A 70336-nucleotide genomic window follows, 5' to 3' on the forward strand; every position below is an offset into this window, starting at 1 on the left:
AAAGAGAAGTATTGAAACTTTAAACTTGAAGTTTCAGCACTCAAAAGAAGAAGAACATAAACTGAAAACAACAGCACTTCCCCTTCATTTTTTTGGTTTTCCTAATCACCTCCGGTTGCACCCATGCATGGCTTATATAAGGGCTTCAATGGTTGAAATCATCCCAGCATTTCACGTCCTTAAGGGTCGGATTTGTAGCAGCTGACACTTTGAAATGATTAAACGAATAAAATCTAATCTTTAAGATTTTATAAATCTTATCTTAATCTAACTTAGTTATAAACTAACTAAACTTTGCTAACCAACTTAACTACCACGTTTTTGATCCACTGAACGCAGTTACATCAAGTGGGTTCGAAGATATTTTAGGATAAAAATCGTGATCTATCGCTTACACAAACACTGCATTACATTGCAGTAGAAAGTCGCTCGATCGATATTAAATCGATCAATCGACTTCCGTTTGATCGATTATATTATCGGTTAATTGTCTATCGCTCGATAGAATATAAACTCGATCGATTGACTCCAATCTAATATCGCTTGATCGAATATAGAACCGATTGATCGACATTGATTAGCTCAGAATACATGAATCTCTTTATATATATAACAAGATCACTTATAAAATCAAGGATTAAAAACTATCATTCCTAACACATGCTATAATTTCACATTAACGAATGAACACTTAAGCATGTAGTAATACTGGGTATTACAGTTAGGGGTCCCCGTATATCTCCCTCACATCTTTTTATGGTGACCTCGAGGCGAAGCTTCCTGGGCAAAAATACACTCCCGAATCGGTGGCTGGACATTCGTTAGATCATGTGGTTCACATGCGACATTCAGACGCCTGACTGGATCACTTCAAGTTGGTCAACCCGACAGTGTCTCAATTCGGTCACGGGCCCATTTTTTCTCAGGAATGATAATTTCTCCAACAAAATCAATTATCCTTTTATCTGCTTAAGCTTTTTAAATAAACGGTAGTTTAACAAAAAGTAAACTATTTTCTAATCCTTAGCCTCTATTTATTGCAGCAGAATCATTTTTGGGGAGACAACTTGTGGTCAAAAGGGTAACAACGGTGAGTGGTAAACTAAAAATAATTTTCACGGGATACTTTAATTTGTATGTATAATGTATTTACTTGTTACTGAAACACATCTAAGATCGACATGTGTTCCTTGGTATGTGAGAAATATATGTTTTTTTAATAGTATGTACTTCTTACATGTTTTTTTAATAACATTAATAAAAAAACGTGTGCTTCTCACATGTTTAAAGAATCCATGTCACTCTTATTTATAGGTTGTTTGAAATTTTCTACAAATTTGTAGGAAATTTTTGTCTAATAATATTTGGTGTTAGAATATTTAGGATATTTTTTATGTTAAGCTTTAATATATTTTCAAGTCGGTAATCAAATCTCTAAGGAACTGATTACCTTTTTTTAGCCTACCTCACTTACCTCAATTTTCCTATAAATAGAGAATGTAACACAATTGTATTAAAAAGTCAATAAGAGCAAAATCTAGCCTACAAGATACTTCTCAATGGTGGATGTAGGCTTCTACAGCTAAGCCACCCCAAAATTACTCTCTTTCTCTCTTCGCTTCCACTATCCTTTCACATATTTTATTTTAGGAAAATGATGGATTTACAACACCACTATAACAATTACATAACACCCCCTCACATGGGAATGAGCCCAGTGTGTGGGGTCCACCCCCATGTGAAGGGGTGTTGTGCAATTATTGTACCGGTGAAGTGTAGAAATCAAACCCCTTTATTTTATTATAAAATTGATTCTAATGCCTTTCAACACTTGGAACCTCAGACATAATTCTTACCAAACACTAAGCAATTAACTCTTTTAGCTGCATACAATTGCTTTACTCCCTGGCATGCTCGAATTACATAAAAGTATATATAGCGATTTCCAGTTGTAAATACTTTTTCATAAAAATGATTGGTATCGATCATAAATAGTTGTCTTCTTTTAATTCCCACAATCTTGAAATGCCAAAAAAAAAAAAAAAAAATCTTCATTCCTTCACCCAAAAGCAAATAAACAAACAACTCAAGGAACATACCTATTTTCACTCAAAATATTACTGGGCCAAATTCTCTAAGCAAAGATTTTCTTCTTGTTTCTTAGGCAATCTCCATAGCTAGAAAAATTAATTAATAACAACATTTTAGTTATGGTATTTTATATTGAGTAATGCTAGAAATAAGACTTTTCTCTCTATTTTATCTCTGAAACTAATGTACCTTTTAAAATTATCATTCACCTTTCGTGATAAAAATAAAACAAAAGTCATACTTCTAGCATTACTCTTCTATATCTCCGCTGCACATTCCAGATTTAATTTACTAGCCAACTTTTTATTTATTTATTATTATTGGTGAGTTACACACGCAATACTCAATAAGATATGAACCCACAATCTCACCCTCCACCATTAACCCATTTGAGCTAAAGCTCATTGGTTACTACCGGCCAACTTTATCAATAGAAAAAACTGAGATGACCTTTTAAAATTATATCACATTCACTCAACTGTATTGATGAAGCAGAGGTCATTAGTTCGAATCCCCTCTCCCCCCTCTTGTGTGGACATGTCAAAAAAAAAAAACCGTATTGATGGTATGATCATTGCCAAGAATATGAATTAATATTTCCATTGGTTCATTGATTGATCAAAACAATGAATTTAGTTTAACTTAAATAGCGTAGAATTAGGTTTTCAATTTCAACAATTAGGTCATTATGTTTTTCTTTAATTTCAAATGGGTCATTCCGTCAACTAATTTTCTTTTTAATAAACGGTATGTTTTGTCAAACGAATCATTTAATTTCACTTGCATCTCATTTAATATATCATATGTTCTCTTTTAAAAAAAAAAAAAAAAAAATCATATGTCAATTGTATGTAGCACAATTACTTTAAATTATAAATATACCATAATTTTTTATTTTTTTTTTACAAAAAAAAAAAAAGTTAAAAACAATTTCTTCCTTTAGAGTATATATGCAATTTAAAATAGGGACAAATCCATATACCCCTCTTAAGTTACTACCCAATTGACAATGTTTTCTCAAACTTTCAATTGGGACAATATCCCTTCAAATTACTAAAACATTATCAATGTCCCCTTCAAGGCCAACAAAAAGACAAAAATGACCTTAAATTTTTTCAATAAATTCATTAAAAAAAAATTATAAAAAAAAAAACAAAAATTTTTATTTTAAAAAAAATGCCAATTTTTTTTACAAAAGAAAAAATTTTAATTTTGTTAAAAAAAAAAAAAAACTATTTAGTTTTTCATTTAATTTTTAAATTTGGACACCCTTGGTTTTTATGTATTTCTTTTTTTGTTTTAGTTATTTAGTTTTTGAATTTTAATTCTTTTTTTATTTATTATTTTATTAAAGATATTTTCGTCATTAGGAAAACATTGACAATTTTTTATAGTTCGGGAAGACATTGTCAATTGAGTGGTAGTTTGAGAGAGGTATGTGAACTTTACCCTTTAAAATCTACGTGCCATGTGACACGTACAGTTAGTACATGACACGTCAAACGATAGTCACGTGACATTAATTGATTGGTCTAACATGACATATTGTTAATTAATTTGAGAGTAAATTAATGGAAGGATCTATTTGAAACCAGAGAAAATCTGAGGACCTAATTCTTGAAAATCTAGGAATTAAATTAAAATCGCAAGAAAACCTATGGACTAAATTTAATTTTTCCCTTATAATAGGTATATTAAACAACAAAACAAATTTGTACTGAAAACAAAAACAAGATCAATTTTGATTTCAAACAAGGCCTAATCCATTTGGATATTGGCAACAGAAAATAATAATAATAATAATAATAATTTGTAATCTAAAAATTTATTTTCTTTATCAGGTTACAAATGTAAAATTAAAAGAACAAGGGAGACAAAACATAAAATCTGTTGTAGGACTATGGCCATTCTGTTGATTAGAGAATTTGGGTTCAAATCCTGGCAGCGGAAACATTTTTTTTATTTTATATTTCTGTTTTCGGAATATAATGATATAAGTATGTAAACATGGAAAAGTAAAACATGAAATCTGCTGTAGCACAATGTCAATCCTATTGATAAGAAACCAGGTTCAAATCCCGGCAGCTAAAAAAGTTTTGTTTTTTTTTATCATTAAATACTTTTTAGGATAACTTAACTTATAATTCCTGATTTGATTACTTTTGCAATCAAATACTCGGTTTAAAATGTGTCAATTTAGCGTATTCATTTTTCAATTTCAACTATTCATTAGAATTTTTCGTTAGATCATGTCAAATTTCCAAAATACACCTTATTTTTTTTTTAGGAAAAATAAATAAAAAAGAGAAAAAGTTGCAAAGATTGAGGTGTTTATCAAAATTTAATGGACTATGCAAAAATACCCATACCTAAATTTTTGAAATTTTTTATAATTTTTTTTTTAAAAAAAAACACAGATTATTGACTCAACTGATCAGTAAAATGAAAATTATAATATAATTCATGAAATAAATTAAAAATGAGATTGAGGTGTTTGTCAAAATTTAACGGACTATGCAAAAATATTGATACCTAACTCTTTGAAATTTTTTATAATTTGTTTCTTTAAAAAAAAAAAAAAAAAACACAGATTATTAACTCAACTGATCAGTAAAATGAAAATTATAATATAATTCATGAAATAAATTAAAAATGAGATGTTTAATTTACTTCAACAATTAGTTTTAGGTCCCTGCCTTGCTTTTATGCAAAATATTACCAAACATTTCTTATAGCAGCTTCTGCACGGTTAAATGAGGATTGAGAGTTATACAATTATCATAAGCTATGGTTTTTGTTTCTTGTCTAAATGGAAGGAAAAGGAGGAAAAAAAAAATAATTAAAGTTTTCATTCGAATTGGATTAGAGAAAATTATTTCAATTTTTTTTCTTTTTTTAGGGAAAGGTAATACTTTCATTAATAGAAAAAATGGTACATAAACCACAATAAAGGTGTATATAAGACCACCATAAAGATGTACATATTATACCTTCACAAGGGTGAGTACCCAACCTGAGCCAAACAAGACTCATATTATTACAGAAAGAATGCAACAAATGAGACCTAGTCAACCAGAATGATACCTCTGCGTTAACATATAACTTTTTTTGACCTGGAAGTCAGTCATACATTCTGGGCTAAAAGCAACGACTAGGTTAATAGCCACAAAGCAACCTGCCAACTAAACAAACATACAAAACAGGAAAACTCACACAGAACTGCCCTCCAAAGAAACTATTAAACTCACATATACTTGATATGAATTAAATATATGTCACTTTAACATACTGAGTTAGAAAATCTTTCTCAAACATGACTTTGTTCTTCAATTGGGTCATACCATGATGAGGTTTGGACACTTCAACAAGATATATAGTTGAAAGCTTTATGTGACAGGCTAGGCCCATAGATTAACAAATTATACGATACTTCGGCCCAAGTCAAATTGTAGTCTTCCCAAAAAAAATTATTTGGGCTTTATGCATCTATGTTGGGCTAGTTTGTCGAATCTAACCGATTGAGCAACCAAAATAATTTCAAGCTTTAAGACAGCCAGGGAAAATAGATAGAGTTTTTACTATAATTTCTTATAAACTTAAAATGATAATTCACATTTTATGAAATTGATTACTATGAACTACCATGTAACGGTTGACATTTTAGTGACTGACATGATAAGTATTACATAGACTGTTTCGTCAGTTTATAAATAATTTAGTAAAAATTGTGGCACTCTGACAAAGTGAGAAGTAATAGTGATTTTACCTAATATATATATTATATATAGATATTATTATATGTGCAAATTGAATAGTTCTCTTTGGTGTAAAGATAACTTAGGGTATGTTTGGCAAGTGAGGGAACAAAAGAGAATAGTGAGAAAATAATTTTTGAGTTAATAAAAAGTGATAAATATGATATAAAGTATAATTAATTTGTATAGAAAAGTGAAAAAGTTATGTATTGTAGTAGATTTTTTTTTTTATTTGAATAGTAATAAAAAAAATTATTGATGTGATATAAAGGGTGAAAAAATTAAAATGTTTTGATATTGATTGTTTTTTGAAACTATAAAAATAAAGTTGAAATTTTTTGTGTTGCTTGCCAAACAAGGCCTTAGTTAATAATAATGTTTCTTGTTGTTGTACAAATTTCCTTCTTTTTTTTTCTCGCTCAAGGTAAGAAAAGTATTTTGATAACTCATAAGATGAGGACAAGGATCATCTCTAGTTCAAATGAACTGGAGATGAGCCAGTTAGTATAAAAATAAAGATAAAATCATCTTTTCATAATTTTTTGGACAATTTTACTCTTCTACTTAAACTAACCGGCTCCTCTACAGTTCATTTGAACTGGAGATGATCCAAATGTGTGTCATTAGGGCTGTAAATCGTCTTATATGGGTGTGGATAATACTTTTATTTTGCATCCGTACATCGCAGAAAATAAATTTTAGTAACTCCATCTGCATATGCACTTTACGAAATACGGCCATAACAGCACACATGCATGCGTTTTGAGCTTCTTTTGTAGTAAATCTAAGGGTTTGGATTTAATTTTCAACCATGAAATCAAATCCAAACCTTTAGATTGACTACAGCATAGGTGCTGTAAAAAAATTTACAGCACCTAAGCCTAATCCCTCAAAATAGGCCTCACAAAAGTGAAAAGCACATTTTTTTCTCACGCCTACTTCTTCTTCTTTCTTTTAATCGATAATGTAAACTCTTAGAGTCTGAGTTGAGTAGAAAAACAATGAGCGACTTTTCTGTTCTAATTAAATGATGGTGTAAAACAAAATGACCATTCTCTTCTTGTTTAATGTTCTGTTTGTTTCGATATAAAATAATTTTCGTCGTACAAATATTTTTGACAAAATTATTTTCAGAAAAAATGATTTTTTTTTTTTTCGAAAATATTTTTCGATGTTTGGCTCGTACCAAAAAAATCAGTAACGACGAAAAACAGAATCTGGCAATCAGATACCAAAATTCGAGACCTTCAACAATAAATTCAGGCTATCAACAAACTCTAATGTTTGGCGGTGGCAGATTCCCACAAACGTGCGGGCAAGGATGAAGAGCTTAAATTCGAAAAATGATTTACGGTTCGTTTTTCAAAAATTAAACAAACTTTTACGGTCAAACTGAAAATGATTTCCGTTTACCATTATTTTCGCCCCCACCAAACACTGTAAAATGCTGAAAACATTTTACGCCGAAACAAACGGAGCATAAGAAGGCATAACCTTATCGGTTTTTACTTCTCAATTATTAGTTTTTAGAAACCTCAAACTTAATTAGATGAGGATTAAGTACAATTATGTCAATTCAAATAGATGATTGTGAGAGACTACTTGTAGAACGCACCAGTCCAAATAAAAATTAGACAACATGTCCAACCACTTATTCGGTCAGATAGATTCCATAAATAACCCATCAGAATCACTGGCTTGAATCGTTTACTACACTTCAAGCATCCAAATTCGTTTATCTATATATATATAGTATCTAGCCATTACTCTTAGCAGATTACTCATTCCTCTTTAGAATATCATTCGACATTCATCACAAAGGCAGTTTCGTCCACGAGAAAAAAGATTCCAGTCTTCCCGGGAAAGGTAGCCGTTACCGTACCGTTCTCTCTCAATTCGAATTTTCAAAAACCTTCCCCAGAAGAAAAAGCTTATTTTGTAACACATCCCACTCATCCTTTTCTTTCTTAGAACGAAACAGTGCGCATGCAAATACTACAAAACCAATTATAATCCCTACCCGGAGAAAGAATTGCTTTCTGCAACCCTATAAAGCCATTCTTTGCTCCATTTCTCCAATTCTTGTTTATATATATACCTTTCCCGGCTTGATTTCTTCAAAATAAACACGTACCCAGGAAGCAAAAATCGAAACCCAATTGAGCTTCGAAGCTCGTGACTGCGGTAATCAATCATGTCACTGAGCCCTCCTCGAGTCCGAAACAATGGCCCTCCGAGGACCAACGAGCTTTACTGGTGCTACCAGTGTCACCGTATGGTCAGGGTTGCCTCCACAAACCCATTGGAAATCGCTTGCCCGCGTTGTTCCGGGCAGTTCGTATATGAGATTGACGTGGCCAGGCCTAGGCTCGTTGTTGATTTCACCGATTTCGATCCCTCCCCAGAAGCCCGTTTACTCGAGGCCCTTTCTCTCATGCTTGACCCTCCAATTAGGCGCTTCAATCATGACGTGAACAACCCGGAAACTGAACTTCGAGACCGTCCCTGGGTCCAGCAGCGAGGCCGTGGCTTCGAGGGGAGAGATCGTACCGACCCAGAAACTCTAGCCCAGCGGCGTACAAGGCGGGGGCGTCGCAGTTTTGATGGGGGAGAAAGATCGGACCCAGAACCAGGAATTCAAGGCAGGCCTCGTACTTGGATTGTTCTTAGACCTCTGGATCCTTCCAACCCTTTCAGACCCATTTTACACCCTGAAAATCCAGTACCGCCTCGGGTTGATCCTAGAAACTACTTTCTAGGGTCAGGCATGAACGAATTGATTGAGCAATTGACTCAAAATGACCGGCCGGGGCCTCCTCCTTTACCCGATTCGGCAATCAACACAATACCAACCGTACAAATCATGGCGGACCATTTGGCCGACGACTCTTATTGCCCCGTGTGCAAGGAGGAGTTCAAAGTTGGTGGGGAAGCGAGAGAATTGCCTTGCAAGCATATATACCACTCTGAATGCATTGTTCCTTGGCTGCAGCTTCACAATTCTTGTCCTGTTTGTCGGCGCGAGCTACCCCTACCTTGTCAAGAAGATGCACGAGAAAATGACTCCAACGATATTCATGTTGGAGGGGGCAGCAGACGCCGGTTCTTGAGATGGAACCAAATGTCCTCTTTGTGGCCCTTCCGTACAAGATTCCGCCCCATAAATCTACATGGTGATCATGGCCATGTCGGTACTTCTAGAAGTGGTGAGAAAAATCAAATTCTTGTTTTATTTTCTGCATCGATCCATTAACATGTTAGGAGACCAAAGAGCAATTAACACCATGACATTGCTTATAGGATTATTAAGCCTTTTACTTTTGGTATCTCAGCTTCGTAGGACAATCTGATGGATGAGTTTCAGCTTGTGAGGCATCTCTACGAATATAGAAATAGAAATAGAAAGAGCCTTTTAAAAAAGTCAGATTATTAAAATGATTAAATCAACCATTTTCTATCGGTTTAAGCTTAAGCTTAAACTGTTTTTGAAGCCGATGAAATGAATAGATAACAAAGTGGTTGAATGTATAAGAAAATTTTGTGTTAGTAAAACTTGCACTTTCAATCTAGTATTTGAAATTCTGATCTTATAACAGTTAGCGATCTAATTCCTTAACAATCACCAAACCCTGAAAGATAAATAAATAAAGGATTAACATGGTCTAAATGAACTTCTAATCTGAGTAAGTTCTATAAATAAGATTTGCCATAGAATTTAGACCATAAAATCTTTGACCTAGGTCATATACATGAATTGGAAGACTCCAATGATGGGGTAATAAAATTTATTTGATGCTTTGAGTTTTCATGATAGCTAGTAATCTCACTGTTTTTCATAATAGTCCTTTATACTCTTTATGCTGAATTCATCTTTCTGCCCTTTTTTTCAGCACTTAACTCATGCTGCCATTCTTGCTGTATTCTATAGCACTTAATTGTGCTGCTAATGTTGGAAGCAGTTTATATGGATACTTTATAGAGCAATAATTCTTGCTCTATTATATACTGTCTACTCCATATACTTAAAGTTACAAACTACTTTCGACCCACATAATGCTTGTTCTCTGTAAATGCTGTGAGTTTCCTATTTACATATATACATTGGGTAAATAGCAGATGCTACTTGCAGATTGGAAATTGTTACATGCATCCTTCTTTATTTGCATTTTAATTAAGAATATATATTAGATTTTCTAAGAACTTTGTTTCTCACATCACCACCCTACAAAGGGGAATGGTAAAAGTAAGAGAAGCCCTCTTGATAATCTTCTTTACCAGCTGGGTTTAAACTTTAGTTCTCTCTTCTTTTATTCTTTCTTCATTTTCTTGGTGGCTATCATTTTTCACTTGCAACATTCAAACTGTAGAAGATAGCAACTCCTTCTTGAGGGTGTAGAAAATGAAATCCTTAGCCTCTATTTATTGCAGCAGAATCATTTTTGGGGAGACATAACTTAGGGTCAAAAGGGCCATAGTTTTCACTGCTTGCCCTAGACCCCTATCATTCTCCCCAAGCTAAATTAAAGTTCATGGCAAATTGGAAATAATTTTCATTGGATACTACATCATCATCCTACCCCCATCTCATTGGGCTGATGTGGCAATCCACATCAGCTCTTGATTTTTATTTTTATTTTAACAAAAAACTTATGTGCACTATTATATCAACCCACTGGAGTAGAGGTGGGATGGAGAGTATAGTATGTAATATTACTCATACTTTGTAAGTATATATTTGTCACTGGAACAATAGAAAGTGCAACACCAAAGATATTTGGTGTTGGAATGTTTAAGATATTTTCCATTTTAAGCCTTAATATATTTTCAAGTCTAAGATTTGATTACCTTTTTTAGCCTATCTCTCACTTGCCACACTTTTCTTATAAATAGAGCATATAACACAATTGTATTATGAAGTCAATAAGAGCAAGATGTAGCCCTACAAGATACTTTTCAGTATGAACGTAGGCCTCTAAATCTGAACCACCCCAAAATTACTCTTTGTTTATCTATTCGCTTTTGCTATCCTTTTATATATTTCATTTTATTATAAAATTATACATTTGGTGCATTAACCTAATAGTATGACAATTTGCTCTGTAGGAGGAAGCTGGTTTCTGTAGATTATAATGTATTTTCAACCCTTAAAACCTCACAGAGGTTACCAAAAGCTTGCCCAGTGACTTGGGAAACAAGGAAGTTCCCTGGAGTATCCTCCATCTCTACCACTGTCTGTGTATATTATTTCAATTGCCATGATATATATATATATATTGCCTTTCTTCTGTGTGAAGGGGCATTGTTGTGAAAATACTGCTTTTACCATGTAAATGAAAATTATGTAAATCTAACACCAAACATAATTATCTCATATCAATTCTTTAATGTTATTATTTGTAAAATTAAAATTAAAGATGCTATTAAAACTGACCGGAATACAGTTTTTTTTTTTTTTTTTACCCTAATTAACAAGGGAAAATGAGACAAAGGGAGACCGGAATACAGATCGGCCACAAACAACTCAACCTACAAGGATGCATAAATAATCCTAATCAAATCGGACAATGGATCGGCTTTGGATTTGGTCTTTGACAAACCAGGATAGTTGAGGGATTGGACTAAATAATCCTAATCCCATCAAATCATACCCGGGATTTATTATTATTATTATTATTTTTTACGAGAAAGAACAAATACAAACAAACGGCACACATAAAAAAAAAAAAAAAAAAAATACAAAATACCAAAGATGAAAGAGAAAATCTAATATTGGCATTAATTCAACCATAGCACCGGCGGAAATCCTCAAAGGTGAAGAAGACAATCTGAAAAGCTGCTAGCGAAGCTGGTTGTTGTAACCCATGTTACACGGTATTGGTATTAACAAAGGAAACCTTTTTTTTTTTTTTTTTTTGATATGTTGGCACAAGGGAAGGGACAAAGGGGAAGGGGAATTCGCATCAGTTACATCCGCTTTATGAGACAACCGATTGAGCTATTTCTTGGAGATAAGAAATGAAACTCTTTTAACTTAGCTCTTATCAAGCTTATAAGGGAGTTGGGGAGACTCAGAACTAGATGTATAGTGGTGGAGGAGACACCATTTGGGGCGGTAATGCAAAAAACCACCAAGATCAGATATTTTTGAAGTACAGATCAAGATCTGAAATTTTTGGTGGACCAAAAGAACTCTACAAAGAGAACCCAAGTGAGTTGTGGTGGAGGAGATCCGCTACAAGAGACTAAAAGAGGCGGTAACATGTGTAGCCCACGCACGAGAGCGGGGGACCCCAAAAGGTTGAGCAGAGGCTACAATAGAGTGGAGGCTACAATAGAGGTTGTAGGTTTGCAGTAGAACTACCCTCTGAAAATCGAAACAAAAAACTAGCTAAAAAATCTAAAGAAAATGAAAATGAGGGAGAAGCAAAAGGGGGATGGGGAGAATATATGAGGACATGGGTAGCGGGTTGGAGAGTTCCCTCTTATTTGGTCCAACCGGATTAAATTCTCTTAATAAAATATTTCAAACGGGAATTTAGTTTGATAAATCCCAATCACAGTCCAAATCCCACATAACAACAATGGCCTTAATAGTGCGAATGCACCATTCTAATGCAAATGACAAGGAAAATGGAATCTCAAGTATCTCACGGTTAAGTGCAATCTTAACCACTTGTCATAAACTTTAGAGTTCCGTCTCATTGCAAGTCAATTTTCAAGGGTGAGTTCTGCATGAAGTAAAGTTTATTACATTATTTGATTGCCTACATTATATGGGTCTCATTAGCAAAACCCAATGAGGCCAATTTTGGGGATGGCGAGAGGGACCCCTAGGTCCCTAACCAAAAAGGGTTAACTTAAAAAGCGATTTATCACCATGAAGACAGAACAGTGAATATGATAGATCAAAAGTCAAAATACCCCACAAGCCAGTTTAGGTAAATTAGACATTTTCTATCAAATGTATAAACACTACAATAATTGAAACTTTTGCAAGTCACAAACACCTGAACTGATTATGAGCACCAATGTTCTGGAACATCACCTGTGCAGTACTAAACCCTTCTGTGTATGCTGTGTTCATGTACGACCTCTGCAATATGGGGTAATCATCACCATAAGAGTAAAACCATAGACTTATATCAAAAAGCTTTTCACAACCACACAATCGATATTCGATAGAAATGCAAGGAACGGACCCCTGCCTCAATATGCAAGGATTATGTTCTTTGAAACTGCCAAGAACAATTGTTGCTTTTTTGATAAAGAATAAATGTTTGAAAAGGTATAAATTCAACAGTCGTAACCAAATACTCACTGCATCTGCCTTCAACTCCAAGCTAAGGCGCTCTCTGATACAGTCTGATAACACAGCTCCTAGCCCTTCTCCATGTTGCTTAATAGCATCCTCAGTTATCTGTATGCCTTGATTTCTTTAGCATAACCCAGAAGAACCGCTTACAATGGACAAAAGAGAACATAATAAAACATGCTTACCTCTGAAAGTAATAGTGCTGATGTTTTATCCAGTATTTCTTCCACAAATTGCCCAACATCTTTGTAGGAGCTTGCCGGTTGCACACTGCTGGCAGGTTTGTCCTCCATATTTTTTGCTTTTCTGGATGGCTCACTAGCTGCATAATAAAGAATTATTTTTATCGAGTTACCTTTTGTTTAAGAACTAATCACTTTGGAATGAACTAATCGATATGACTCTTGTACATATCAACACCCCCCCCCCCCCCCCCCCCTCCCCCGCCCCCCGCCCTAGTAAGACCAGTATGCACCAAAATGGACAATTTGAACTAAAGATGTCTTATTCTATATCTTCAACTCGATAATTCTCAAGTACAATATAAAAAGAAACAAAAATGGGCATCTACAAACGACTTCACTGCAAGGAATTTCAAACAATATATATTAACAGAAGCTTGGAAAAATTGAGAGTTTGCTTAGTACATTAACGACCTTGCATAGCTTGCATGTGCCATTTTTAAATGACATGTATTTGGCACAGAGGTTTAGGTTAGACATCACGCCCATCCATTAATTTAGGCGTCTTTGTGCTGAGAAAACCATTGTGGTTATCAACTTATTGTAGCAGGTAGTACAGGAGCTAGAATACCATGACAACTATTACACACACAAAAAAAAAGGAGGATTTAAGAAATTAGAGAACATACCAAAAAAAAAATGGAAATTAGAGAACATTTCAATTATGTCAATTATGTCCAGTTTGACTTGATATGTCAATTATGTCCACTAGTGCACTAAAGTCAGTACCAAGTCTTAGAGAGCTTAAAGAATGGATACTAGATAGCCAAACTAATAATATTTCCATTATTATGTGAAAGTTTAATTTTTTTTGGTAAATTTAATTATGTGCAAGTTTAATAAACCTGTATGAAACCTAAAATGAAAGCTCCCAATCCCCCAAGGAAAAAATAACAATAATATTTTTTGTTCTGAGCAAATAGCAGTAATATTATTATCTTAGATCCTAATATCTCATGAATTTCCGATCTAATATTTTTCACACAGGTTAAAATTGTTCACAGTTGACTGTGATGCTTGCTTCTGGTATGTGCAGTAAATTTCCTTTATGGGCCAAGAAGAGGTGATGGCAGACACATGTCCACTTCAGTCCAGCACTTTCATCTTAAAAGTGAAGGGCTTAAGGTTTTATCCCAGGAATTGAATAGGGAAGCAAGGGCAACTGCTAATGAAGACTTTAACAAGTTCACCAAAAGTCTAAAAACAATAATATGCAGTCTAGAGAATAGCCTCATTTTCAATGACACAATAGAACACCAAATAGAATGAATGCCGTGAAAAGCAAGATAGGAAAGACCATCTCCCAATCACTACAAGGCTTTCCATCTTTGGCATGCATATAGAATCCTACAAGTCGAGAAAAGATGAAACACACAAGCATTCATATGTTTATCTTTGTTCAAGTACAAATATCATATCTTGGGCATAGTACCTGTAATTTCCATTGACTTTTTATCTGAAACAACATGATCATTTGTAGCTTTTTCTGTAGAATCTGGCAAAACTATGGAATCAGATGGAACAAGAGCAGCTAGATCAGGAGGATTATCTTTCCCTACTGGAGGGTTAGCCTGCAAAAAGTTATAAGCAAGAAGAATAACGATTAGATCAAATAAACTAACAAAGGATTATTCGATGAACGCGCATAACAATCTTATTCTAAATTACCTCTATATCAACATATGAGGAGTCTCTGCCTATTGATCTTAGAAATTTGTCAAGCTCGCAGGCATTAAGAGCTGGAAGCAGCATGTCAAGGATCAGGGGACAACATGAAAAAATAAATAAATGCATATTCATCAACTGTAAATTTACTGACAAGTGCAGGGCCTCACAGTTCACTATGTGATGCATCACTATGTACTGTACTGTTGTGAAGTAAGAAGTGATCTAAGGTAATGTTATCAACTAAGACATAGGTAACAATTGACAATGAGCCTAAAGTCCTTTCAGCAATGCTACCTTCACAGAAAGTTCTTTCAGAGTTCACATGCAGATAGACACATAGGTGCCATCACTTTGTCATACATTACGTAGCATTATTTATGTCTCATGTATGAATCCATAGCGTCCTTAAGTCTCTCATGAAACTAGACGAAACTTTTTTTTGGCTATTGAAATTTCAATTTAGGGCTTGCTTTGGATTGTGTTAAAGAGCTTAAAAAGTGCTTTTAGTACTTAAAAAGCTCTTTTAGGCTGCAAAGTGGTTGTTTGGTAAAAAACTTAAAAAGTGCTTTTCTGCTCTAAAAAAGCCCAAAACCGCGCTGTGAGGAAGCTTGAAAATGAGGCTTTTTCTAAAAAGCTATTTTAACGCAATCCCAATCAGGCTCTTAGTTCTTACAAAATATTCCGTATCAAGCTATTCCCTATGATTTTTCAAATGAGTCAAGTGAGTTTTCTGACACAACATTGTCAAATTGTGTGACTGGAAGTACTGATGCGTATAATTTTTTATGACTAATCTCATAACAAAATACACATCTTGCCCAGTCAGCCAACTCCTGAAAATATTGGGGGGGAATTAATGTTGCATGTGACGTGCACGTGCTTCCCCCTCATTTTCCCTCTCATTTTGCACTAAATGTGTCTCATGAAAAACTAATTCCCCACTCATACTTTTGGGAGTTTAAGATGCATATTCTGTTATGTGTCATTTCATAAAAAAAAAAAAATTTGTCCATGTCAACCTTTCTCATCACATAATATGGCATCATAGTTACAGAGACTAAACTGACTGATTTGGGAAAAGAGAGAGATACTAGGCACAAAATATATTTTTAGGTACAAATTGAAATTTGGATAATTTTTCTGGAACTAAACATATACTTTATCCTTTTTGAACTGGTAAATTACACATGCACTCTTCTGAACCCACCACTCACCCTCCATCTTGTTCTTACAAGGGAAGGAAGCACTGTTTGAGCTAGGGATCGTTGGTATTACCAAGCTATATGAAACTTGTGGATTTATAGCCATTAACACTCTTAATGCTTAAATTATGGCCCGTAGAGTGAAGAGACAAACAATCCTCTATCTTATTCAGCACATAAACTTCCTATCATGGATCATGCAATTGCCCCCTAAAAGTACATGACGCCAAGAATGGAAGGATGGAGTTCCTTTTTCCACAACTCTAGCACAATATAGAAAGATAAGATATCTCCAATCTGATGGTCCGAGTCAAATGATACATTTCATTAAAAGTACAATTTGAGACATGAAGGACTTGAGCCCTGGACACAATAACCCTCATTTTCTCATCCTTTTTCTTTATTCTTGTTTTCTAATCAGGTCCTTCTGAGTTAAAACATCTCATATACCATATCCACACCTTAGTCTAACCCTTTCCCATTCCCTTTATTCCCATTCCACATAATCCCATGTCTCAAGTGATTCCCTCTCTTACTTGATGGATTTTCAGGGCTAAATTGCATAATTTTATTAAAATTATGGAAAAATAACTGAATTGATCCTTGGGGGTTAAGAATGTATCAAATCAATCCCTACGGTACAAAAACTTTCTTTAAACTTCTTATGTTAAGCTCTTTCATCATCAAATTCCAAACAAATTCCGTCCATTTTTATAATGAAGCCCTTGTAAAATAAAAATTTTACTCTAAATAAAATATTTAAAACAAAAGCAAAGTAAGAAACAAATTTTTTTTTTTTTTAAAAAAAAGGTGGCGACTATAAGGTGAGGCCTACCCTCACAGTGGGGTGGCTAGCCACCCCTCATCTAGTGAGGGCTCCATCGCCACAAGAGCTTTTTTATTTTTATTTTTTAGACTGCCTTTTGTTTTTTTTTGTTTTTAAATAAAAATAAAAATAAAAAATTAGTTGGGTAGAATTGCAATTTTACAAGGATTCGGTCAGAAACATAGACGTAATTTATACAAAATAATCAATTTGATACAATAACTTACAACAATAAGTTTTAAGATAAACCCTAAGGATAGTTCAATCGGCTGGGGACCACACCTCATGAAGTAGATGTCAATTACTTATCAAAAGAAAAAAAAATGAGTTCTAAGATAATTGTCCCCCAGCGATAGAGTTGATACAAACCTAAATCCCCGGAATCAATTCAGTAATTTTCTCTTAAATTATTGAATTAATGCCGGATTACTTTAATATACTTAACTAGAATAGCTTCACAAGTATAAATTGTGGTAATAATGGAGTTCAATCAATTTAATACTTCAAATCTTGTGTAAGTTTCTATTAAAAGTTTTACTCAAGAGTTCACAAGATAACAAGATACATGGTAAATAAGATAATACACAATAAGCAATTTGAAAATGGTTTTAAAATTAAAGCTGGAAAAAATACAAAAGCAATGACAAAAGAATTTCAGTTTCTAGAAACCCTTCTCACTTACATATTGTCATGTCATTTGACAGTGGGTGGAACAAGCAGCGCCCCTGACCTTTAAACCCTTGATCCAACAACAAGGATACATGTCTTCACAAAGCAAAGATATAATGTAACATAAAACTGAGGATTTATAGAATATTGCAAAGAAAGGACCACGGAGCAAGAGAAAAGGACAGCACAGAGTTACAGAATATCTGCTGGAATTCTACTTAACCAGTGTTTAATATTAATTATTGCCACACAAAAATTACAAACAAATTATTACATGACCCTAACTAAAGAACAAAAAATGGCATCCTGATAATTTCATAGTAACAAACTATAAGTTCAAAAAAGAGAAAGAAAAAATAAAAATAAAAACTTCCAGAGGACAATCACGTCATGCAATACGTAAGCGAAACTCATGTAGTGTAAAACAGAATGTGACGCATGAGTCCGCCTAGTGTTTTAGAAAGCAAAGAGAACATACCAATTAAAACCAGTTGAACGATAAAAATCACATTTTTTTCCCTCAAATACTCGTTAAATCTTGCATCTTTTAAGTCTAAATATAAAATTGGCATCAAGTATATAAATTATGTCATATTAATATATTTATACTATTTAAATTTATTTAATTATAATCAATGTAAAGAAGAGAAGAAGAAGAAGTTTCTTTGAAATTCACACAATAATCCTATCGTGGAAAATCCATGTGTTGTCAGTGTTGATATCATATGGGGCACCTCCAATAAAATACGAAAAAACTAAAATGACTATACGCACACATGAAAGTGCGTCCTTACATGTGCATCTGCACACACAGTACTGGTCCTTATAAATACAAGGAGATGTGGATAAAATAGACTGGAGTACTTCCAAAATGAGTAAAATTGAAGTGGAGTCGTTTTATCAAGTATTAACTAGTCCAAATGGATCCCCTTTTCCTTGGAAGAATATTTGATGAGGCAAGGCTCCCTCACGGGTGGCCTTTTTTTTTGTGCACAACAGCTTTAAGAAAAATATTAACGCTGGATAATTTGAGAAAGAGGAATGTTGCGGTAGTGGAGTGGTGTTGCATGTGTAAGAAGAGTGTGGAGTCCATTGATCACTTGTTGATTCGTTGTGAAGTAGCAAGAGAGTTATGGAGCTCTATTCTTAATCTATTTGGTGTTTATTGGGTTATGTCTAGACGGGTTAACGATTTGTTGGTGAGTTGGGAAGGCCGGGTAGGGCGTGGGAATATTATGGAAGTATGGAAGTTGGCTCCATTGTGTTTAATATGGTACCTTTGGAGAGCACGGAATGCTCAAAGCTTTGAAGATGTAAAGATTTTGGTGCTAGAGTTGTGGAGGATCATGTTCAACATTTTATATACTTGGATAGCACATCATAGCTTGCTTGTTTCTAGTTTTGTAGGTTTTTTGAACTTTTGTTCATCTTTTTCTTCTGATTAGGGGGTTAGCTTGTATACTTCTTGTATACTAGGGTTGTGCCCCACTATGCTTATTTAATGATATTAAATTACTTATAGAAAAAAAAAAAAAGAAGAGAATTATAAATACAAAGGGTACAGAAAGTTCCCCTAACAATTACAAACAAAAATTCAGAAGATCTACAAAACCTGCCTATCAATAGTAGAAAGGTTTCCACTAATACATAGGAAAACTTTTACCAGAAAAAGAAAAATTTCAGGATTTCCCCTTTTGAAGCAAAAGTAGTTTTCTAAACAATACACTAGATGTGCCAACGCAACACCAACAAGGCAACAACAAAGAAAAAAAAAAAGAGTAATTGACACAGAATTTGAATAATTTTGTAAAAACGTACATTCAAAGCCTAGAGTAACAATACAATCACATGTACGAGCTCGAATTTCATTAGTATTATTTTTTTGATAAGTACATGTATGAGCTCAAAAGTTGAGAACAGAAACAAAGAAGAAATTGAACTTCAGAGCAACAAAGATACTGCATACCGTGCTGAATCATTTACAAGTGCAAATGGAGTAACGCAACCCAAAGGTACCTAGCAACAAAAAAAAAATTGATAAAAGACTTCAGAGAGCAGATTAAAGTCAAAACAATGAGAAGTTCAGACATACAACATATTCTTCCATTAAATAAAATTATGACTACACGCTTCAGTTACTCAAAACTGAAAGTATCTTCTTCTTTTTTTAAATAAGAACAAAACAGAAAGTATCTACTTGAATATATTGATTTAACACTGATATGGCAAGATGGTCATTCTTCTTAGTAAAAGACATATATTAGCCACCCTACCCAAATAACTAAACTAGCAAGTGGTCAATCAAACAGGCATGGAGCGCTCAACCAGAAAATGTGGACGAATCCACCACCAGAGTCATCCTCCACCTCATAGCTCAATTAAGGAAAAATATTATGCGCAAATACGATGTCTCACGAAAGTGATATGGTATTTGTGCCTTTCAAGATATCAAAGCATATAGTATATGAGCAAGGTAATTTTCCAGCTTCTACATATACTTCAAGAGTCATAATTCAACATATCTTTACATCACACTAAATAAGATGTTAATCAAGTACCTATACCGATAAGATGATATCTAAGAATAACCTCTCTTCCCCTGGTTAAGTGTCTCCTTGTTTCTCTTGTATACTTCATGTGTACTTGGGTTGCGCCTTTTGCATTTTTTAATAAATTGCGTTTACTTATATATATAAAGTGTGTCCTAGCATATAATATTTTGGGAAGAAAGATGTGGTGGAGGGAACACCTTATGTATTCTGGATTTGGCTCATATTAACGAACTATAATTGGAAACAAATATGAGAAATTTATAAAACCAACAAACCTTGCTACAAAATGGTAGATAGTAAATGATTAAGTTCGTGTAGTATGTAACATTTTTATTCCTCTATATTCTCTATTCTAATCCTGAAGTAAGAACTTACTATCTTTTCTTATTTAATAAGTAATAAAATTTTATTTCTTCCGGTCCTTCTTACTCTTCCGCCTATTACCATTGGGCTTAAAGCCCGGCCCAACCAAAAGGAGCCCTTCACGGACCCTACTCAGGGCTCGGTCCACGTCAACCTGCAGCTTCTCCAACTGGCTTTGCCAGAGCAACAAAGCGGAAAACGTGTCTTCCCCTCCAATCAACTGAAAGCCTGCGTAAGTTTCACCAAAGGAACACTCTAACTTGCCTCGAACAGCAGAATGGGACTGTGCGTCTGATTTAGGCAATCGTCTGACACCTTCACGTTCTCAGAGACATAACGGTCATGAAGGTCTTTACCCAGAGGATGCACCAGCTGAACCTGCTTCGACCCTTCCTTCTCCGGTTGACAAGAGCCTGTGCACAGGACTTCCGCGTAAGATGGTGCACCGTCTAAGCCATTAGAACCAGTAGCAGCACCAATGATAACTCCATCACCATCTATCCATTCCTTCACTGGCAGAGGTCCAAGCCGAACCAAACCTTACCCAACTCTACTAGGAATCTACTCCATCCCCACCCATCACAACCTTCAGGAATGTAAATAATCCCTCTCAGACCACCCAAAGCATAGGCTGCCACTTCAAGGAATCTTCCAGCTACGTTAGCACCTCGCCTAACGATGATAACCTTGGACCCCTCCCTGAAGGACCTAACAAAATCCTTCCCTGAAAGATCTAGGGAAGTTCGTCTTAACGCTGCTATGATGAAGTTCTCAGACTTTATTTTTGAGCAGGGCCGCATGGATTTCCCTCTTGTAGGAGGGACTTTTACGTGGTCCAATAATCAAGAGAATCCCTCTTGGTCTCGTCTTGATAGATTTCTTGTTCCTCTAGACTGGGAGGTCAAGTTTCCAGGTTCTATACAGAAAAGGCTTCCTAGATTGTGTTCTGATCATTTTCCTATTCTTCTTGATTGTGGTGGCATTCATTGGGGTCCAGACCGTTCAAGTTTGAGAATATGTGGTTAAAGGCTGAAGGGTTTGTGGATAGGGTCCGGCTTTGGTGGGCGTCTTATCGCTTTCAAGGCTCTCCTAGCTTCATCTTCTCTCAAAAGCTTAAGGCTTTAAAGGTTGATCTCAAGAGATGGAACGAACAGGAGTTTGGTAATGTGGAGTTTCGCAAAAAAATGCACATGGAAGAATTATGTACTCTTGATAGGTTGGAGGAACAACATGGTTTATCTCCCGAAGAAAAGGTGAGGAAATGTGTGGTCATCAGAGATCTGGAGAATTCTATTTTACAGGAAGAGATTAGCTGGAAACAGAAGTCTAGGGTTCTTTGGCTTAAAGAGGGTGATAAATGCACTAAATTTTTTCATCAAATAGCCAACTCAAATAGGAGGTCTAACTCCATAGAGTCGCTCTCTGTCAATGACTCTATTTCTTCCGACCAGCAGGTCATCAGGGATCATGTTGTTCAATTCTATGAGTCTCTTTTTGCAGAACCTCTCCCATGGAGGCCTAGGTTAGATAACCTTGCTTTCGACACTCTGGATGCAGCTGAGGCCTCTTCCTTAGAACTTCCTTTCGAGGAAATGGAGGTCTTAAAGGTGGTGAAATGCATGAATTGAGACAAGGCACCAAGTCCTGATGGGTTCTCTCTTGCGTTTTTCCAAGACTGCTGGGATGTGATCAAGACAGATCTCATGGGGGTATTCTGGGACTTTCACTCTCATAGCAAGTTTGTCAAAAGCATTAATGCCACTTTTATTGCCTTAATTCCGAAGAAGTCTGGGGCTGTGGATCTTAAGGATTTTCGTCCTATCAATCTTGTAAGTGGTGTTTACAAGATCATTGCAAAAGTCCTTGCAAATAGACTTAAAAAGGTTGTGGAGAGGATTATCTCGTCCCCTCAAAATGCTTTTGTGAAAGGTAGGCAAATTCTTGATTCAGTTCTTATAGCTAATAAGTGCTTGAATAGTCGCATCAAATCCGGTGAACCAGGGTTACTTTGCAAGCTGGATATTGAGAAGGCCTATGATCATGTCAACTGGGATTTCTTATTGTATATGTTGAGAAGATGTGGCTTTGGGGAGAGATGGTGTTCCTGCATAGCGCATTGTATTTCTACGGTGCGGTTCTCTGTTTTGGTGAATGGCACCCCAACTGGTTTTTTCAGCAGCTCTCGTGGCCTTAGACAGGGTGATCCTCTGTCACCTCTCTTGTTTGTTATTGTGATGGAGGCTCTTAGTAAGTTGTTCTCTGCTACTGTCCAAAGGGGCTTCCTATCAAGTTTTTCTGTGGGTTCTGGCAGTAGTGAAGTGATTAACATTTCTCATCTATTGTTCGCAAACGATACTTTAGTCTTTTGCGGGGCTAATTCTGATCATCTTCATTATCTACGTTTGTTACTTCTGTCCTTTGAAGCTATTTCAGGTTTAAAAATTAATTTGGCTAAGTCTGTTATGGTTCCTGTGGGTTATGTGGATAATATGGGCGATTTGGCTGGCATCTTGGGCTGTGGAGTTTCCTTTCTTCCTATAAAGTACCTTGGTCTTCCGTTGGGGGCCCCTTTTAAGGCTAAGTCCTGTTGGGATGAGGTAGTAGGTAAGATTGAGAGGCGGTTGGCTAGCTGGAAGCGGTTGTATCTGTAGAAGGGTGGTAGGGTTACTCTTATAAAGAGTACTCTCTCCAATCTTCCTACGTACTTCCTCTCCCTTTTCCCTATTCCCTCCAGTGTCGCTAGTCGTATAGAGAAGTTGCATCGAGATTTCTTGTGGGGTGGCATAAGCGAAGAATTCAAATATCACTTGGTTAGTTGGTCCAAGGTTTGTTCTTCTATCTTTGAAGGTGGTTTGGGCATCCAGAACTTGAGGATTTTCAATAAGGCGCTCTTAAGGAAGTGGTTGTGGCGTTATGCTTATGAGAGAGAGGCTTTGTGGAAATCTGTTGTGGATGCAAAGTATGGTTCTACTGGGGCTGGTTGGTGTTCCTTAGACTCCCCTGGGTCTCACGGAGTGGGGATTTGGAAGAACATTAGGAAAGGGTGGAGCTTGTTTTGTAGCTACACCAGACTTTTCTTGGGAAATGGGTCCAGGATCCATTTTTGGGATGATGTGTGGTGTGTGGAGATGTCCCTCAAGGAAGCTTTTCCAGTTTTGTATGACATAGCTTGTGTCAAGGATGCTCTAGTGGCAGACCACTTGGTAGTGGTTAGCGGGTCCTATCAGTGGGACGTCAGATTTTTTCGAGCGGTCCACGACTGGGAGGTGGACGTCATGGCTTCCTTCTTCTCTTTACTGTACTCCTCCAGAGTTGTTCATGATGGGGGAGACCGGCTCTGGTGGTCTCTTTCTCACAAAGGGTCTTTTGATGTTAGTTCTTTCTATAAGGCTTTTGCTTGCAAAGATGCTATCTTTTTTCCCTGGAGAAGCATTTGGCGGACCAAGGCTCCTTTGAAAGTGGCCTTCTTCGCTTGGACGGCAGCGCTAGGGAAAATCCTTACCTTGGACAATCTCAGAAAGAAGCATGTCATTGTGATTGATAGATGTTGCATGTACAAAATGAACGGGGAGACTGTGGATCACCTTCTTCTTCATTGTGAGGTTGCACGCGCTCTTTGGTATGCCATCCTTAGTCACTTCAGTTTGTCTTGGGTGATGCCTCTTCGGGTAATAGACTTATTCGCCTGCTGGTGGACGGGTGGACGCTCTCGGAGTGCGGTCGTGTGGAAAATGGTTCCTTGTTGCCTTATGTGGTGCTTGTGGAGGGAACGCAACGATAGACAGTTTGAGGACAAAGAAAGAACCATAGAGGAGCTCATTTCCTTTTTTCTTCATTCTTTGTACTCTTGGACAGCTGCGTATCTCGCACCTCTAGTGATTAGCTATAACGATTTCCTTGTATTGTTTTCTTCTTCTTCTTAATTGCCTTTCTTGTATACCCCATGTGTACTTGATTGCGCTTTGCATTTTTTAATAAAACCTCTCTTACTTATCAAAAGAAAAAGAAAAAGGAGACCTTATGGCATACAGAAACACTTATATTTTTTATATTTTAAAAGATATAACAAGAATGTGCTTCACCAGTAGGAAGTATTTGCACAGAAATTGCCAAATTGGAACCAAATGCAGGGAAAAAAGAGACAGCTCCAGTTCCATGGCAAACAAAAAAAAAATTAAAAAAAAAATGAAAAGGGAAGCAGCTGGATTAGCACATGGTTTTACTATAGGCACAAACCAGGGGCAGAGAAGCACAAACTGAACTTATACGCATATACCAACCTGAAGTACTTTTCCCAATGCTTCTTCAGGAGCCATTCTCAAACCTGCTTTTCCCAAACCAAGCCTTTGAGATAGAACTGCTCAGTTTTGAAGTCACAAGTAACTCCATTAATATCCAGGACTATATAAGAAATAAATGAGCAAAAACAATTCAATTGACAGTGCAAGTATTGCAAAAAGTCTCTGCGATAGCTACATGCCTATATGCAATAAGACGCTTGAGATTGAGAAAATATATACAGTGATATATACCTTTTAGATCGACTTTAGTGTCTGCCAGAGCAGAAACAATATAGAATCTATTTTTCTTGTCCTGCATATACAAACAAGTCCAGGTGTTGGGCCGCAGAATATGTCGAGAGAAAAAAGCCCGAACTATGCATAAGAAGGTGTACCAAGTCTTAAAATTCCATACCTTCAAGAATAAATTTTTACTCAGTCCACCCTCACCGTTTCCTACATATTTTGCCTACACAGGAAAAGAAATAATCTTGCTTTCAAGTACATCTGTACGTAGAGGAAGATATACAACCCAGTTTTCTTTTACCTGAGCTTCAACCGTCAAAACAACAGGATGTTCATACTGGGAAAATTCAATTTGAAGCTCCTAATGAAGACCAAATATATCAGTTACTTACAGGAAAACAAACGAAATGCCGCAAATTCAATCATTGAAATGTAAAACCAAAGCAGCTAAAAGAATATATATGATCCAGATCTCTTTTTTATTTTCTTTCTTTATAGGTAAATATTACTCACCCACATAGGGGATTGAACCAGTGACCAACCCTCCAACCCTTTTACCAATTGAAAAAAAGAGATACCATTTCGCCCAAACACCATTGACATAATCCCGAATCGCATTTCACAAATTTTAGATCATGTTACAATAAAAAAATGGAACTAAATCCTAGGTCCTAAACAATAAGGAATAACCAGTAACAGTTCCAATAGGAAAATAAATAACCAAGTGAACTGGGTATTCAACTAAATACACATTATACTAAAGTCCAACACCATACTAACAGAAGCATTCTTTCTATAATCCATGCATTAGAAAATTTACCCAGTCCATAGAACTCCAAACAATATCACCTTTCAATTAACAAACCAAAGCAAAAATATATAAAGTCCAATTCTATTACAAGCAGAGGTTGCTTATTTTCAAATCGAATCATGAACATAAAACAGCTTAATAATGATTGATCACTGCCAATTGAGCATGGAAATTGGATTCTGATGCAAAAATGAAGAACACCCAGATAAAATTGAACATGAAAAAAGTGAACTCCAGCAAGAACAACCAAATGGGGAACTGGGAAACGAACCTGTAAGCGCGCTAGCAACTGGTTCTTGGAATAACCCATGATTTGGTTTCGCTCCCTGTGCCAAACTTGCGAGAACAGAGGCACTGGAATGGCGAATCTCTAGGTTAGATGAAAAAACAAGCGAGACGCAAACTCGTGGTATTGGCTACTAATACGACGCCGTCGCATTTCGAAATGAATAATGTTATGTGCTGTCAATTTTTATTTTTTTTTCCCTCTAATTAAATAAGAAAAAGATTTATAAAAGAGAATCATAAATGAGGAGAAAATGAACGATCCTAAAATAGAACCTAAATAATGGACCTAAAAAAAATTAAAATAATATAGAAATACAAATAAATAGTATAAAATAGGTCAAACAAGTAACATGCCCTCTCAAGAGGCTGCACAGAAGTTAAAAAAGCACATATTAGTGCGAACTTATTTAAACCCCCACATAAAAATAACGATGACTACCGAAAGGTGACTACAACAATAATTGATTAGTATAGTTTTGATGGTATTAATGGGTATGTTTGACAAACAACATACCATTGCACGATAGTGCTATGCACCATTTTCATTATTTTTTTTTTGTCACTTTTTTACATTTTCCAATAACAGTCCACATTAAAACATTTTCACTTTTTTCATTTTCTATATCACATCAATAATTTTTTATTATTATTCAAATAAAAAAATTCACTCCAATATAAAACTTTTTCATTTTTCTATATAAATTCTTTTTACTTTATATCACATCACCACTTTTTACTATTTTCAAAGTTAACAACCCACTTTGTTCTGGACAAGCATTTGCCAAACAACGTCAATAATGTATCGAAGTTATCTTAATATTATTTCTATTATTAAAAAAAAAAAAAAAGAGTAAATAGATGGCCTGTTAAATCATATATTATTCCTGTATAGCTGTGTGAATAACATCGAATATCAAAATATATATATATATATATATATAGATTAATCTTAAATTCCCATGTTTTCATATAGATTCCTCCATGAAGTCGATATATGATCTAATGTGTCGTATAAATTTTTTATTTTTTAACATGTTCATATAAGAGGAGAGAGAGGGGATTCAAACAAGTGACCTCCATTTCATGAAGCGTAGTCTCCAACCGATTAAGTTTAAAAGGTTATATTACGTGATTTGTTGATTTGATTACCCTCAAATCTGATTATAATCAAATCAATTACGGTTTAATTGATTATAGGAGATAACAACAATTACAATAAATCTCTAAAATTAAATTCCCTAATATATAAAGAATATATTCTCTAATACTTTGAGCCCTTAAAATAAGGGATTCGGCTTCGGTGCTGTCGGTCAAATTTTCTTTTTTAGAAGTCAAACTTAATTTTTAAGCTTAATATATATATATATAAAATTTAATTAAAGAAAATTGAAAACCACGGGGCAGGGCTCTCCTTGTCTATACATGCGTTCGTCCTTGAGTACATGTGCACAAAAATTGTGTATCACATCAATAACATTGAAATGATTTTTCATTTTATTTTTCCACGAAAGCCGACAACCAAGTTCCATACCTTTGAATTTGCTGTTCAAATCATGATTTTTCCGACCTTTGAATCTAGCTTCTTCTTTTTTTTTTTGTTCCTTTCTTTTTTATTTAATTTTTTTATAGTAAATATATGAAAAAGAACTATAGACTGCAAAAAAAATAAATTGAAATTACAACAAATTAAGGCGGGGTAACCCAACAAAAAATATCTAATCCCACATTTTTATTTATTTATTTATTTTTGTCGGCATTCACCCTATAAAACAAAAGTGTTTCTTTTAATATATTTGGTTTTTATTGAAATATACCAAATGATTAATTAATTTCCAATCTTGATAAACTTGTGTCTTAATAAGGCCAAGCCCGAATCATTAAACTCATGGCCTATGTTGGATCTGATTTCTATATATAATTAAGGTATGTTTGTTTATCATTATAATTGTTGGAAAAATGAAGGGTAGGCACATGAGCATCTAGCAACGTCTATTCACCCAACACAAGGAAATTAGGAAAACAACCATTACCTTCTTTTCTGTATTTTTGTCGCAACTTATATATATATATATAAGGAATGACTTTGTACACTATATTTTAGAGTAATGTTGCTCTTTACATCTATTTATTATATTTATTTTTAAAGTGATGTGTTTGAAGTGAATTTATTTTTATTTTTTTAAATGATTGACATAAAAAAAAAAAAAAAAAAATTTAAAACATGTAACGAATAGTATTACAAAAGATGTAATACAAAGAATAGTCTATAAAAGAAAAAAATAATAATAATAGCGATAATAATGTTTAGTGTAAGAATGCATTTGGCTGTGTGATTTGGTCAAATGCGTGTTTTTAAACAAAAATGCTAAAAATGTCTCATTTGAGAATACATTTGAAAAAAATAGAAGTTTGAAAACATTTTCAAGCCATCGACAATGGGGCATGTTTTTAAAAGATTAATACTATAAATTATATTTTTATTCTGTAATTATCATACAATGCTGACGTGATAGTTCTAACTAATCTTTAGATCAGTCTTTATTAATAATAATAAAAAAAAATTAAAGTATAACATTTGGTTGGAACTATCATATCAACATTGTAAGTAGGGGCGTAATTATGATTTTTTGCATGAGGGATCTGAGCCTACATAAATAAATAAATACATAGATACAAAAATGAGTATAATTGAAAGCCAAATCATCTAGCCATATATCCAGAAGGTGAAAAAGTCATCATTGACGAGGTCATGGTATAGAAAATAATATTTTTATAAGGATTAAAAGAATTCGGGGTTGCCAAAGACCCTTCCCCTAATCATTAAGATAAGAGGATAATTGTGAGATAAAAATATCGTATTTAACTTTTCTCTTTTTAAAAACGCATGATTTTAAAGACTGAACCTTAATTTTGTTAAACGCTTAATTGCGTGTACAAATGCAACATAACATGGTTAAGACCATTGCATTATCCATGAAGAAAATGCGAAAAATGTCAACAGCATTAGAGCAATAATTGTGTAGAAAATGTGAAATGTTGGATAGATTGATGCTTTGATATCACATGTAGTGTCTTCAACCTGTGGATTTGTCATCATGTGCCGAAATTTGGTAACATGTTCTTCGTGGGACATAATCCGATGTAGTCCCAACAGTAGCATGTTTTAGGGACCAAGATGGTGTCCTTTGGTTTCTGCTTTCCAAATTTCCAATCAAAGGGGGGTCCTCAGTCTCCTTTACACACTTCCTGCTTCCAAAAGGAGTATGGCGTATAAAGGACACCTTGAAGAGACCAAATACAATGTAGAGGAAGGAAGCAAAGGAGGATGGGACCCCATGCCCTCATCTACTGCAGAAGAGGACAGGTCATGTGCCATCTTGGGTTGAACCAATGGTTCAGACACCTGACCAGGTTCAAAAATTTGCCTAGAAAGTGTCAAACTCATGAATCCTACCTTTGAATCCTATGCACATGTCATATCTAATGCAGATGATATATCTGATCTTATAATTTTTGGATCAACTTGAATCTTAGAATAAATGATAAAAAAAACCAATCCACCAAATATCAAGTACTTGATTATAACTCTATTCGTTAATGTGTTTTAAGAAAGTGTTTTTCGTTTGAAAAAGTGTCACGTAATATAAATATAAAAACTGTTTTCGTATTTTTATGATTGTTTTGTGGTTAGATTGTTCATTAATATTTTATTATTTTTGTTTTGAGAAGTAAAAATAAAAGACATAAAACAATCATTTTAATAAATGGAACCTCTTCTCAGAAAATTTCCCCTCCTTTCCTGAATTCCTGGGATAAATTAACCAGCTTAAAGATTCCTAGATCAAGATCATATTAGTGTATTAGCTTTTCCATCTTTTTCTGCAAAAAGAAGCAAGACTAGCTAGTCACTTTAATGTCCAACCACTCTGAACCGATTAGATATCATCACTTTGGCACTGCTTAATTATATATATTATGGTGTAAGTTCCAAATTCTCCTAGCCAAAAAAAAAAAAAAAGAAAAGAAAAAAAAAAGAGAGAAGAAAACAAAAACAAAAAATTCCAAAATCACAAGAACATGTTCCAGCATCTAGATTTTGAGACACCAGGGGAAAAAATAAAAAAAGAATCAAGATTTGGAGACTTGGAAGATATATATTACAACAATCCGTGACCCTTGAAGGCAGCTGGTGTGAACTCCACAACAAACACACTCCCAGATGGTTTCAAGTTTCCACATCCTCTGCAATCAATTTGTTCCCATTGAGATAAGCATTTCTGACATCTCTCTATAAAATATATGGCCTCCCACACTCTCCAAAGAATGCCTAGAACTGTAATTTCTGCATACAATAGCTTATTTTATAATGATTAAAACTAAATTGAAGAGAAAGAAAGAAAGACCCAAAGCATATAACATGGGACAATTGATGGAATTAAACTTTCTCTCCCTATTATTTCATTACAATATAAACCATAAATAATATTGATATGACACACCTTGCTTGATTCATACATATTCTCAAATATATAAAAAACCACAGGGGAGAGTCCAAAAAATGTCTTATCTCCTCATGAAATTTTCTTCTCTCCTAAATCAAAATACACTAATAAACAAATTTATGGTTACTGTCAGTAATGTCTTCAAGCAATAAGAGAAGATCATCAACGAATGTGAATGGACAAAAGAATGATATGGGTTGGCTTTCTTTGGTTTGGTCTTTAATTTCTTCAGCAGAAGCTCCACAGACGAATATCGACTTCTTCGTACAGATCATCAGCCACAGGTGGAGCAAACAAGGCACCATTAAGCATTTGATCAATGAATTTTGGCGATTGTAGGCCGCCGTCAAAGTTGTACCAGGATTCCATCATGGCCATTGGCTCATTCATCAGTACTTGATCAAACGATGGCATTAGCGAGACATCATCGTCGAGGTGATCGGACGGTGAGGAGGACATGGATGGAGACGAGACGACTGATGAGGACGAAGAGGGAGGAGGAGGGGAGGATGGTGGGGGGGCAGTGGCATTGGCAATAAAGCTATTGGCAGCAGCCGCAGCCACTCTTTGGATGGACTTGGGTGACATAACGATATCATGAGGAATATTGTGATAATCAGTACTGGAAGAAGTGATGGGGAAGTTTAGATTGGCTGAAGAGCCTTTTAGGCATAGAAGTGCGGCATCATATGCTCTGGCTGCTGCCTCTGGTGTGGAATAAGAGCCTAACCATATTCTTGTTTTTTGATTTGGTGCCCTTATCTCAGATACCCATGAACCCCAGCTCCTCATTCTCACTCCCTTGTACTTCTTTTTGCTTCCTGATCCTGATGCTGATGCTGATGCTGATGTTGATGGCATTGGCTTTGATGGCTCTGGGTGAGTCTTTTGCTCTGTCTTCACCATTTGTTGAGAGGGAGCTCTGCAAAGATCAATACTTTGAATCTCTCTAGCTAGGTAGCTAGCTGATCGATCTTCTGTTTTCTCTGGATTTTCTTTTCTTTTCTTGTTGTGAGAGTGAAGAAAGCAATGACGTAGAGGGAGTGGATGTTGGGGAAAGCAGGCTGTTATTTATAGATGAGGGTTTGAGTCTTAGGCAAGGAATTCACCTAGTCAAAGAACAGTAGGGTTCTCAACATATGGGCATCAAATGGGTGACAGATACTTTCCAGTGTATTACCCTGCCATTAATTATTCTTTTTCTTTTTCTTTTTTTAGTTTAAAAATCAGTCCCTAAGTAAAAAATTAAAAAAAATTTATCAATAACTAGGTTTTCATCACTTAAAAATTATATATGTGGATATCTAATAAATGTAGTTAGTCCTTCCACCGATCCTTCATCCAAGTTATGTCCAATCAACAACCATCACGTGTCTTATATGCCTCATTAAAATTATTTAAATATATATATATATATATATATATATATATATATATATATATATATATATAAAATGTGGTCGAGCCACCCTCAAATAGTCAAGGAGTGGTTTGGCCACCTCCTGGCCAAATGTAAGGCCGGGGTGGTCGAGCTATCCCTGTACTACGCCTTCAAATGGCCAATGATAATGTTTCAGCAATTCTCATTTGGTCATTTAGAATGGTATCACTACTTTAATCGTCAAGATGGTGGATCGGCCACTTCTTAACTGGCTATATATAAGAACACGTAACGGTTGCTGATTAATTTGACGTGACACATTATTAAATATTTAGACAAAACATGAATGGAATGATTAACTGCGTTAATTTATCAAATATTCAAAACGCTAAAACCACACAATATATGGTCGATGGTTTCCGAGAGATTTGAATCATTCAACCACATAAATTGTCAGCTAATTAAGCTCGAACAATTGTGTAGATCGATCGTAGAATGATCTCAAATATGCATGGGAGCGTGTGGCATGTTTCCATCAACTAGTTGTCATACATTTATAAAAGACATTAACTACAAATCCATGACTTTTTTGCCAGGCAACTTCCTGGGCAGGGCAGTTATAAATACTTGTCTGACCAAGAATAAGAAATAAAACTATTCATAAATAAAAAATAAAAAATAAAAAGTAAAACAGCTTCGAGAAAACTGCAAGCATAAATGACTTCTTGCTCTTGAGTATATTGCTGACTTTAACACATGCAAGTCACCCCTCCCCAGTTGACGCCCATCAAAATTATAATAGAAAATTCACGATCGTGAAAACAGTGCATAGGGGTATTGGTAATTTTACCAACAAGTTTCACATTATATTATTTAATATAAAAAGCATACGATATGATTAATATTATATGCTACAGAGTACAGAGAGAAACATAGGATTCTGTCATTAGTCGTAGGCAACTTCCAGGATTTGCAGGCAGTGATGCTTATTAACAAGCCTTTGAAGCTGGTTGTGATGCACAAAAACAAATGGGAAAAAAGAAAAGAAAAGAAAAGAAAAAGAGAAATATATTGTGAACACGATACTCAATACGCGCAGTCATAATATTGAAGATGGATGGATATATTCAGCAGCAGCGAGCTAGCTGTTGCTTCTCTGTCATGCAGCTCCAAAACCGCGTCATGGGCCTCACCATCATGCAAATACTCTTTGAAAGCACAAGATATATTATAATAAATAAATATATATATAAAGCTAAGACTCATCACATCACATCAGATTTCAACCGCTTCATATATAAAATGGATGGCTTGGATGCATTGCATGCTTTCTTACGCCTGCATGACTTGACTTTTGCTCTTTCCAAATCTCAGACTCTCACTCTCTAAAAAGTATTAAAGGGATGCGATTCTTCTAAGCTCTTTGCATTGGTACGGTACAACCAAAATCGACCAGGGTTCTTTTTTTCCAATTTTGGGAAAGATGCCAGCACACATGCATGGAGCCATGGAGGAAAGGGTCAAGGCCAGGGCACATGCGAGAAATTTCTTTTACAAATTGCACTCATTAACAGAGGGGGTGTAAGCTTTGTCAACTTTCCAGCTGAATTTGTTGTAAATGTCAAGCCATGACCATTAATGCATATATCTCATTGTGAAAGGGATTGCATGCATGCATGACAGCCATTCTAGATTTTTGTTATATATATATATATATAAGTTTAATTTTTGCCTTCAAAATGCATGCAGTAAGGGATATATATTCAAATAAAACGCTTAGCTAAATTATAAACGAGTGGTCTCCCTAGAACACTGCATAGGGATGAGGATAGGATAAGAAGGGAAAGGGATAGAACAAAGACCTTTTTATCAGGAGGGGTCAAATCTCAATGCATGAGAGACCTAGTCTAATTTTAGTCTAATTCTCATAGAAATTAAGCCTAATTTGGAGACTATATATATATATATATCAAGTGGTTTATAAAAATACTTAGGGGTAATTACCTTTTCCCCCATGAACTACCGGTCAATGTCATTTTGCCCCCACGAATTATCACTTCGACCAAAAGAGAGCATCAAACTACCATTTTTATATACTTTGCCCCCTTCCGTCAGGAATTCCGTTAATTTTGGATGGAATATGCCATTTTTTACCGTTAATTTTGACTTAAAGACCAAAATACCCTCTACAGTAATTAATAAAAAATATTAAAATTAATATATTTAAAAAAAAAAAAAACCAAAAACCTGAAGGAAAATGGGTGGCGGCAGGTGGCCGGGTGGCCTGCGAGCCACCCCCAGAGGTGGCTCCGGCCACCTCTGGGGTGGCTCGCGGCCCACCCCGGCCTAAGGGGTGGCCGCACGGCCTCCCCAGAACCTGGGGTGGCCGCACGGCCTCCCCAGAACCTGGGGGGGCCGCGCGGCCACCCTAGGTCATTTTTAGGGTGGCCGCGCGGCCACCCAGCTTTCGGGGTGGGCTGTGAGCCACCCTAGAACCTGGGGGGGCCGCGCGGCCACCCTAGGTCATTTCTAGGGTGGCCGCGCGGCCACCAAGCTTCCGGGGTGGCCGCGAGCCACCCCAGAGGTGGCCGCGAGCCACCTCTGGGGGTGGCTCGCAAGCCACCCGGCCACCTACCGCCACCCCTTTCATTCAGTCTTTTTTTTTTTTTTTTAAATGAGGGTATTTCAGTCATTTTTAAAATTGAGTTAGGGCATTTACGTCTTTGCATGAATTAGACTGACAGAAGGGGGGCAAAGTGTGTAAAAATGGTAGTTTGATGCTCTCTTTTGGTCGAAGTAGTAGTTCATGGGGGTAAAATGACACAGGCCGGTAGTTCATGGGGGAAAAAGGTAATTACCCCAAATACTTATTACTGCTAAGTCTCACATTGAAATTGAGCTTTATAATATATTATAGAAAAGTTTCAAATTGACCGGTCATTTTGAGGTGATAGTGCAGATGTGGCTAGCGCTTTTTCTTGGGTCGTTACAAATGGTATCAGAGCCACTTAGTAATGTCAAGCCATGTGGTATTGGACCGCTGTATGACATGGCCCTGATGAGAACGCCAGGAGTTTAAGAGGGGGAGTTTGTAATACCCTAATCCCATATTTGGAAGATGAATATCTCACATAGAGTGAATGCTTTATAAAATATAAGCATAAGTGTTAAGTCCCACATTGCCTAGTTATTAGGTGAAATTGAGCTTTATAATGAATTATAGGAAAACTCTAAATTGACTAGTCATTTTGAGATGATAACGCAGATTTGGCTAGCATTTTTTCTTTGGTCGTTCCAGAAATTGTGACGTCTCACATTGCTTGGGTATAAGAATAGGTATGTGTTTATATGTATATTTGCACCCTTATCGAAACAACGTGTTTTAAAACCATGATAGCCATGAACTTATTAGAACTCTGCAGTTAAGCATGCTTCTGGGAGAGTAGTATTGGGATAGGTGACTTCTTGGGAAGTCTGGGAGAGCCAAAAGCGAACAAGATTGTGTCTTTAGGGGTGGGTCGTTACAAATAGTATCAGAACTACCTAGTAATGCCTGGTCATGTGGTATTGTAGCACTGCATGACATGGCCCTGATGAGGACGTCAACGGTTTGAGGGGGGAGTTTGTAACACCCTGGTCCCATATTGAGAAGAGATGAATAGCTCACATAGAGTGAGTGGTTTATAAAAATAGTTATGAGTGCTAAGCTCCACATTGCCTAGTTATTAGGTAAAACTGGATTTTATAAAGAATTATAAAGAAACTTCAAATTGACTAGTCTTTTTGAGGTGATAACACAAATCTAACTACCACTTTTTTTTTTGGGTCGTTATACAGTGGAATGCAATTTTAAAAAACGCACAATTTTAAAGACTAAACCATGATTTTACTAAATACTTAAATGCATTTTTAAAATTTTCATTTTCATTAATTATGTTTTGTATTCGATTGTTATTTTTTCAATTAATCCACACATTTTGAAACCGTTTAATCAAACTATCACTAAAAACTAAAACAATTTTTTTTTTTTATTTTACGTACAAAAAAAAAGAAAAAAAGTGATATAGTTTTCTTTGTGGTTGAGAGAGAGAGAGATGTTAGGGCATGCATTATTGCATTCTCCAAGGATAATGCATGTGTGAAAAGAATAGTGTCGTCAATCCGTACGAGTTCTCTCCCTCCTCTCTCCTTCCTCTCTGGTCTTATTGCAGGCATCTTTTTTTCTTAAAAATAGGGTAATTAATGTACTAATTACTAAACTAATCATATTTTCTAAGGTGGCTGACAGTCCGATTTCCGATAATTAATACAAATTAATTTTTAAATGAATCCCACGTACATGCATGTTCGAGCCTCACTTCCCCTCCCTCTTTCTTTATATTAATAAATCCTGCCAGAAATTTTGCAGGAATATTGAAGCAATTAATTAAGAGGGTTTGTTTTGTTGGAAATTAGAAGGAAATTTCGTTTCTCGATCCCATTAATTAATTTGTTTAGCCAACGCCTTAATTTTCTTGTCCTTCCAGCCCCAAGGTCTTGACCACAAAGCTTGTGCTTTATTCCTTGCTTACCGAATGGTTTGACGTTAAATGTGAAAACTAGAAACCTAGGGTCATGTTTGGTAACGTTTTTTTTTTTCCTCTTCAAATACCGAAACACACCTAATAGTTATCAAATGAAACGCTTTTCAAGGAGTAAAACACATGACATTTTAAAAAAAACCTTCTTCGGCCATGTGACATGTTAGACATTTATATTTTACTCATATCCATACGATCGATAAAGTTTCAAATTTATCATTGAATTTGTGAGATTCAATTTAATGTCAGTTGTACAAGTTCAATAATAAATTTAAAAATGAGATGTTTAGGAGATAAAATAGTATTATTTCTCTTTTCCTTTCTCTAACATTTACTTATACAAACAATTAAGAAAGAGGTAGCCGTGCAGCCGCTCGTAACAAGATTAGAGGTGATGGTGCATCTATATATACGTACGTACCCTAATGGAAAAGAAATTAAAGGGTAATCTGTCTCATACATGCATACACTCCTACCTATAATTTTTTTTTTTGGGGGGTGGGGGGGCTTTATCTCATACACTTCTAGTACGTACGCAAGTCGATCGATCTCAAGAATAATTGAAGAAAAAAGACAGAATTTTGTTAGGTAGAGAACAAGAGATATCTGAAAGAAGATGAGCAAACGAAGATTCATGCTCCTTTCATCCATATTCTAATCATTCATGCATGTACTGTTAATACTCTTTCTCTCTCTTAACTGGCCGGCCCGTACCCATGCCATGACCTTCCGTACCTTGCATACTTATGAAAGCGACATGCAATAATGCAAACAGTATCAAAAGGATGGAATTGTAGGGCCAATATTGTATCATTTTGTCATTTCAATCAACATAATAATGATATATATTTAGATATCTTGGAAGGAGATCGTGGGTTGGGATGGGTTGGGTTGAGAGAATGGGCGAAAGTGCAGTGAAGGCTTCGAAGTCTGGAGGCCGATGTTGGACGATGAAGAGGCAATATCCATGTGGGTAACCTCTTCTTAGATATATATGCTCTCTATAAGAATCAAATCCCACATTATTATTATTATTATTATTCTTTTCATTTATTTTTTTATATAGAAAGAGATCGAGAGAAACTTCCTGGAAAAAGGTTCGATCATTCATGGTCTCATCTCATTCAACAACCATATCCATAGTGAGAGCTGTTCTGCATTCGCAATAAATATATATATATGTATCTTCAAGGACCAACTTGTTGACCCAAGAGGTCGGTTCCTATTTTTCATTTTTGAATCATTTGAATATGTCAAATCTTAGCACTAGTACTCTATGAAAGTTCCCGGTTGGGAGGGAAATCTAATACAAATAATTCATTTTACAAGCATCCTATCTGGCAGACCATCATAATTATTAGCACGTGGCATTAGAACTTTATGGTACGTTTAAGTAGGGTTGAGCATGGGGCGGGGGGCGAGAGGCGGGAATGGGGTTTTTTTGCCCCCGCACCCCGCATATTAGCCCCTGCAACCGCACGGGGCGGGTGGGGATGGGGCGGGGTTGCGAGGCGGGGATCTCCACGGGTTATGATGGGTTATGGAATCTAAGAAATTGGGAAAAATAAAAATAAAATTGATTGTTCACAGAATCACAGTGTATTTTGAAGGACTCTCTAGATGCATTCATCGTGAAGTTATTCGTCTGCTACAATCTATTTATGTTTTTTTTTAATCATTATCAACTTTCAGTTTCCACTGAAAAGAATGGAGTATGCTCTGTGACACTCTTTCTTCTCAATTCATGATTGCTAGTGAAAACCCATGAAACAACAAAGGATTTAACAACTAAAACCCATGAAAAAACAAAGGACTTAACAACTAAAACCCATGAAAAATACATGCCGAGTGCCGAATTAATTTGGGAGGGCCAGTGACTGGTGACTAGCGGCTGCCGACTGGCGACTGGTGAGAGCCGGTGAGGGCCGGTGAGGCGACGACTAGCGAGCTGGCTAGTGGCAGGGCTGCGGCGCTTAGGGCAGGACACGACTGCGGCGCTCAGGGCAGGGCACGGCTGGACCGGCTGGTGACTGGTGATGCGGGCTAGTGGAGTAGTGGGCAGTGGCGCTCAGGGAGTTCCCAGAGTTGTCTGTGGTTGCCGGCTGGGTCAGTGAGGCCGTGAGGGTCCTGGGTGCATGCGGGCAGCGGGATGCGGCGCTCAGGAGTCACTAAGTCAGGGAGTTACCAAGTTAAAAGATTAGTGTTGTAGGGTTTTGTTTTTCGCTGCCTTCTTTTTTTTTTTTAAAACCTGCGAGGCGGGGCGGGGCAGGGCGGGGACCCGAGGAAATTCAAGGGTCCCCCCCGCAAACCGCCCCGCCCCGCACCCAAAAATAAAACCTTACTTCTAAAAATATAAATGTAGTAGTGCAAGTAAGAGTCGATCCCACGGAAAATAATTAAACGAATTTTTATGCTACGTGAACAAGGATGGGGGGGTTTTGAGTATGAAAATAATTTTAAGAAAAACAACAAAGAAACAATTTAAAATATCAATCAAGTAAGAAAACATTGGTCTAAGTCAACTTCCACCGTCGGAATTTTACAACTGATCATTGATGCAAATATATATCAATTCATACTTGAATATTCATCATTGGAACTATTTTCCTATCTCTCCTTAGTCGTAGTTAATTAGAAGACAAGCGCTCTAATTAACCCTAACTACTAAACAACCTAAGACAAGCGCTATAGGTTTAATCTAGTAGCAGCCTTAAGATTTAGAGAGATCGATGAAGCGAAACAACACAAGCACAAGCACAAGCAGTTGCATTTAATTTCGTCGGATGTTCTTCCTAAGATTTAATAATCACTGAGAAGCAGCAAATCATTAAATCTTAGTTGCTTCACAGATTGGAGGGATCAAACAATTACGGATTTGATATCCATCCTAGCAATAGATTGCAACGAATAATAAACTAGTAGTACTCCTAGCAATTAAACGAGACAATCATGGAATTAGGCAAAGAAGAACATCCGATACTCAAAGCATAAATCGAACAATAAAAACAAATTAGATCTCATAGTTTTATTGATTCCGAGGCTTTCGTTTTCTTCGACCAATTATGAAAGTTTAGCCACGCAGGGCCATGACTCAAAGAAGTTAGAGAAGAGGGGAGAAGATGGAAGATAGAAGATGTAAGTTAGAAGGTGTATGTTGTGTGTAATGGTTCCCCCCTTTTATACATGTTTCATCCTATATGCTAGAAACCTAGGAAATCTCCTAAAGAAAGATATTGTAAATACTATCTTAAAATAACAATACACAAATCTACTAATTAAGAAAAATATTAAACATAAAATAAAGGCTAGGATAACTAGGAAGGTGATGATTTTAATGGGGACTTTTGTTGCTATATGCTTTATCTATTCTTTCCTTATTTAAGTCCCCACAAATCAGCCAAGTATGGAGAGAAAATCAATTTGCCTTATCATGGAAATAGATGCTCCTTTCATGTTGTCTTCTTCCGCGTGGTCCCCACAAATCTCTTATTTATTTCCTTTTGCTTTAACTTTTTATTTATTGCTTGGCTTGGCTAGAATTGATTGGATGATTATGAAAAGGCTCAAAGTAAAGAAATTTCCATATCTGAAAACTTCATAAAATAAATCGCATCAGATCCACATCAGAACTTCAACTTCAAGCCCGATTTCTACCTTGATTCATCCGGTATCTCTCAAAATGCAAAACATAAAAGTTGTAGATCTTTTTCTTGACGTTTCACAGCATCTTGAATCATCTCAATCGGAGCTTTTATGAGAGAGTTATGTCCAGATTACGAACTAATATCAAATCTGTCCAAAATCGTCCAATTAGCTTTGTTTTGCATTTAATGCCTCAATTTGCATCCTAAATCAAAATATAAGAATAATGAGTACATTTAGGCATTAAATAAGTATAAGAGATTAAATATTAAGGGGAAAAATATAACATTTTACATTCTCATCAGGCGGGTTTTGCGGGGATTTGCTCACTCCTACGTTTAAGTGTTGAATTTTTGAAATCAGAATTAAATTTTTATTTAATTTACAAATTTTAATATTTAATTTTTTAAAAAGAGTTGAATAAAATATGATTTATTTTTTTAAAAGTTGAATAAAATATAATTTATTTTTGAAAAAAGTAGAATCAAAATCATATTATGTTTCCAAAATTCCGTTGCCAAATAGCATTCCTTTCTCTATATCAGTATTATCTATTCTTTCTTTATACTATTTAAATATTTTTTTCTTTACTTAAAAAGAGATAAAACTTCGTTCAAAAAAAGAGAGTGAAAGAAATGAATAAAAGCTTTTAGCTCGCACTTGTGAAGCAATTGGAAATCTATCGGTGATGGGAGTCCTATTTGTTTGGCAATAAAAAAGAATATTCATTCTTCTCTACTTTTTTCAAAAACAAATCATATTTTATTCAACTTTTTTAAATTTTATCTTACAAAGTCAAACCTTGAAATTCGCACAATAAATTAGAATTAAATTCTGATTTCAAAAAATCGAAACCAACGTTTTTATCTTGTAGTCTTTATGTTGTTTATATACATACGTACATTTTCCTCTGTTTTAATTTGTCTTATATATGCTGTGTCTAATATATTGGTGGGTGATATATAAGGTGATTTAACGTTATGATTTCTTTTATCAATTGACGTATTTTATTGAAGCTCTAAACTATTAAGACGAGATTTCTCTTTTTGAGATGTGACTTATCTTTCCTTCTTCATTGTAAGACTCTACCAAAGGTTCTGTTCAACATAAAATTTATTTGTCTTTTCTTTCGTTCGTCTTATATCTTGCAGCATCTCTACTGCTCTTCTCCAAATTTGGACAAACATTGTAGCTTAACTCTATTTTAAATTAGTGATGTCTAATTGAATGTGGAGCTTTTTGAGGGGTTCTATCTATTATTTTTATAGCAATCCATTTTAGCTAACCCAATACGCTCTTCACCGGTTTTAATACACAGGCTCGACTTTCAATAGCTGTTCGAGTGCAGTTTAAGTCTTTCACTTGGAGACTCAACTGACATAGTTTGAATTTCCATTAGCCAATAACAATTTTTGTGTCCCTAATAACAACAAATTTGTGTGTTTTTTCAAGAGATTTATATACAATTAACCTCAATACTTTCCTTTGAATAGTAGTGTCTGCTTGCATATGCACATGCGCTTGTACCTAATTCTAAGGTAACATTCATTTTATCTTAGATTTTGATCCCACAAACTAATACAGATTATTACCCTCTCAGCTGCAACCCCAGCCCAGAGCATTCCCCATGTAAGCTGCCTCGAGGGGAACATTATTCAAAAATAGTCCCCGTGTGGCAAAAGACCAAGTAACAACAATAGCATCACCAATCATACCAGCAAAACATTGCCTCTACGCCAAGCTTAATGCATGATCATCATCATCATCCCCTTTAATCACCACCGGCACGCCTAATGTGATGCTTCCTCAAATGAACTTAAAGAGCTGATTATGGATTCATATACCTCTACTCCTTTCAAATATACAGTGTCTTTCAAGAACTGCAAGACAGTTAAACGAAGCAAGAAAAAGAACAGCAAGCATTAATATGCATGCATGGTACGTTAGCTACGCAGAATGGCTATTTCATTAGCTTTTATTGAAAATGGATGAAGGTGAAATGGAAAAGTCTTGTCATAGCCGTTCTCATGGGAATGATTATTTCTTAAATTGAGGAATAGCTATTCTTAACAAAAGCTATTCCTTTTTCTTTTTTCTTTCTAATCCACCAGTCATTCTAGGTACCAAAAATGTAAATGTAAATGAAATACAGTATATTTGAAAGGAATATGTGAATGTATAATCAGTTCATGACAGAATTAAGAGTAAGAAAGGCAGCAGCACTAAATGTACGTGAAAGAGTAAGAGAGATGAAGATAGATTGCAAACTTGTCAAACCTCATTATGGTCATGCAGCAAAATGGGAGTATTTGTCATTGGCGAGAAACCAAGAGCAGGAATTCCCAACTGTCTTATGTATCGTGCATCTGTGGTTGAAACCAAGATTTCAGGCTTTGCAAGTTTTCCTCCAACTGCAGTGATAGCTTGCTTGAAAACAGACCACCATGGATTGGAATCATTGGTTGTTGTCATCAAAGGGCGCCCCATGTAGTCTCTTATATAATTAAGGGTCCTTTCTCAGTGATCTGCCATATGCATATAAAGAAAGTATCAGCCAAATAGTTGTGAGAAGATGAAAGAAAGAAAATCTACTCTGACCCAGTTGACCAGGTACTGGTTTTCAACAGAAAATTTAAAATCTTAAATCCATTGGTTCGGCTTCTGAAAAATATATACATAAGAGTACTTCAGCTGCCATTATCAACCGAAAAGTAAAAAATAAAAAAGGGATTTTGGCTACTGGCAGCAAGCCTTTCAGTCACTTTTCGTCAAACATCATAACGTATTTATAACATATTCATATCATAGCGGAAGCATGCACATAAAATCATTTACATATAAACCCTTTTTCAAACATATAGTTTTGGAATTATAAAAAGCGGCTACCGAATAAAGGTTATTCTATATATATATTATATACTTTGAAAACAATTTTAAGAAAACATTGCATTGACATTTTGAAGAAAAAAAGGTATGATCACATATACTTCTCTCGTTCCTTAGCTTCAAGAATTCAGCACACTTCACTTAGCAACCTAAGCAAACACTCACGAACATGCAATTACTATTTGTTAACGCTTTCGTATACCTTTCATTATTTTCCATTGTTTGACCCTCCTAAACATTGCTTCCCATGCAAACTAAAGGGCAGATCTGATTTCTCCTCTTTAAGACGCTCATTTCGTATTTCAAGTTTGATTCTCTTCTTGAATGATCACACTATGCATTTATGTTCAATTTACTACATATGGACCATGCAACGTGAGCTTATTGTCATACTCTTTAAGTGTATATAGGTCTCAACAACACTTATATCTAGTCTTTATAGGTTTCCTAAGTCACCATAAGATCCCCTAGACAAATCTGGTTTCGGACCAAAAAGGTAGGCTTTTAAGCCCTCAAGGTTCAACCTATGTGTTTGTTTGTAAAGTAGGACGCCCATTGTGTCATTTTGTCATTTCAATCAACCTAATAATGATATATATTTAGATATCTTGGAAGGAGATCGATCGTGGGTTGGGTTGAGAGAATGGGCGAAAGTGCAGTGAAGGCTTCGAAGTCTGGAGGATGTTGGACGATGAAGAGGCAATATCCATGTGGGTAACCTCTTCTTAGGTATATATATATGCTCTCTATAAGAATCAAATCCCACATTATTATTATTATTATTATTATTATTTTCATTTATTTTTATATATAGAAAGAGATCGAGAGAAACTTCCTGGAAAAAAGTTCGATCATTCATGGTCTCATCTCATTCAACAACCATATCCATAGTGAGAGCTGTTCTGGATTCGCAATAAATATATATATATATATATATATATATATGTATGTATCTTCAAGGACCAACTTGTTGACCCAAGAGGTCGGTTCCTATTTTTCATTTTTGAATCATCTGAATACGTCAAATCTTAGCACTAGTACTCTATGACAGCTCCTGGTTGGGAGGGAAATCTAATACAAATAATTCATTTTACACGCATCCTATCTGGCAGACCATCATGATTAGCGCGTGGCATTAAAGCATTCTAAGCAGCTTTTTAATTATTTTTCTTAAATACAGGAAATAAAATTATTTTTTATTTCTCTATCGGAAAAAAAAAAACTTCACAATAAATTCTTTTTATCTTTTCCTATATCAATTAAATATTATTTATTTACTTTCTTTTTATACTTTTTTATTCTTTTATTATTTTATCAGTTCTCTCTCTCCCTCATCAGTAATCGCCAAGACTCAGGCCTGTCGCCCTTGTTGTGTGCAGCAACCCATTGCATCGCCGCCCATGTGTCCTCGTACGCAATACCTCCAATCCGGAGCTCTTCTGTAGTGGATCGACACTGCCATGACGTTTGCTTCGGCGGCTACGGAGCTGACGTAGTTATGATAAAGAGGGGAGAATGGGGATTTGACGCAAAAGGCACCGTCGTGGATGTAAATGAGGGGAAGCTTGTGGGCGGCTGTGGAGGTGGTAATGTTGGGGAGGAGGAGGCGGGCAGACAAAGCGGTTTCGGGTGAGATTGTGATGTCTTTGGATTGGACTCCAGTGAGGGGATCGGTGGTGGGTGGTACAGTTTCGGTGCCGAGGAGCCTCTCGACTCTGCCGTCTTTGTAGACACAGAAGAAGGGAGGGAAGTCATGGGCTACTTTATTGAGTTTGTGAATTCTAGTTTCGGTGCCGAGGGAAGTTGCGAGGGTTGAGTTTGTGAATTTTGTTGGGTTTGTGATCGAGAGCGTGACAAGGACTGCTGTGACAAACAGAGGTTTTGGGTTTGCTAAAGAGAATGGTCGGACGAAGAAGAAGACAAGAAAGGAGATGGGGCTACCTAAAAGATGAGCAAGAAGAGATATTATATTTTTTTATGATTATAATATTGAATGCGAATGCTACAGTGCTTTCCAATGCATTGTGAAGCATTGTAGCATTCTTAAGGAACATAAAATTATAGGGAAGCTGCTATGGGTGGCTTTTTGTGACTTTCTTAAAAAAATTTCAAAAATATAGGGAACAAAATTCTTATAAGGAAGCTGCTGTGAATGCTCTTAGAGCTTTAACATTCCTTTCTCTATATTTTAGCTAACGGTATTATCTATTATTTCTTTATACTATTTAAATATTATTTATTTACTTAAAAAGAGAGAAAACTTCATTCAAAAAAGAGAGTGTTAAAGAAATGAATAAAAACTTTTAGCTCGCGCTTGTGATGCAATTGGAAATCTATTGGTGATGGGAGTCTTATTTGTTTGGCAATAAAAAAGAATATTAATTATTCTCTACTTTTTTCAAAAACAAATTTATATTTTATTGGGGTAATTACCTTTTCCCCCCATGAACTACCAAAAAATGCGCGATGCCCCCATGAACTACCAAGTCGACCAAAATAGATCATTCAACTACCAAAGATAACCATTTTCCCCATTCCGTCAGTCACACGCCGTTTTACCCTCATTTTCTTCCTCTTTTCCCCCTATGAACTACCACCATCTTCCTCTTTTCCCCCCATGAACTACCATCATCTTCCAACATGCCCCCATATAAAACGGCACATGACCCGTTGACCGTTTGTTTTAACCCTTTTGACTGACGGAAGAAGGGAAAATGGTTGTCTTTGGTAGTTGAATGCTCTATTTTGGTCGAGTTGGTAGTTCATGGGGGCATTGCGCATTTTTTGGTAGTTCATGGGGGAAAAAGGTAATTACCCCTATTTTATTCAACTTTTTCAAATTTTATCTTACAAAGTTAAACTTTGAAATTCGCACAATGAATTAGAATTGAGTTCTGATTTCAAAAAATTGAAACCAACGTTTTAATCTTGTAGTCTTTATGTTGTTTATATACATTTTCCTCTGTTTTAATTTGTCTTATATATGTCGTGTCTAATAAATTGGTGGGTTATATAAGGTGATTTAACGTTATGATTTCTTTTATCAATTGACGTATTTTATTGAAGCTTTAAACTATTGAGACAAGATTTCTCTTTTTGAGATATGGCTTATCTTCCCTTCTTTATTGTAAGACTACCAAAAAGTTCTGTTCAACAAAAACTTTATTTATCTTTTCTTTTGTTCGTCTTATATCCTGCAGCATCACTACTGCTCTTCTCCGAATTTGGACAAACATTGCAGCTTAACTCTATTTTAAATTAGTGATGTCTAATTTTTTTATATACATACGAGCAGGAAGAAAACAATAAACATTGCAAAGTGATGGCAAAAAAATACAACTAGTAACGATCTAAAGTAATAGGAACACTACGAATAGGATCGATACCAACACTGACAAGCTGAGTAGTAGGGGAAGAAATGATTGATGATGGAGTGGGAATGCTGCTTGAACTAAATCGAGTTGCGGCCCAATGTGCCACATAATGGGCACCGAAGTTTGCACTTCTATTAACTTTCCGAGCTGACCAAGAAGAATCAAGAGGGACAATGTCTAATGTGTGTTGAATGATGTCAGTGATGTGCCAATCCTGAACAATAGTTGGATGTTCAAGAGCAATGATAACCACCTGAGAGTCACTTTCTATGACAAATCGGTCAAGGTGAAGAGATGAAGCGAGAGAAACAGCGAGGTGTGCAGCTAAAGCCTCACCTTTATTAGGAGAACAATTGGACTGGATCTGGGTAGTCATCTGGATCAAGTTGCCCTCATGGTCTCGACAAATAGCCGCTTGGCAAGAAAAGGAGTCGCGAATGGCAGTATCAAAGTTGATCTTGTGCCAATTTGGTGGAGGGCAAATCCACTTTTCCGGAGCGGGGTCTAACTTGTTTGACCATGCATCGCAGTGTTGATGATAAGTATTGATGATGAGTTTGGCAAGGATATGAGCATCAAAGGAAAGGCCATCATGGAAAGCTTTATTACGATGGAACCAAAGGAGGTCGCAAGTAACAGTAGCAAAAACCTGAAAACAATGAAGCTCCGAACATGGAATGTGGAGAAGAGCCTCAGAGTATAAAATAACTTGTACCCAATCACATAAATTGAGAGAATCCAAAGTGGTAGAATCTAGCGGCCAAGGCGAGAGATGCCAAACGACTCTTGCAAAGTGACAGTGAAAGAAAAGATGCCTGAGCGAATCCGGCCCAGTCTTGCAAAGCAGATAGGAAACAGCAAGGTGATATGTGGGAATAATTGACTATAACCGCAAAGTAGTTGGTAAAATATCCCAAGCTATCTTCCAAAGAAATATTCGGAGACAATCCGTGAGCTGCAGTTTCCAGATATCTTTCCAAAAGGAAGACGGAGGAAAGGGAGGGGACCCTGTAAAGTCATTATTCAAAATTGAAAGATAGGCCGAGGATGTAGAGAACCGCCCAGAGCAAGAGGAAGTCCAGAGATAACTTGTTGTTGGTGCCTGTGAAATTGGCAGCCGGCTAACGGCAGTAGCAGAAGTTGGATCGAAAAGGACAAAAAGGAGATGCTCATCCCAGCGCCGTATACCTGGTAGAATTAAATCTGAGATAGACAAAGGAGGAAGATATCTGGAATTTGGACTTCAGGGAGAAGGCCGATAGGATGGAAGGGACGGAACCCAGGTCGTGGACCAAATGCAGGCAGAGCTAGTTGTAGAAACATTTAGACAAGAACCTACAATAAGATACTCCTTGCATTTTTGGATTCCTTTCTAGATCCAAGAAGCCGTAGGGCTAGGGGGAGCAGAGAAGAAAGAGCCGTATTGGATATATTTCTTCTTCTGCAAGTGCTCAACCCATAAGGAATTAGAATGCAGGAATTTCCATCCAAGCTTAGTAATAAGCGCCAAATTTGTGGTAGTCATCTTTCGAAGCCCAAGACCACCTTGATTCCGAGGAAGACAAATAGAGTCCCAAGATTTTAGCCTCAGATTACGTGACTTGTCTGGTGGAAACCCCCACAAAAAATCTTTGAATCGTCGATCTAAATTTTTGCATAGGAATGTACTCATAGCACAAGTAGGAATTGCCATAGCATAAGTAGGAATTGCCGCAGCCGTAGATTTAATGAGGACAGTTCGTCCAGCTTGAGATAGAGTCTTTGCCCTCCAACCATTTATTTTGGAAATGACTTTATTAAGTAGGGGTTGGAAAGCCTCTTTCCGAGAGGGTCCAAACATCAAAGGCAAACCCAAATAAAAAAGGGCAGAGGTGGTCAGTCGAAAAGGAATAATCCCCAAGATGCTTGAAATACTGGCGGAAGAGGTATTCTTACTAAAAAGAATCGAAGACTTCCCATTATTGATTTTTTGACCTGACCAACTGCAATATTTATTGAGACAAGAGGAGGCGCTATTGCCTCAGAGGAAGTAGCCTTGGCAAAGATAATCAAATCATCCGCAAATAATAAGTGATTAATCGGTGGACAAGATTTGGTGATACGGATGCCTTTGAGTAGCCCAATGGATTCCTGGTGATGGAAAAGTCGAGAAAGAACTTCAGTTCCTAAGATAAAGAGGAAAGGAGAAAGAGGATCACCTTGACGTAACCCCCGAGATGGTGTAAATGTCCCAAAGAGGGAGCCATTAAGCAAGATCGAAAAAGAAGAAGACGATACACAAATCCGTATCTAATTGACCCAGATGGGGTGGAAGCCCAATTTAATCATAATGGTCAACAAGAAATCCCATTCCATTCTATCAAAAGCTTTCTCCATATCAATTTTTACAGCCATAAGGCCTCCACGGCCTCGTTTAGATTTGAGAGTGTGGAGGAGCTCATGAGCCATAATAGAATTATCCTGGATTGTTCGAGAGAGAACAAAAGCCGATTGATATAGAGAAATGAAGTGATAAAGTAGCACTTTGAGTCTATTTGTCAATAATTTGGAGATAATCTTGTAAATAAAATCGCAGAGACTGATTGGTCGAAAATGATGAACCATAAAAGGCCCAACCTGCTTGGGGACTAGAGCTATAAAAGTATGGTTGTGCTCCTTTAGAAAATGATGCTTGTTGAAGAAATTCCAGACACAACTGAGAACCACCTGTTTAACAAGTGTCCAATATTTCTAAAAAAAAAGCCCAGTAAAACCATCCAGCCCAGGTGCTTTTGTGGCCCCAATACTAAAAACGGTATCATGAATTTCCTGCTTAGAGGGAATAGAACAGATGGAAAAGTTATATTCTTCAGTAATAACAATGTCAAAGAGGTTAAGTAACTCATCTAGAAGACTCGGGTGGGAAGTAGTAAAAAGATCTGCAAAATGAGTACACAGTGTGGTCCCAATAGCCTATCGATCAGAAATCCAGGCACCACTGGGTAATTTCAGGAAGTCAATGGCAGTCCTACTACGCTTGATAAGCGTTGAGAGATGGAAGAATTTTGTACTCAAGTCTTTGCATGTGAGCTATTGCTCGCAGGATTTATTCCGCCAAAGTGTTTCTTCATGTCTCCGTAGGTCATCAATAGCCTTCCGTAGACCCTATTCATGAAAAGAAAATGTAGATGGAATGGTGGACTGTTGTAGAGTATCGAGCTGAGAAGTCAAAGAGAGAAGCTGATGCTAAATATTGCCAAAAGATATTCAGTTCCAAAGCTTGAGGGCTAGTTTAGTGGAGCGCAATTTCTTATTCAAGATAAAGCCCAGGGTGCCGAAACAGAGGTGGAGACCAAGCCAAAGCAATAGTGGAGTAGCAGTCTGGATGGTGAGACCAAAATTCCTCAAATTTAAAAGGTCGAGCCAATGAAGTATCAGAATGAACCGTATCCAGTAATAGAGGGTTATGATCAGAACCCGAAGCATGGAGATGCAAGATGGAGAACGATGGAAAGAGATGGATCCATTGGGAGGAGGCCATACTACAATCCAAACGTTGGGGAATTAGATGACGACCATCCCGATGGTTGGATCAAGTAAAAGGATTCCCTATAAATCCTAAGTCAACCAAACCAAAGGAATTGACAAATTCATGAAAATAATCTGTAGAGGAAGAGGCATACGATAAACCGTCCATCTTGTCTTGCTGGGATAAAATCATGTTAAAATTACCAATGCATAACCATGGTCCCTTAAAGTTGGTACCCAATTGCATCATATTATCTCAGAATTGAGGTTTACCAAAAGCATAAGGAGAGCCATATTTACATGAGAGCATCCAGGGTTGGTTTGGGGGATCAGAATAATACCAAGCACTTATTGTATTTACATTAGTTTGAAAACACTCTAAATCAACTCCTAGTTTCCATGCTAACACAAGACCTCCTTTGGAACTATAAGGAGGAGCATGAACCATTAAAAAAAAAACCCAGACCATTCAATCTAATACAAGCAGCAGATGGTGAAATTTTTGTTTCAAAGAGAGATAAAATATCAGGAGACTGCGAATTGTATAGGCTCGGGCCAAGCCTCTACAATTCCACGCAATGAGTTTCATTGCTGGGGAGGTAGACCCTCCTGGTCCACCCCCTTGTCATCAGTGTCCTTCTCAGGAATTGCCTTTGCTGGAGAGCCAGAAGACTGAGCAGCTTGGATGCTTGAAAACACATCAAGGCTTCTGGAAGCTCGAGAAAACCTACAAAGTGGCCGTTGAGAGGTCAAAGTAGATCCTGTAGCTGAAGCTGAGGAAACATCAGTAATAGATAAGACCGGCTGTGGTTGCCCAGGCTCCAGGATAGTTGAGGAAGGATGAGAGTCCCTGAGTGCCTCTGGCAGGGGGTTGATGGACAAAAAGGTGCCCACAGAGGAGTCTCCATCCTGCAAAGAAGTCAGAGAAATGGTTGCAAGTTCCATATTGGACAAGAGGCCAGCGAACAAAGGCTGAGCTTTATTTTTTTTTTTAGAATAGCCAGGGGAATGCCATCATCTGTCCATTTGTGTTTGGTCGGCAAAAGAACTGGAGAAGGAGAACGAACTTGAATTGTGTCTGGGGACAATGGGAGAGAGGGTGATATTGTTTGGGAAGTGGGCTTAGTGTAAGGGTGAAACCGGAAAAGTCTAGGGGAATAGCGGATGGCCTGCCGTGAGGAAGAAGGAACTGGAGAAGGAGTTTCTGTAAGAGGAGGGGAAGTGAGGGAGAGAGATACTGGAGTTAGAGTGACTGAGGGCTAAGGTGGGTGAATTTGAAAAGGTGGCTGGTTAGTAGTATGGGTAACAGGATGCAGTGGTGGAGTGGTATTTTTCTGAGGGAGAGAACCAAAAGAGAGATGAGGTGCTGTAGTTGAAAGGGGTGGAATCGATGACTCAGGGGGTGAACGTGTGGATTGAGGGAAGGAAGAAAAAGGGCCCAAGGGAAAAAAGTGAGGAGAAGATGCATAACGAGAGGGATTGATAATGGGCCTAGGGGAAAAAGGTTGTGGCCATCGAGCCAGGAAGTCTGTGAAATGGGCCGGGTGGGTGAGAGGTGAGCTGATTGTAATTGGGCAAGGGTGGGAGATATTGGTGAGGGAATAAGTGGGGCTTGGATCAGGGAAAGTAGGAGAAGCCAAAGGAACAAAAACCATAGGACTTTTACCTTTGTCAGCAACTTACAACCTAGAAGATCCCAGATGCGATGTGGCAGCCAAAGAACTGAGAGATGAGTGTGTGCTGCTTGAGGATGCAAGGGGATATTCACCCACTTGAGTGCAGATATCCAGTGGCAGGAAATGAAGTGGTTGGGGAGAAGCCACGTAGCTGACATCATGAAAGGGGCCAGCAGGAGAGGATAACAGTGCAAAAGGTTGAATTTCCGTATGGGACGAAATCTGCATGTCATGAGTGCCGAAGGTTGACCCCACGTGGATGGCTAGATGGGAGATGTTCTGGCAAGGCACGAGTTGGAGGCCTAACTCAGCTCCATAGGCAAGGCTCGAGTGAGCATCCGAGTGGGATTGAGAAGTACCCACCAAAGAGATTCCCGAGTCCGAGTCTTTCCGTGATGGAGAAGGATTCTGACGCAGCCCAACCAAAGAGAAAGTCTGCAAGGGAATACGGTACTTATTTGGGTTAAGCCGGTGAGGGGGTTGGGAGCATTGGATTTTCTTGTGTCCAATGAGCCCACACAACGTGCAATAGTTGCTAAGACGTTCATAACGGAGACTAATCCACAAAGGATCACGACCAGGCCGAGGAAGGTGAAACCCCGGAATAAGAGGTTGAGCAGAATCCAATTCAACCTGAAAACGTAAAAAAGGTTGGCATATAAGACCAGTAGTATCATGGTCATCCACCGCCAGAATTTTACCCAGCCGTTGAGCAATTTTGATAGCGTTGACATCAGCCATGTTCTGACAAGGGAGCCCATGAACTTGAACCCAAAATGAGCAGAGGTGGAGGTTTATTTCGTCAAGGGCAAGATCAGGGGACCAAGGCTTTAAGAGGAGAAGTGAACCACAGACATTCCAAGGACCTTGATCAAGAATCTTTGTAACATGTGCCTGGAGAGGAACTCCAAACAAATATTTGTGATGGCCCACAACAGCAAAAGAAAAAGGAAGAGCAAATTTCCATGCATGTTGGAGAGTATCTTGAACGGTTTGGGGATTCACAGGTTTAGTTGAAAGGAGCTGTCCTAACAAGGAGAAAGCTCATCGATGGTGCTGTGGAGAGTCGGTTATGGTGGCGAGGTGGGGGCTTTCAAGATCAAGAGCCTTAGTACTCTCAATCAGAGCTTGAAGAGTAACAGGGATGGATTCCATGGGAGGAAGAGCGAGGGAAGGGGAGGTGGAGGAGAAGAACAATGGATGAAGAAGGGAAAGTCACTCCAATGAAGGAACAAAGGCGAAGCTCTTCGGGGAGTTGCAGAGCGAGTTTGCTGCAATTTTTGTCGAGACTTTTTGTGATGTCTAATTGAATGTGGAGCTTTTTGAGGGGTTTCTATCTAAAATTTTTATAGCAATCCATTTTAGCTAACCCAATACACTCTTCACTAGTTTTAACACACAGACTCGACTTTCGATGGTTGTTCAAGTGCAATTTTTGGTCTGAAAGTCTTTCACTTGGAGACTCAAAAGTCATAGTTCAAATTTCCATTAGCCAATAACAATTTTTGTGTCCCTAATAACAACAAATTTGTGTGTTTTTTCAAGAGATTTATACAATTAACCGCAATGCTTTCCTTTGAATAGTAGTGCCTGCTTGCATATGTACATGCGTTTGTATATACCTAATTCTAAGGTAACATACGTTTTATCTTAGATTTTGATTCCACAAACTAATACAAATTATTACCCTCTCAGCTGCAACCCCAGCCCAGAGCATTCCCCATGTAAGTTGCCTCGAGGGGAACATTATTCAAAAATAGTCCCTGTGTGGCCAAAGACCAAGTAACAACAATAGCATCACCAATCATACCAGCAAAACATTGCCTCTACGCCGAGTTTAATGCATGATCATCATCATCCCCTTTAATCACCACCGGCGCGCCTAATGTGATGCTTCCTCAAATGAACTTAAAGAGCTGATTATGGATTCATATACCTCTACTCCTTTCAAATATACAGTGTCTTTCAAGAACTGCAAGATAGTTAGACGAAGTAAGAAAAAGAACAGCAAGCATTAATGGCACGTTAGCTAGGCAGAATGGCCATTTCATTAGCTTTTATTGGAAATCGATGAAGGTGAAATGGAAAAGTCTTGTCATAGCCATTCTCATGGGAATGACTATTTCTTAAATTGCGGAATAGCTATTCTTAACAAAAGCTATTCCCTTCTTCTTCTTTTTCTGTTTTTTTTTTTTTTTAATCCACCAGTCATTCTAGGTACCAAAAATGTAAATGTAAATGAAATACAGTGCATATTTGAAAGGAATATGTGAATGTATAATCAGTTCATGATAGAATTAAGAGTAAGGGTGCGTTTGTGATTACGATTTCGTAGGCAATAAGTACGATTTTAAACCAAATCGCAGAACATAAATTGTTTGGAAACTGCATTTTTAAAAATTGCGATTTGAAAATGCAGAAAATCTGCCTTTTTAAATCGCAGGTAAGATGGTACTTTTTTGAAAACGTAGAATTTTAAAGGCTAAACTGCGATTTTGCCAAATGCTTAATTGTTTTTTTAAAAATCATTTTTTTTCAAATCGCACATTTTAAAATCGTTATTTTAAATCGCACTTTTTGAAATCGCAAACCCAAACAGACCCTAAGAAAAGCAGCAGCACTAAATGTACGTGAAAGAGTAAGAGAGATGAAGATAGATTGCAAACTTGTCAAACCTCATTATGGTCATGCAGCAAAATGGGAGTATTTGTCATTGGCGAGAAACCAAGAGCTGGAATTCCCAACTGTCTTATGTATCGTGCATCTGTGGTTGAAACCAAGATTTCAGGCTTTGCAAGTTTTCCTCCAACTGCAGTGATAGCTTGCTTGAAAACAGACCACCATGGATTGGAATCATTGGTTGGTGTCATCAAAGGGCGCCCCATGTAGTCTCTTAAGGGTCCTTTCTCAGTGATCTGCCATATAAAGAAAGTATCAGCCAAATAGTTGCTGAGAAGATGAAAGAAAGAAATTCTACTCTGACCCAGTTGACCACGTAATGGTTTTCAACAGAAAATTTAAAATCTTAAATCCAGTGGTTCAGCTTCTGAAAAGTATATACATAAGAGTTCAGCTGCCATTATCAACCGAAAAGTAAAAAATAAAAAAGGGATTTTGGCTCCTGTCAGCAAGCCTTTCATTCACTTTTTGTCAAACATCATAACGTATTTATAACATATTCATATCATAGCGGAAGCATGCACATAAAATCATTTACATATAAACTCTTTTTCAAACATATAGTTTTGGATGTATAAAAAGCGGCTACCGAATGAAGGTTATTCTATATCATATACTTTGAAAACAATTTTAAGAAAACATTGCATTGACATTTTGAAGAAATAAAGGTATGATCATATATACTTCTCTCGTTCCTTAGCTTCAAGAATTCAACACACTTCACTTAGCAAACTAAACAATTACTATTTGTTAACGCTTTCGTATACGATTCATTATTTTCCATTGTTTGACCCTCCTAAACATTGCTTCCCAAACTAAAGGGCAGGTCTGGTTTCTCCTCTTTAAGACACTCATTTCGTATTTCAAGTTTGATTCTCTTCTTGAATGATCACACTATGCATGTATGTTCAATTTACTACATATGGACCATGCAAGGTGAGCTTATTGTCGTACTCTTTAAGTGTAGGTCTCAACAACACTTATATCTAGTCTTTATAGGGTTTTTAAGTCACCATAAGATCCCCTAGACAAATCTGGTTTCGGACCAAAAAGGTAGGCTTTTAAGGCCTCAAGGTTCAACCTATGTGTTTGTTTGTGTGTGCTGTAATTCCAGCAACATGTCAGTGAAGATTACTCCGCTGTACACCCTACATGTGAATGATCGCATGCTTTGAACCATTAGAAAGACAACTCAAAGAGGTATTATTCTATGTTCACTTTACTGCAAAACATCTTTTTGGAAAAGGCCCTACAGGACCTTTCTTGGTGACTGCAATGCTGTATAATTTTCTGCAGCAATCTAATCTTATTGTTTGGTCTCTACAATGCAATGCAACGCACTCAACCACTCATACAACATGTTGGATCCGGCTTCAGTGTTGTAGTTAAAACTATAGCACATCTGCTGTAGAAATGGAAGGCTCAGATTTGTTTTCCTAAAACAATGTCGTTTCAGTGTTGTAAACATTAACCGAAAAATAAACGCCGTTTGAGGAAGGGAGAAGCATAATAGGTCGGACCTGCCAAGAACAGTGCAAGTTAGCCAAAAAGCAAAAAAGTGACGTACAACTGCTGGATGGCAGCCACCTGCCTGCCCATATATCTGCGAAATAGGTGGCTCCTCTTTATCCATTGGTCCGTCCGTCGCTCTCATCTCCGAAAGTTTACACAAAAACTATCGAGAAAAAAAAAAAAAAAAAAAAAACAGCATCTCCTTGCACACAGAGAGAGAGTAATTGGAAGTGGTGGTAGTCAGGTCACAACATGAGAATGACACAAAGGCTTAGGCAGATGGGCGGCCTATCCAAAGGAGGGCTCGGTGCAAAAAAAAAAAAAAACTATTGGGGGTGGGGGTGCAGCCAGTTCTGTGCAGCAAATATGAATGAGACATGATGTGTGAATTTATTTTTCTTTGTCTTGATCATCGTCATAATCATCATCAGTGTTGACGGCAACGCCACCGTTTGAGTCGCTGCATATTGCTACTTGCAGCCATGTGGGGTGTTGGTTTTGATTATGAGGAAAAGAAAGAAGAGGAAGAATGGGGTAATCTGGGTAGATGAAGATGGTGGTTTTTCCGGTCTTGAATCTCAAGGTTTTTCCTTACAAAGAGCTCCATTTAGCGACTCGGGGTTTCTCGGAGAAGATCGGGCATGGTGGGTTTGTGACGGTGTTTCAAGCAGAGTTTCTGGGTTCCTCCACTTGCGTAGCAGTGAAACGCCAGGAGAGGCCAGGCGGTGGAGAGAGAGAGTTCCGTGCGGTGGTGTGTACTATTGGGAACATTCAGCATCTCAATCTTGTCAGACTCAGAAGTTTCTCCCTTTCCTCAAACGGCGTTTATTTTTCGATTAATGTTTACAACACTGAAACGACAGTGTTTTGGGAAAACAAATCTGAGCCTTCCATTTTTCTACAGCAGATGTGCTGTAGTTTAAAACTACAGCACTGAAGCCAGATCCCAACATGTTATGATAATGTTAAACATTCATGAAATCATGTAATTATGTTGTACAAACCATATCTATGTCGATTAAGAGAAGAAAACAGATCTAAAATGTTTTTTTAGCGCTGGCAACATGCATAGGAAAACTTGTCCTATGACAAACCTTCCTCAAGAAGAAACCAAAATATTAGCCTCTAGGTTCTAAAGACAACAAGATTGCATACTCGTGTCTAGATATGTAACTAACCTTGCTTTGCAGAGATAACCCATGAATACTCATTATACTTGCAATTGGAACAACTCTTTATACGTTTCTTAAAGGAAGCAAACAAACTAGTCAATAAAGTCAAAAGTACAATCCTGTCACAGGCCATCAGAATCAGAAAAATAAATTCTCTAAGAAACACCATCATCCAAATTACAAACAACTCCAGTGACATAATCACTCATCAAGAGTCATACTCTTCTTCCATGTAACTCAATATATTTTTATTTTTTATTTTTTATTTCAAAAAAAAGGAACAACTCTTTATACGTTTCTTAAAGGAAGCAAACAAACTAGTCAATAAAGTCAAAAGTACAATCCTGTCACAGGCCATCAGAATCAGAAAAATAAATTCTCTAAGAAACACCATCATCCAAATTACAAACAACTCCAGTGACATAATCACTCATCAAGAGTCATACTCTTCTTCCATGTAACTCAATATATTTTTATTTTTTATTTTTTATTTCAAAAAAAAGGAACAACTCTTTATACGTTTCTTAAAGGAAGCAAACAAACTAGTCAATAAAGTCAAAAGTACAATCCTGTCACAGGCCATCAGAATCAGAAAAATAAATTCTCTAAGAAACACCATCATCCAAATTACAAACAACTCCAGTGACATAATCACTCATCAAGAGTCATACTCTTCTTCCATGTAACTCAATATTTTTTTATTTTTTATTTTTTATTTCAAAAAAAAGATAGGTTGATGTTTATGTACTTTTGTCACGTTATATGCCAATGGGAGGGAAGGGCCTAACCAGAAGAAAATCATTTCAGGCACAAAAAGTCAAAGAACTTTAAAAATAAAGAAAACACAGAAGCAAACACCCACAAGAAAAGAAAAAACAAACAAAAATCGCAAAAAAGAAATACCACCAAGATGTTCATCATAATGAGTAACACAAGGTACACATCTCAACTTACTGTCCCCAACTTGCACACATGCAATTTCAACTGATATATATATATATATATATTTTGATAAGTAAGCAAAATTTATAGAAAGAAAGCGTAGGACGCCCCTAAGTACACAGGTAGTATACACAAGAGAACCAAAGCTAACCTGCAATTTCAATTAATATAAATTAATTGTTTTGCATTGCAATCTCGTGGTATTTTATTGCCAAAATTACTGTATTAGTTCCTGTGGTTTGGGCTTTTTTCAAATTACTGTAATCGATCATTTTGTCCAATTCCATACAAATTCAGTCCTTTTTTTAACAGTCTCTACGAAATTACAATTATATCCATTGCCAAAAGAAAACAACAAAGAATAAATAAATAAAGAAAAAAGAGGAACGGTCATGAGCCACCCCTCTAGGTTGGAGCTTACAGCCACCCCCTCAATTTTGGGGCAGTGAGGAGTCGTGGGCGCCATGACCTCCACCCCATGGAAAACAAAGGACGGAATTTGTATGGAATTGGACGGATAGATCTATTAATTAAAGGTGAAAAATGCAATGAGCAAAAAGATAAAATTGAAAACTCAATATGCGATTTAGAAAGATCTAACTACATGAACCAATATAGTAAGTTTCCCTATCTTGTTTCTTAATGGGAAAGAATCCCTTGGCAACTAGACCTTACTCTGTATGTGTGTGCGTGTGTGGGGTGGGTAGGAGATTAGAAAGGAAGAAAATCAAGAACATGGTGAGGAAAAGGTGATCCAAGAAAGGAGGAATCTACCACCAAAGCCAAGTGCTTGCATCATAGGAATGGGCCTTCTACCAGCCACCTAGAGATGCTAAGGCAGACCAAGGACAGCCTCTAACATTTGTATGGAAAGTGTAACCGAATATTTGGGCTCTGAATGAAGGCATAAGTAGCCTTATTCTTTCAAATCCAAAGGGTCAGCATATATCTAACTTTGATTTTGTTACTCAAAAAGCTTAAAACATGAATGGCCCCCAGTATCAAATTTGGCGGTACAATGGGCTTGGATTTCATTACCTAAGCATGGCCCAAAATTGGTACCTATGAATGCCCTCTGCATCAAAAGATGTTTCAGATTTTGTGAAAAAAGAAAAGATAACACCAATTGCACCCTCTTTTCAATTAATACAAAACCTTAAAAGTTGCAAAATGTACATCATAGTTGCATATCTTCAATAGGATGAACTTCATTTACAAAATTATCCGCTTAGCTGAATGAAGGGTATGCATGCTATCGTGTCACCCGCCTAGCACCCAAACATATCCAATTCATCGACCTCTACAACTGAGAAATCATAGCAAGAGAAAACAACCATACAAATAACATTGACCACATTCCACACTTTGTAATGCAAAATGTTAATAATAGAACATGTCAAGAGTTTAACCATTATGGAGACGAGGATTAATGTGGATGCTTCTCAAAACTTTCTAAAATATAATATTAACACCATGATATAGAAAAATATAAGAGTGGCAAAATTCAATGATAAATTAAGGAGAACACAAGAAAGACAACTTTGCAGTATCTAGTATGGTTTGGGGCTCTGCAGAATAGGCACACTATTGAGAAAATCTGGGAAGCTGACTAGTTGAAAACAGAGAATGACACTTAGTAGTGACCATCGATATGGTGGCTTACAAACCGATGGAAGATATTTCTCAAGAAAGTGTAAATCAATAATTTTGAATTCATACAACCAAAAGAAATCGGCGATGACATTACATGTGCAATGTCAATAATGATGTATCACTTTTAAGGAGCATATTGTCCAAAGACCAGAGGCATAGCCTGCAACCAACTAGGACCAGGTATAATACAATTTGCAAAGGTTTTGTCAACCAGGTGGCACTTAGTTATCATCAGATCAAATTACTTAATTAGCACATACACCAAGATTTCAAATGTCAGAAACTGTTCTCATTGCAATCTGTTCCCCTCTTCATTTTTTTATTTTTTTAATATTGTACGCCCCCAATATATCTTTCAATTTTGTGGAAAATGTCAAGAACCACTCTACCAGATCAAAGTCCACAATTCAAATGAGGACAACCAGACTTTGGATGGGGATTGAACTGATTGATTGTTCAAATATATGGCATTTAACTCACAAGTTGCTAGTGTTATAGACATTATCAGAATCGTCAAATAAAATGGAAAAAGGGAAATCTATTCAAGAACCAAAGAAGCCTAATGGTGAACGCATTGTTAATCATATACAAACTAACTCTCAAATTGGTGGTGTAATATGGAAATATGAGGTATATAAATATAAAATCACGTTATACTAATTGAAACACCTTATTATTTTACAGTTCCAATTAACTAAATCAACGAAGTCAAAATATGGTCATTCACCTTGTAAGTCATGTTCCTCCAAGCCGGTGCCCATTCCTCAGCAATTCTCCTCCTCAAAAGGTCTGGGTCCGCTGTCGGCGTCAATCTAACATCGAAACCTGCTTCCGCCTCCGAAGGCTGCACGTTCATCACAAATCCCTGCACAAAAACACACCCTCAATCCCCATCGCGCGCGCACACATATAACTAAAACTTTGAGGCTTGAGCTACACAGGTTATATCCACTTACATTGGGGGAAGGAATCCCAGCTTTGACATAAACAGGATTAATGGAAATAACTTCCGAATTGGCGGCATCCCCAGCCTTAACCACATCGAACTGACTCTCCCTAAACCTAGAGATAACCTCAACGCTCTTCATCAAGTTCTCCATCGCGGTATTATCGTACATTCTCGACCCGTGCCCGGGCGTGCCCTCGGCCTTGATCACCAGGTTCCACGGGGACCTGTCGGCGTAGAAAACCCTGAACTCGTCGCCAGGGGAGGCCTGCCCCTCGTCCAACGCGAACCCCACGCGCAATTCCTCGAACACCTTCGAGGGGAAGAACTTGGCGGCCCCGTCGAGCCCGCCGATCTCCTCGTCGGGCACGAAGGACAAGTGGACGGTGCGTATGGGCGCGAAGTTCTTCGCCTTCAGGTTCCGGATGGCCTCGAGGTACTGGACGGCGATGCACTTGTCATCCTGGGCCCCGCGAGCGAAGATCTTGCCGTCGGGGGATCGGACGGCGGAGAAGGGGGGGTGGACCCACTTGGAGGGCTCGGCGGGGACGGAGTCGAGGTGGGAGTTGAGGAGGATGGAAGGGAGAGAGGGGTTGGTCCCGGGCCAGGTCAGTAGGAGGACGGGCTTGCCTGGGGTGAACTCGAGGGTTCGGGCTTGGAGGTCAATGGATTGTGCTTGGAATTTGAGGAAGGAAATGGCGGAGGGGTAGTCCGGGTTGGGGTGGGCAGTGTTGATTCGAAGGTAGCGTTGGAAGCGAGCGATGGGCGTGTCCTGTTGATGCTCTTCTTGGGCTGAGACCAGAAGGAAGAGTGTTAGTGAGAGTAGTAGGGAGTGGTGCACGTTGAGCATGGCTTCGGGAGGGAGAGTTGAGCTTCGATATACTTGATTTTGAGACCAAATTTTCGCCCCAACTCAACTAAGCATAACTAATTAAACAGATGTCGATCTCTGAAAAATTAGGGTTCATAATTTTATTGAAAATTTAGGTAACTTAAAAGAAAGGGCATTATAATCTTCCATTAGCTAAGAATCACGTCTCATACCAAAGAAATTATAAGTTTGAATCCCCTTTCCCCTTTGGTTTGTTTGACATGTCAAAAGAAGGAGAACCGTAGAAGCCACCTAACCTGTACGGGGAAGTGAGGTTAAATTTGTTTGTATAACTTTTTTTTTTTTTTTTTTTTTTTATAGATGTGCCACGTGGCACATATGTAGGACTCCCGAGATTGCAAGCGCGTAGCTTTGACAACTTGGTCTAACCTCCCGCGTCCTCCGTGGCTCGCCTATGTCAAATACGATTGGTCAATCGAAACCATTTTGCCGTCAAAAGTCAAGGGAAAGCATCACTTCCAACTCCAGACAAACTCGCAGCACATCTTTCGACGCGCGTGCCTCAATTCCCGACTAACTTCGTAGCGCGTGGCCAATCTTCGTTCAAGCACCAACTTCTACTGGAACTCTCTCAACCAACGCGTTCACCACAACTAAACGCAAACGAGAATCGAAAGCGCTCTGAGATCTGAATCCCACCTCCCGTGCTTCAAAGTTCGAACCCTTTCATTCTCATCGATGGCGCTGAACTTTAACTCACGCACCAGAGTAGTCGCTTTGTTCTCGGTGCTTTTATGCTTAGCGAGTCACCTCGTTCCTATAGCAGAAGCGTTATGGCTAACCGTTCCGAGCTCGGGTACGAAGTGCGTGTCGGAGGATATACAGACCAACGTCGTCGTTCTGGCCGATTACTACGTGGTCGAAGAGGGCGCTCAGCCCCACCACACTCCCACTATCTCTGCTCGGGTATAATTTCCAATTCTCTCCTCTCTCTCAATTTCTACTCTTTTTTTTTTCTCCCCGAAGATTTCTCGGTTATGATGCCCGATTTAGATCGCAGTTTTAGTTTTCTATTTATGGATAATATCTAGTTATTTTTTTATTTTAACATTTCTGTGAAGCTTCTGGATAATTTATTGATAAGACTATGATGTGAGAGCAGATCGTGTTTATTAACTTATGGTATAACAGAGATTCAGTTAATGTTTGGCAATTTTTGCAAGAGAAATCATTGATTTCCCTTTCCAATTTGTTCCTTTCTGAAATCTGGATGCGTTGAGTTCTCTCCAAATTGGTTTGAGATCTTTAAAATGATTAAATTCATTTTTATTTTATTTTTTCTCTTGAACTTAAATCACCTTAAATCACTTAACATGATAATATGAGAGCAGGTGACTTAAATGATTTACAGTTGTTTGACCCAATTTCGCAAGCCAAAAGTGTTTTTTTAAACAAAATCGCAAAGAGTGTCTTGTTTGGGTGTGTATTTTTAAAAAATGGCGGTTTGAAAACATAAAAAAGTCTATGTTTTCGAATTGTAGATAAGGGAAGACAATGTGTTTTAAAAAATGTACGATTTTAAAAGCCAATCTTCGATTTTAAAGGCCAAATTGCGATTTGACCAAAATTTTAATTGCGTTTTTAAAAATCACGTTTTTAAATTACATTTTTTGAAATCGCTATTTTTAAAATCATACATTTTGAAGTCGCAAAATCAAACGATTCCTTAACATTATATCAGGGCAGGTGAGCTAGCTCAAAATTTGAGTGATTTAACATGATACCATAACATGAGACCTTAAATGATTTAGCATGATATCAGAGCAGGTGATCTGAATTTGAACCTTCAACCCAATCTACTTACACATTGGATCTACACGAGGAGGGTGTGTTAGAATAATGGTTATATGATTAAAGTCACAATTTCTTATCAAATACAAACAAGTACAAATTTTCCCCAGGATTAGTGATGTTTGATGTTTGAGGAATGTCCCTCATGTTATTGCATTATTTTGGATCTTCAAGTTGGATTTTTTGTGTTTTTTAGGTAACATCACCTTTTGGTAACAATCTTCACCACCAAGAAAATGCAACCCATGGTCAGTTTGCGTTTACAACCACCGAGTCTGGGAACTACTTGGCTTGTTTCTGGCTAGATGGCCAACATGAAGGAGGTGTAGAGACAACCCTTAGCCTTGACTGGAAAACTGGAATTGGGGCTCGGGATTGGGAATCAGTTGCAAGGAAAGAGAAAATAGAGGTAACTTCACAGAAAGCTCTATTTGTCTACTACCCTGGATTTTTTTCAAATGATATTTCGATGTCTCCACAATTGTGTTTCCCTTATTCTTCTTATCACTTCAATGTAGGGTGTTGAACTTGAGTTGCGAAAACTTGAGGGAGCTGTACAAGCCATCCATGACAATCTCATTTATCTCAAGCAGAAGTACTTTCTTTACCTCTTTTTTTCCCCTTAAATTATCGGTTAGTTACACATGCATATAGGGTGTGTCGAATGCATGATCTCATCCTCCACACCATTGTTATTGCAGACGAAGTGACGTTCACGAGTTAGAGCTCATTGGCAGTATTTTTTTTTTCCCTGTGAACTTAGAATGGTTATTTTTCATGCCCCCTTGTCTTGATGTGCTCCTCCTTGTACTGTGTTGCACACAATTTTTTATTTTACAACAATCTCCATTTTGTTACCTGGAATACTGTTGGCTGAAATTTCCAAACCTTTATTATAGTTAATATAAATATTCGAGATAAGATCATTTGACTAAATATGAAGTAAATTTAATTTGATTGTTTGTGATGTTGGCTCCCAGAGAACGTTAGGTGTTTGTGGTTGTTTCAAATGGCTAGAGTCTCGATAGTATTATCTGAAGATTAACACTCTATTTTACTTGTCAAAAAAAAAAAAAAGGATTAACACTCTATTTTGTCTAATACACGAGAAAATTAGTAAAGATTGGAGAGAGTGAAGAGAAGAAAATTAAGTTTTAGTGTCTTTTCCTCCTAAGACCTAACTTCTTCTCCATAACCAAATTTACTGGTGGACTAGGGTGGAAAGTGCTGACATATTCTCTCGCACACTTTCTTTTCTTCTCTCCATTTGGCAAACCAAACATTTGAAAAGAGGAAAAGTTTTTTCTTTTCTTTTTGCTAGGGTAAACAAACATAACGTAAACGATTAGGAGATGAATATAATTACTTAGAAGTATTGATGTTTATGCTAACATTTAACTCACTTTTTTTTTTCTTAAACTACACAGGGAAGCAGATATGAGGGAAGTCAGTGAATCAACCAATGGTAGAGTGGCATGGTTTAGTATCATGTCCCTTGGAGTCTGCTTTCTGGTTTCAGTTTTTCAGTTGTGGCACCTGAAGCGCTACTTTCAAAAGAAGAAGCTTATATAGACCTTACTCTTCTATTGATTTTCTAATGCAAATATGCAGCTGACTTAAGAGTGGAAAATCAGGAGTTTTGTATCCTTGTTGTACCATAGTTGTTCTTTTAGAGGGCGGGGAGGCGCTTGCAGGAGTATAAATTGTAGGTTTAAGATTGGTTTTTAATACGCTAAAGGAGATCATGTTTTACCCACGGATTCATATCATTATGTGCTCCCTTTCAAAATCAATTTCTAAAATAACTAGATATCTTCTTCAGCCTGTTCTCTCTAATTGTGTTCTTTACTTTTCCTCTTCTTGGGGTTACTTGCTACTTATTCAGCAACTAACTCTTAATCCACCCAAAAAAAAAATCTTGTTGAATGAATTTTAACAGTCAATGTAGCACCCACTCTTAGACCCCAATTATTTTCGTTCGGAAAATGTTATAGCCAATCTTCCTACAATGTTGACATGAAAGTCGTAATCAACTTTTGATTTTTTTTTTTTTTTACAATGAATGATCCAAAAGTTGGTTAAGACTATCACGTCAGCATTATGAAATAATTATTCAAAAAAAAAAAAATTAAGTTTCTAGCATTTGTTAGGATCTTCATTGAAAATACTAATCTAAAATGGGTTATATTTTTTTTTTTTTGGGTCAAACAATAGAAACTATCTCTAATCATTCTATTTCATAAATCCCCATATATCTTCCTCCAAAAAAAAAAAAAACTTTCAGAACATAATGTCATTGATGATCTTTGAAAGTGGTTCATGCATGAGTAATTCTATACCATGCTAAAATAGTAGCTCAAAGAGGCAATTTTTACGAAAATGGGAATTCCAATGTGAATAATCATATCCAATATTTCACTTGAGGAATCATTCAATAATCCTTTTTAAAACCTTCTTCCGAAGGTTAGGTAATATACGATAGTTAACACTCATAATTTTATGATTAGAGTAATGCTACATATTACACTTTTATGTTACTGTTATGATATGACAATGTTCATCTACCTTTTGAACTGATGGTCACTACCATATCAGTTCAACGGAATGGGGTGTAGAGCAGTATGTAGCATTACACTTCATGATTATTATTATTATTATTATTATTATTATTATTATTATTATTATTATTATTATTATTATTATTGAGTTAATTTGATAATTTTAAGAAATTTTAAAATTTCAAGATGGGCTGGAGCCGGCTTAATCATAAATAAACTGATCAATATGTTTAGAAACCTCGGCCCAGACCCAAGCTCAACCGCCATTCGTTGTTACTCGCGACTTGTTACAGCGAAGAACGCGAACGTTAGCAACTTCAAACCAGTGAAGCTATCGAGTCGGAGGATTTGGAAGAATGGCCATGGCAGCAGTGGCAAGACCACCCTCAATTGCATTGCTAACAAGACAAAGGCCCAAACCCAGGTGGGTCTTCACCCCTCTGGCTGCTTCTTCATCCTTTTCATCGTCGTCCCCTTCTTCCTCTGCTCCGCTAAGAAAGCTCGTTCTCTACTCTAAGCCCGGTTGCTGTTTGTGTGATGGCCTCAAAGAAAAACTCCAGGCTGCGTTCTTAGTCTCCGCCCCTGATTCCCTCCACGACATTGATTTACAGGTCTGTGTGTGTGTGTGAGAGAGAGAGAGAGAGAGAGTTTGTTTCATTGTTTGTATGTGTATTGTGAATGTGTTGGTGAATATGGTGGGTTTTGTCAGATAAGGGATATCACCAGCAACCCTGAGTGGGAAAGGGCTTATCAGTATGAGATACCCGTGTTGGCTAAAGTACTCTCTGATGGCACTGAGGTCAGTTTTTTTTTTTTTTGTTACTTTTGTTCTCCTAGATTTTATCCTAATTTAAGCTAGCTTAAGATATGTCTTGGTTTTCTCGTAGTTATTGTTTCAGTTTCAGTAATTTAGGGTGCTACTAAGAAATTAGCACGTCAAAAATATTCCTCGCCTTTATGGAATTTATGGTTTAGCATCAAGGAAGAACTGAAACTTCCATTAGATGTCATGAAATATTTGCGAACATGTTTGCCACTTCACATAAATGTAGGTTCTTAATAGATGACGGCCATTGGCGGTTGCAACTATGTTATGTTGGATTTGTCCTGATGGTGAAATTTACCATCTAAGTTTGTTTGGCTAGTTATAGCATGTGCAAGTATGCACCATTATATTATAAAGGGTTACTACACATGATTCGCTGGTTTGACATTCAAATCAATGGTAAATTGTAACCAAGGTATTCGCTGGTAATAATGGTTGAAAGGGTATGACGATGGTTGCATTGTAACCATGGTATTCTATGAGTAAACCAAGGAAGCCCTTCTAAAAGTCTGTTGTTTCAGCACATCAATGACTTCATACCACCAAAAGAAAGGAAGAAAGAGAGAGAGAAAGATAACTTCCACGCATTCATCTTCTGATCTCTGCAGAAGTTGTTAAATTACATTACTCTTCTTCACCCTTTAATTGCATAGCCAAACATGCCATCAATCTACATTCACAAACATTGTCATTATGAAGTTTATCACCATCTGTGACCTTCAACATGTTTATGAATAGGATTTTCCTTGCTGTTACTACATGAAGGGCTTTTTGCACCATCATCGTTTTCATGATAAACAATATTTCATATCCTTCTAGGCTTCTAGCCTTACCTCAACACCCCCATTTAATCCCTCTGTTTCTCCAAAATCCAATGTATATAAGCTTTCTATATTAGAGCAATCCCAAACACAGTCATTTCAGCTCTACTGCTATGTAGGACAGCCATTACATTCCAAGATTAGGAATTGCCTGATTAATATAGGTGGAGAAAAGCTTTAGGTTTTAGAGTTGGAGGATTAGTTTAATGATTATGAATGGGTAAGGTTGAATAAACTATGTTTTTCGCTTGAAATCAAGAATAAATGGTTGCAAATATCTTCTAGACATCAACTCTTAAGGAGCTTTGTGACGCTAAGGCTGGGTTTTATGGTTTTTAACAGTGTAAGAGGAAGATACAAAGAAAACGAAGTATTGGAATGCTTTTCAGGGACTGGAGCAGTGCACCGAGTACAGTAATTCGAGTCTTTTTTCGGTGGCTTTTTTGGGATGTCATTTGCTTGTGGGTTTTCTAAAATAGGACTTCTAAGGGTTGAAATGACTTTAAATTTTTTGTCGAAGTGCTTATAATTTTTTTATTTTTTTATTTTTATAAAATAAAATTAAAAAAATAAAAAATAAAAATAAATAAAAATAAAAATTGTAGTAGATCTTGATGATGAAAGGATTAGGAAATCTTAGAATCTCACTTGGCCTTCTAGGAATCTCACCTAGAACAGTGTTTTCATAAATAAGAGAGCTAACTTGCAGAAAAGTTAATTCATAAAAAAAACTCATTGATTGTTTTTACAATACTTGCTTACATGAAAGCAATATACTAACACCATACAGATACTTTGAAAAGAAGATGGCTTTTATATGATTAAGCAAGACTCAAAAAATAAACCCAACTAAGAGTAAAATCAGGTAGACCTGTAACCATACAAGTTTTAAACACAAATTGAACAACTCAAATCTGCAAGTTTACTAAAACTGACCTAAGATGAAGTTGTCAGAATTCTTCTAATTCAAGGAGGCCAACCATTGATCTAACAATGAAAACTAAAAGTATTGTTCCAGAATCCATGGTGGGGCTAAATGGTGGAAGTCAGATTGACTTTGCATATTAGGAATGCCTTCTCAAAAAGAGAGCACTCAATTATCATAGAGAAATGGCAACATGATTGTTTCTTTCTTCTTTGCTCTTTTTAATTTATATATTTTTTTTATAAGGCAAGTCTTCTTTGCTCCTTTATTTTCTTTCTTCTTCTTTTTTTGCCCAAGGAGAGGGAGAGAGAGAGAAATTTGAATTAGTGACCTTCGCTTTATGAGCGCGGTCCCCAGTAGATTGAAACTTGTAAGCTACCAGCCTTGGAAGGGCTTGAATTTGCCCATTGTAATCCCCACTTTTTGTTTCAACGGCCAATAATGTATTGGCATTTCTCTTTAATATGGTTTCTTCTCTTTCTTTATGTATCATGTGCTATTAAATTGTCACCTCGTGCATAAGTTTCGGACCCGCTACTCATCAACCTTATATTGAGAAATATGAACAATCATCAATTTACTGTAAGAGGACTTTTATTTGGTTGAAATTGATTCCATCGGTTGTCTTGCTTCAAGGTAGTAGTAGGAATGTTGCAATATCTTCTGCATACCTCGCATTTCATCCGTTTTCTCTTGTTTTCTCGTCTTCATTTTTATCACCCTTGCTCTCCTGGTCTTTACACACCCTTTAAGACTTGAAATAACAATACATTCTCATTATTAGTACTGGGGCATGCTGTTCAAGAAAGTAGTCTGATGGTTTTCACCAGTCCAGAGTAGGTGGCCTGGACAAGTTTCTATTGGACCATGATGTCGTACAATCAATAGAAACAAAGAATGAATTTGAAAGGAAATAACAATAAGCCCAAACTAAGAAAAGAAAATATAAAGTCCAAAGGCTGCTAAATAACTAACATGGAAATAAAATAAAATTCTAAATAATAAACGTGGCAATAACATAATCTCCGGCTCTTAATTGCCAGACCACGCTGGGTTGTCCTCTGAAAACTAGCCACATGATCTTTGTCCTGTATTTAGTGTCCGCACCGTACCATCACGGAAAACCCTCTTGAAAATGATTAATCCCATGTCCAATAAGTACAGGGCTGTGAATAAATTTTGTTGTGGCAGGATAGGCACAAAAGAAATGTGCTGGTAAGAAGAAAGGTGCTTTTCCAATTGTCAAGGTTTTTTTCACATGAATTCTGATGATAATTGTGATACTAGATACTAAATTGGTATTTAGATGTGCATAGATGTTCCATTCAAGATAAAACTAAGGCCCATGAGTTATGTATCTATTTGGCAACTCAGTAGACAGTGAAATGAGATTATTCTTGTCTCAGATGTAGGCTATAGAAGTCTGAGCTCTGAAGGTTCTTGCCGATGGAAATCTTACACATCCTACAAAGTGATTTCTGTAGAAAAGCTTGTCTAAGATGATGGACTTCTCACTGACATAAGTGGTAGAATTTTTTCCAGGAGCCATGTCAAATGGGAGTTAAACTGTCAGATAGCTTAATGAGCTGCCCCTTACATTTTTTTAATTAGTTTTAATTTTTACAGTAAGCCCAGTATAATTGAGACAAAGGCTGTGTAGAGTAAATAATAATATGGTCGGCCTATCAGCTAGTATAGCATGTTATGGGTGCTGCAAGTGTTACTAACGCACCCTTCATGTTGTTCCTCAACTTGCATTTGTTTTT

General features: G+C 36.9%; 8 protein-coding genes across 10 annotated transcripts in view; 3 read left to right on the forward strand and 5 right to left on the reverse strand.

The window, feature by feature from the left end:
• Positions 1-7872: 7872 nt before the first annotated feature.
• On the forward strand, positions 7873-11217 carry LOC133854486 (E3 ubiquitin-protein ligase RZF1-like). Of its 2 annotated transcripts, none has more exons than XM_062290718.1 (2): positions 7873-9052; positions 9737-9889. In XM_062290718.1, the coding sequence occupies exons 1-2, from the start codon at positions 8041-8043 to the stop codon at positions 9772-9774; spliced, it is 1050 nt and encodes a 349-aa protein (XP_062146702.1). In that variant the 5' UTR covers positions 7873-8040; the 3' UTR covers positions 9775-9889. The 2 variants fall into 2 exon arrangements, with proteins under 2 accessions (XP_062146702.1, XP_062146708.1); XM_062290724.1 differs by lacking the exon at positions 9737-9889 and adding an exon at positions 10950-11217 and having other exon boundaries at positions 7874-9052.
• Positions 11218-12554: 1337 nt separating this feature from the next.
• On the reverse strand, positions 12555-26444 carry LOC133854498 (uncharacterized). The gene is made up of 12 exons (XM_062290736.1): positions 26289-26444; positions 25508-25567; positions 25376-25429; positions 25213-25273; positions 24961-25037; positions 19732-19781; positions 17779-17861; positions 15069-15139; positions 14833-14971; positions 13344-13480; positions 13165-13263; positions 12555-12939 (listed from the first exon to the last, which is right to left on the reverse strand). The coding sequence occupies exons 1-12, from the start codon at positions 26325-26327 to the stop codon at positions 12844-12846; spliced, it is 966 nt and encodes a 321-aa protein (XP_062146720.1). The 5' UTR covers positions 26328-26444; the 3' UTR covers positions 12555-12843.
• Positions 26445-30731: 4287 nt separating this feature from the next.
• LOC133857387 (ethylene-responsive transcription factor ERF014) lies at positions 30732-31847 on the reverse strand. The gene has a single exon (XM_062292683.1). It carries the CDS (start codon positions 31711-31713, stop codon positions 31036-31038), a length of 678 nt encoding a protein of 225 aa, XP_062148667.1. The 5' UTR covers positions 31714-31847; the 3' UTR covers positions 30732-31035.
• A 10024-nt stretch (positions 31848-41871) lies between these two features.
• On the reverse strand, positions 41872-43852 carry LOC133861026 (uncharacterized). Its single transcript, XM_062296725.1, has 3 exons — positions 43753-43852; positions 42688-42926; positions 41872-42290 (listed from the first exon to the last, which is right to left on the reverse strand). The coding sequence occupies exons 1-3, from the start codon at positions 43850-43852 to the stop codon at positions 42201-42203; spliced, it is 429 nt and encodes a 142-aa protein (XP_062152709.1). The 3' UTR covers positions 41872-42200.
• A 7445-nt stretch (positions 43853-51297) lies between these two features.
• Positions 51298-52771, reverse strand: LOC133863010 (uncharacterized). Its single transcript, XM_062298983.1, has one exon. It carries the CDS (start codon positions 52592-52594, stop codon positions 51857-51859), a length of 738 nt encoding a protein of 245 aa, XP_062154967.1. The 5' UTR covers positions 52595-52771; the 3' UTR covers positions 51298-51856.
• Positions 52772-53308: 537 nt separating this feature from the next.
• On the reverse strand, positions 53309-61867 carry LOC133854503 (uncharacterized). Its single transcript, XM_062290745.1, has 4 exons — positions 60768-61867; positions 60539-60676; positions 54529-54768; positions 53309-53825 (listed from the first exon to the last, which is right to left on the reverse strand). The coding sequence occupies exons 1-4, from the start codon at positions 61605-61607 to the stop codon at positions 53736-53738; spliced, it is 1308 nt and encodes a 435-aa protein (XP_062146729.1). The 5' UTR covers positions 61608-61867; the 3' UTR covers positions 53309-53735.
• A 324-nt stretch (positions 61868-62191) lies between these two features.
• On the forward strand, positions 62192-65261 carry LOC133854512 (transmembrane emp24 domain-containing protein p24delta3-like). The gene is made up of 4 exons (XM_062290752.1): positions 62192-62555; positions 63637-63849; positions 63959-64035; positions 64868-65261. Exons 1-4 carry the CDS (start codon positions 62328-62330, stop codon positions 65010-65012), a joined length of 663 nt encoding a protein of 220 aa, XP_062146736.1. The 5' UTR covers positions 62192-62327; the 3' UTR covers positions 65013-65261.
• Positions 65262-66241: 980 nt separating this feature from the next.
• The window catches only part of LOC133858072 (uncharacterized), a 5387-nt gene continuing 1292 nt past the window's right edge, over positions 66242-70336 (forward strand). Inside the window, exons 1-3 of one of the 2 annotated variants that reach the window (XM_062293544.1) lie at positions 66242-66609; positions 66708-66797; positions 67988-69033. In XM_062293544.1, the coding sequence (XP_062149528.1) occupies positions 66355-66609; positions 66708-66797; positions 67988-68119 (477 nt within the window). In that variant the 5' untranslated portion in view covers positions 66242-66354 and the 3' untranslated portion in view covers positions 68120-69033. Of the gene's footprint in view, positions 66610-66707; positions 66798-67987; positions 69034-70336 lie in introns of those variants that run through there. The other variant, XM_062293613.1, reaches the window with a different exon arrangement.

Source organism: Alnus glutinosa, chromosome 1 (genome assembly GCF_958979055.1).
Source record: "Alnus glutinosa chromosome 1, dhAlnGlut1.1, whole genome shotgun sequence".
NCBI classification, from domain to species: Eukaryota; Viridiplantae; Streptophyta; class Magnoliopsida; order Fagales; family Betulaceae; genus Alnus; species Alnus glutinosa.

Excerpts from the sequence above, each read along its gene's own strand:
- LOC133854498 (XM_062290736.1), bottom strand. The coding sequence starts at position 26,327 with ATGGGTTATTCCAAGAACCAGTTGCTAGCGCGCTTACAG. Across the intron at positions 25,568-26,288 it reads AGTTGCTAGCGCGCTTACAG|GAGCTTCAAATTGAATTTTC; the intron begins GTTCGTTTCCCA and ends GGTCTTCATTAG. Across the intron at positions 25,038-25,212 it reads CACTAAAGTCGATCTAAAAG|TTCTATCTCAAAGGCTTGGT; the intron begins GTATATATCACT and ends AAAACTGAGCAG.
- LOC133854486 (XM_062290718.1), top strand. The coding sequence starts at position 8,041 with ATGTCACTGAGCCCTCCTCGAGTCCGAAACAATGGCCCTCCGAGGACC. Across the intron at positions 9,053-9,736 it reads TGTCGGTACTTCTAGAAGTG|CACTTAACTCATGCTGCCAT; the intron begins GTGAGAAAAATC and ends CCTTTTTTTCAG.
- LOC133857387 (XM_062292683.1), bottom strand. The coding sequence starts at position 31,713 with ATGGTGAAGACAGAGCAAAAGACTCACCCAGAGCCATCAAAGCCAATG.
- LOC133861026 (XM_062296725.1), bottom strand. The coding sequence starts at position 43,852 with ATGGGCGTCCTACTTTACAAACAAACACATAGGTTGAACCTTGAGGGC. Across the intron at positions 42,927-43,752 it reads TTTGTCTAGGGGATCTTATG|AAAGGACCCTTAATTATATA; the intron begins GTGACTTAGGAA and ends CAGATCACTGAG. Across the intron at positions 42,291-42,687 it reads TGCTGCATGACCATAATGAG|TTCTTGAAAGACACTGTATA; the intron begins GTTTGACAAGTT and ends ACTGTCTTGCAG.
- LOC133854503 (XM_062290745.1), bottom strand. The coding sequence starts at position 61,607 with ATGCTCAACGTGCACCACTCCCTACTACTCTCACTAACACTCTTCCTT. Across the intron at positions 60,677-60,767 it reads CTGGGATTCCTTCCCCCAAT|GGATTTGTGATGAACGTGCA; the intron begins GTAAGTGGATAT and ends GTTTTTGTGCAG. Across the intron at positions 53,826-54,528 it reads TGCTGCATGACCATAATGAG|TTCTTGAAAGACACTGTATA; the intron begins GTTTGACAAGTT and ends ACTATCTTGCAG.
- LOC133854512 (XM_062290752.1), top strand. The coding sequence starts at position 62,328 with ATGGCGCTGAACTTTAACTCACGCACCAGAGTAGTCGCTTTGTTCTCG. Across the intron at positions 62,556-63,636 it reads CTCCCACTATCTCTGCTCGG|GTAACATCACCTTTTGGTAA; the intron begins GTATAATTTCCA and ends TGTGTTTTTTAG. Across the intron at positions 63,850-63,958 it reads CAAGGAAAGAGAAAATAGAG|GGTGTTGAACTTGAGTTGCG; the intron begins GTAACTTCACAG and ends ACTTCAATGTAG.
- LOC133863010 (XM_062298983.1), bottom strand. The coding sequence starts at position 52,594 with ATGGCTGATGTCAACGCTATCAAAATTGCTCAACGGCTGGGTAAAATT.